This window comes from Suncus etruscus, chromosome 9 (assembly GCF_024139225.1).
Source record: "Suncus etruscus isolate mSunEtr1 chromosome 9, mSunEtr1.pri.cur, whole genome shotgun sequence".
In the NCBI taxonomy this organism is placed as follows: Eukaryota; Metazoa; Chordata; class Mammalia; order Eulipotyphla; family Soricidae; genus Suncus; species Suncus etruscus.
This window is the reverse complement of record NC_064856.1, coordinates 42493828-42565916: the sequence shown is the minus strand read 5'-3', so window position 1 is coordinate 42565916 and position 72089 is coordinate 42493828.

Sequence of the window (72089 nt, the reverse complement as noted above, 5' to 3'; positions counted from 1 at the left end):
CCAAAGCCAGGAGATATTTCTGAGCACATAGCTAGGAGTAACTGCTGCAGATGGGTTAGCGTTGCTAAGCAGAACCTTTGTGGGGTCTGGGAACCTTTCACGGAGAAGTGGGAGCACAAGTGGACGAATATGAAATATGAAATAAATGAGACCACACAAAATAATTTGTATGGGGACCCTCGCCCAAGGGACGAGAGACAAATTTATTTTTCAGCTGATGACATTTTATAAGCACAGACTCTGGTATACAAGGTGTTCTCAAAGAGCAGGAGAGCAATACAATGGGGAAACAAGCCTTAAATTTACACATTAAAAGACCGTTCTTCAGGTGAGAAAGAACTCTGCTGGAGGGCAGTGAAATTAGAACTGGGGATGTTTTTGGTTTAGCAAAAAGCAGGTTTTTCAAGATACGAGGAGGAGAGAGACAGAGATAGTTTGATGTCTATGTAGTAGCCGCAAAATAGATTTTAGGGGGGACGAAAATAATTGTTTACCATCATAGAGCTAGGCTCAGAAAAACAAGCTGTTGGTGCCAGGTTATACTAACTAGCCAGCAGGGAGCTTTTGGCGGGCTTTGGTACTGACATTTCTTTGTCTGTAGGAGAGCTGAGGCTGAATTTCTATATTGGCCAAATAGAGAGGAAAATGTAATGTTACAGCCATGTTGGAATTACCGTCAATGATCCACGCAAAGGGTCAAATGATTGACTTCGCTAAGCAGGCCTTTTGGCAAATAATTCTTTTAGAGGAAAGCACTGCACCAGGGAAGGGAAAAACCATGTCTGGTGCGTGCTTTCCTTAAATGGGAGGTAACAAGTAACCTCTGAGCATCATCTGTGTGGCCCAAAAAGCAAAAAAAAAAAAAAAAAAAAAAAAAGTACTCTTATCTGCTGCTGATTGGCTGGTTGTAATGTTGTCTGCATCAACACCTGTGGAACACAGTAAGAAAATATCTCAGTAAACTTAAAACACAGCAATTCCACTTTGAATATCTAACACTGTAATACTAAAACATTCATTCAAAAATGCATGCCATTATTTATTTTAACACATAACAGTAGCTAAGGAATAGAATTTCCTAAGTGCTCAACAACAATGAAGATTTTGTATATATACATGATGAAATACTATGCACCTGCAAAGAATGATATAATCGGGCAATTTGCTGTGATTTAAGTGAAATAACACAAAAGAAGCAAGATAAATACAAGATAATCTCATTTATCTGTGGTATATAGAAAAACTGGATGTGGAAATGCAATGTAGAAAAGGGGAATGCTGGGGCCAGTGAGGTGGGGCTAGAGGTAAGGTGCTTGCCTTGCAAGTGCTAGCCAAGGAAAGGATCACAGTTGGATCCCCCGGCATCCCAAATGGTCCCCCCAAGCCAGGGGCAATTTCTGAGTGCGTAGCCAGGAGTAACCCCTGAGCTTCAAAAGGGTGTGGCCCGAAACCCCCCCAAAAAGGGGGGAATGCCTGGTTTACCTTAGACCGCACAGTAGAGGGAAGAGAATGACAGAGAGGGAAAAAATTATTATGAAAGGAAGAAGATGAGAATAGGACTAAAGGAAATAAGCGCCAAGGACTTTGGGTACATTGGTAATATAAGGAAGTGGTATTTAAACCACAGATTCAATAATACTGAAACATGAGTGTTAGATTTCTAAATTATAACTACCAAAATTGAAAAATATATTTGTCAAGGTAACAGGTTGGGTGGCTAGAAGAAAACTTGTAAACAGTGGTGGAGATTAGTGATGCTTAGCGTGGGATTGGTGCTAGAGTATGGTGTGTCTAAATCTCAACAATAAAAATTTGTAAATCATGTTTAATAACTAAAACATTGAAAAGAAAAGGAGATTTAAATGTGATGGACAACTTTGCCACTAGCCTTTGATATCCCTTATATAACTTAACCTTTGTAAAATCTTTGAGTCAGATTCCATCTTCTTGGTAAAAGTTCTGTATTAATAACAGTAAACTCAGCAATTCCGGGGCTAGGCAATAAATGGATCATCAGCGGATAGTGACAAATAACATACACTGTTATTTTTAACAGCTGATTCCAAAAACTTTATGGTCCATGACTTAAGCTCTGACTACTTCTTTGTCTCTCCCTCTTAATTTCCTCTATTCTGTACCCTGATGTATTGGCACTGTCTCCTTTTAATACCTTTGGCTAATTGTTCTAACTTCAAACATTTCCTGATCATATTATGTGCTATGAATATTTTAGCCAAACTGAACGGTATTATTTCCAATTCTTTGAAGTATCTTTCTCTTTTAACAATAAGGTGAATTTTAAGGATATAGATGAAACTTCCCAAGCACAGCATATCTGCCCTAGCATAGCACCATTTGATCCAGCTGTTCAAGTATTTTCCCAAGTGGCTCCTTCCCCTATTCTCCCCACTTATTGGGAGATCTTAGAGAGACTAAGCCTACATCTGTCAATCCGCAAATGTAATTTCAGAAAATTGACTAGAATTTGAAGAAGAAATTATCAAAGAAAGTATTTCGGTGGAGAAGGATCCCTCCTAATTAGGTTATGTCTACCAGTAGTCACTCCTGATTATGCTTGGTGGTACTTTAAAAGCCAAGGTATTTCTATACTTAGCCAGTAAAGAAATGCTACTTGTGCTTCTCAAGGTACCTTAAATTGTTTTCAAATGATCAATCCTTTGAGTTACTACTCAGCTTTCAAAGCAAACTTGTTTATTTTGGGGGAATCACATTCTCTCGGCTCAAGGCATATTTCTGGCTCTGTGCTCAGGACTCATCTCTGACTTCGTTCTGAGAAATTATTCCTTAAAAGTTCTCAGGATACCATAAAGAGTCAATCTGTTGTCTGCGCATGTAGGGCAGAAACCTTACACTCTGTGTTATCTTTGGCCCAGAGGCAGTATTTTTAATAAACAATATTAGAATAGGAGTTAGAGGGATTATTTAGCAAGTAGGGCTTGCTTAGAATGCTGAAAATGTGAGTTGAAACCTCAGAAAGCTCAGCTTAGTGTGGGATCCCTTGACATTCTTAAAACCACTTATAATTCACGCCATCCTCCAAAAGAAAATAAAATTTAACAAATGGAAAGAGACAGGGGCTCTGGGGAAAATATAGCCCTGAGTCTGTTCTCTACTCCTCATGCACTGCAAGGGAACAGAGATCAGGACGGTCTAGTAGTGTAACAAGGCATTCATTACTACCTGGCTGGCTGAATATCTAAGGAAGTGGGAATGGCCCTGTATACTGCCTGGCAGTTATTTCTGCCCAAACACTAAGAAAATAATATAGTAGACAGGATGATCTAAGTTTTTTTTTTACTATGTTCATAGCTTATTCCTGGCTCTGCTCTCAGGAATCACCCTCGCAGTCTCAGGGGACCATATAGAGTGCTAGGGTTTGAACAGTTTTCAGCTGTGTGCAAGGAAAATGTAATATCTCACCTATCCCACACAGGATAATCTGAAAAGAATTGATCCAATGGTTCAAATAAAAACTGAAAAAAAATTTAAAAAAGCAAATAGATTGAGGATATTCATAAAATGATGTCATTTTAACAATGAGCAAGAAAGTAATATAGAAATATATCTGCATGTTTTACATTTGAACTCTCTTTAAATATGTGATTATAAAATTAATTAAAGTAAGCAGAAACTACTGTGGCATATATACTTTTTACATTTAGAAACAAATGTAAAAATATTGATATTGTAAGGAATTCTCACAGTCCAATGGTCCAATGACAAAGGATTAAAATTTAGCAAAACAGATATTTTCCATTGAAATAGCAATAAACTTGGGATTGATATATGGGAAATATATATAGCCAATGAAATGTATTTATATATACATTCATATATGTGTGTTTAATCTTTTGTTAAAAAATGAAAACATTGTAGATGAGCTATTTTTAAAGGAATCTTTTCTCCTTTTCTATCACCTGTGTTTCACCGCTTTCTGGCAGAAATTTGTCTTTGTAGCATCTATTATTAAGGAAGACCACACTGTTCCAAAGGCACATGATTTGACAGAGGTACTTACTGGATGCCTTAATTTGGCCCCAAATTTCAGCTGTTGTGTTGTCTTTGTTCCAGACAAAGAAGGCTAAGCACTGTATTAATACCATGTAATTATTTTAAAGTATTATTCATATTTTTATAATTCCCTTTCCACTGTCATGTCAGAATCATAGGCTAGTGTTATTCTAATCACAGCTGCCCACCCTTCTCTCCATCACTCCATGGACACACAAATAGATTTAAAACTTGGCATTTAAAAATAGACAAGTTCTATAAGTTGTCTGATTCTGTCATGTGTCTTTTTCTTTATAAATCTGGCTTAAAATCTTCATTGATGTGGTTTTATAACCAGCAAGGGTACAATTGTTTTTAAGAATTTAGCTCTTAAATGCAAATAAACAAACTACTATACCCAAGATATATAGTTTTCTGACTGAGGAAAGAATAAAATCTCATATTTTTTTCAAGTATCTTAAATTCCATAAAATTTTGAAATACTCATAATTGATCATTAAAGTAATTCTCTAAAAAAGAACAAGAAGAATGTTATTTTCTACATTTTAATATTTGTGAACAAACGTCCAGCCAGGACAGAAATCTAAAGTCAGACATCACTTCTGTGGGCTCAGAGAAACAAATGGGTCTATGTAAATTAATCCAGACAAGAACAAGACAAGAATTTTACATCCTATCTCCTAAAGACCCATTTAATTATATTCACATAAAGTAATTTATTCTAGTATTTTTATTTTTATATCTAGAAAAGTCTGTGATCATGAATGACCACATGAATTTGCATAACAAGTGACCAGCTGTTTAGTTTTTCTTGAATCTCAAGATAGCAGAGTCTTAAGTAAGATAGCATAGCCTTCAGATAAACTCAGTGAAATTTTTATTTCCTAGTTACTCCTTATGAAAAGAACCTTTTCAATGAATCTGCCAATTAAGATTTTTTTATGACTGAATATTTAGTATATTCCACCTGTTATCCCTATTTCTAGTTTCTTCATTAATAACAGTTAAAAATTACCTACCATTTCTAGGCATAATAAAAGTTACATGTAGTAATAACAAAACATTTTATACATTTTAATCTATTCAATAAGAAAAAACTTTCCAAATAAATATATTTTCTATTTATGGCATAATTTCTGGCATCAGGTTGAAGAAAGTATAACCCTTCAAGATCTATAGAGAAGTATTTTGAAATATATAATTTGATCTTTTACTAAATTTCTATAGAAATTAATTTGCAATTCGTACCCTTACCATAGGATTATTGTCAGACTATAAAAAGAATACAAATTGGACAATTTATGAGTTAATATGTTTATTGCAGAGTTTCTCATTTTGAAGAATTAATATAAAATATTGTAAATTTCCCTTTCACTGAATAGGCTATTTTTAATGTCAGATAAATTATGCTGAGCTATATTATCAAATAATGCCATTAAGAACTCTCAAAATAAATTGTTAGAAAAAATGGTCAGAAAAGTATAAGGTGATACATGTGGTATGATTTCTGTTTTATGAAAGTATATATATATATATATATATTTATAGATTTGGGTATAGTGATAACTGATGGGTCTATTTCCCTCATACACATGGATATGAAAGAGAATATATTTGGCATTAGAATTAGATGGTATAGAAAGTGAATTGATTTGAAGGAGTCATGATTTCAACTCTGGAGCTCATTATGTAAATGTTATAGGTACCTGAACTGGCATGATCCAGACAGATTGAAGTGTTATGTGCACTGACATTGTAATGAAGCAGGCTAAAAAAAGGTAGGAATCATCATAGAGTGGCATCCCAGTGATAGAAAGGTGGGGAAAACAAGACAGTGATTTATATTATTAATATAAGCAGTTATATGAAAGTCAAAAAACAGCTAAAATATAACTTTGTGAGAGACCTAACCTAAAAATAAATTAGTGATTTTGATAATCCACAACTAAAATATGATATATTTTTATTTAATTGGGCCTGAATTGAGTGAGACCTTTATTAGGCTCCATTTTGTTCCTAAAGCTTTTTTGGGGGGAGGGACCTCACTAACAATTAGTAGAGGCTTGCTTTTCCCTAAAAGTAGATAACACAGTACTCTAAAATGTCAGTACTTAAGTAAACTCACCTGCCTCTAGACTTTCTCTTAAGTAATATACTCCTATTTATATATTTAATTTTGTTGGAATTATAAATGTATTATTACAGTATATATTCCCATAATAGAAATATATTGTAGTTATAAATAATTGGCTTGAGTAATACCTGTTCATATATAGGTAATAACACTCCAGATGTGAAGACTTCAGATAATTTAGGATGGCTTACAGAATTTTCGCAGTATATTAGTCAGGGATTAAGTATACTAAAAGAGAAACAAAGGAAATTAAAAGAGATGTTATTTAAATATATTACTATTTGCTTGTTTGCAGTACACACAGAGATCATTCCTAGCAGGGATTTGGGGTCCATCGAAGGCACTGGGAATAAAACATAGGTTGACTGCGTGCAAGGCCTAGCCACTACTTTTTTGCTTATTTAGCCTTGTTTTTGTTTTCATTGTAATGAATGTAAAGATAAATGTTTTACCTCCCTGGTTTTTCGCATTATCTTGACAGTTAGATGGCAATATCTCATAGTATCTCATAATATCTGATCTAGTAACTATCATCCACTACTTCATTCTTTCTTCCACTTCATTTATTAAACATTCAATAGGGCTGTGCCAATCTAGAAAATTATTATGGAAAGTTCAAGTAATGAAGTGCCTGCCTTTGAGGAATTTATAATTTAGTTGATAGCACAGACAATTTAAATTACTTAGAATATAAAAAGAAGATAAAATTAACTGTATATCTGTTTATTACCATTAATAAATCTTACAAAGAATTATTGAACATTTTTAATAGAAAGAAAATTAAGGTATCATGCTTTAAGTAATTACAAGATCAGTAATTTGGAGCAACCCATTCATGTTCAAAGGTGAATTAAATGAAAATTGCACCTTCTATAAAAATATCCTAAAAATAACCAATAGTAAGTAAGAAACAAGAGATGCCAGATTCTAAAAGAGGAGCTGAACACTGAGATCTGATGAAGCCCTGGAGCACTTGTTTATAGATACAAATATATTAATAAACAGTGTTAGTTCTGAGGACAAGAGAGAGTAGGTAGTCTTCTGTTCTTTTGCACGTCCTGGTGAGGTCAGAGGTGAAAATGGGAATATTCTGATGGAAATGTAAAGTCTAGTAAGCACTAAGGTTTTGGGGGAGAAGTTTGTTTGCTTAATTGGTTATTGTTTAATTTTTTTACATTTGTAATTCCTGATTTATTTGGCCTTATTTTTTAATTTAAAGTTGAGCATGATTCTCACAGTTATTTATAATTGAATTTTAGATATAATGTTTCAACAACAATCCTACCACCAATGGACCTATTGAACAATATTGAAGAATGAACAAAATTGATGAACATTCGTTCACCAATAGTCCCAAAGTCTATCCCATACTTCTCCCTCAAAGCCTGTCATAGCAGGCATCTTTTTAAGGTTGATTATTAAAGTTTGGTCTCATGTTAGTGTTAATTACTCCATGGTTTAGGTATTTAGGTCTGTCCTTCCTTAACACCACCAATGTGGTGGGACCATGACTTTGAGCCCATGAAGGAGACAACTATTTAAACAAAAAAAAAAAAAGGAAAATTTTTTCACAATCTACTGCTGGGTACAAATTATTTAAATAGTAGAAAACCCTTGAAATTCAGAAATTTAGATACACTGATTTCATGTTGTCCTTATCCTTAGACACTTTGCAGATATACAGTTACATATAGACATATATATTCATATTGATACATATTTGTATTTTTTGAGAAAATTTTAGTAAATTAGGCATAACAAGTTACAAGGTACAAAATCAGCCAGGGGAATATTTCAAAATAGAAATGTTGTAAGCTGATCATGCAAATGTAAATTATGCTCATTAGTTAAAGAGATTTCATACAGATTTCTGAAGGTGTACTGATACTTCAAAGAACGTTGATCCATTTGAACAAAAGAATACAACTGAAGTGTAAGAGAATTGAAAGCTTTAAGCAACGTGGTACATTAAGTGGAATATTTGAAAGCAGACTAAATGCAACAAGAAAAAAGCGCATCATACTATCAGATATCTGTTAACATTGTCTTCAACTTCTGTATGTTTGTACATCTAAATGTTCTCTTGTTATGAAACAATCAGTTATACTGAGTCACTGCCCACCTTAATGACCTCATTATCTTAACTAAGTACCTTGCAACAACCATCTGCCAAATATAAATGCAACTTTTAAAGGTTTACACTTATTTATTTTTAACTATTTATTCTAACTTACCACTTTTAAATATTTTGTAAAAATTTTTACAAAACTTTTTATGATGGAGTTTCAGGTATAAAATGTTCCAGCACCAAACCTGTAACCAAGGTCAATCTCCCTCCACCGGTGTCCTGTTTTCCTCTTAACACCACCACCATTTCATCTATGAAAGGCACTTATGTTTTCAAACACACTGTGTTTTACATTACTGTTATTGAAAAAGCTTCATGCCTGAAACATTCCAGCACAATACCCTCCCACAGAGTTACCCTCTCCCTCTGCTGTTGTCGAAGTGCTTCCCTTTCCATCCAATCCCCTTCTCACCTCTCCTCTGTTCTGCTAAGGCCAGTTCTAATTTTCTATTGCCCTTGAGCAACAGTTTTTCTTCTACTGTGCATTTGTCATATCTTGTATATAATAGAGATTATACTGGGTCTGAGTGATAGCACAGCAGTAGGATGCTTGCCTTACAGGCAGCTGACACAGCATGGACCTCAGTTCGTTCCCCAGTGTCCCATATGATCCCCCAAACCAGAAGCAATTTTTGAGTGCATAGCCAAGACTAACCACTGACCATCAACAGGTGTATCCAAAAATATAATAAAATAAAATAAAATAAAAAGATAGAGATTATTCTGTATTAATCTCTCTCTTCCTGATTTATTTTACTCAGCAGATCCAGCCACATAGCAGCAACTTGTCTAATTTCATTTTTATTTCAACTCAGTAGTATTATTTGTATACATTTAACATAGTTTCTTTATCCGGTTATCTGCTCTTGAAGACTTGGGCTGCTAACAAATTTGGGCTATTGTGATTAGTGCTGCAATGAATAGACATGTAAATGTCTTTTCTGAATAGTGTTTTTAGGTCTTTGATATAGATATCAAGAAGTAGAATTACTAGTTATATAGAAACACAATTGGTAGTATTTATAAAGTATCATTCTTAAACCCTAGAGGTTGGAATTTTAGTACATTAATCTTTGGAAAAATTTAACCATTACAGTGACTTTAACCAATATGCATAAGGGTGTAAAGAAAATCAAAGCCTAAACATCTATATAATTGTTGATCAGATAGTTAAGTACTTTGTAAAAGTAATGTTTAGGTAATTTTTAAAAATACTATAAGAATCATATAGTATAAAGTTTCACTAATTCTGGATTCCTCTTTCAGATTCTTATCCCTTAGATAATATTCTGCACCCTAGTGCTACAATACTTAATCAACATCCTTAATACTTTTATCCCAAGTATATATTGTCAAATTTAAGCATAATATTTATGTCCATTTCTCCCTGTTTAGTCTGTGATTTCTACTAAATATTCCTTTTTATTTTTTGTGTTATAATTATGCACTGGATATAATTGCAAATGTGGACTAAACTAAAAATCCTTAGATATGAAAACCATTGTCAATATCTGATTATATATGTTTTTTCAGTACTCTCATGCTACAAAACAAACTGTGATGACAATTCTTGTCAGTACATAAATCTCGATAAGTTCACAATCTTCCTGACTATAGAATTTACCAAGAATATACTTGCAAATTGACTTTAATCACCATTGACTTAGGAATGATTAAAACCAAAGTTAATAACCTTTTTTTACATTTAAAAGAAGTATTTAAAATGATCAAATGTATTTTTCAACATAACTTATGATCATGAATGCACACATTATTTTTTCCCATCAGAAGAAATTCCAAATTCAAACATCCTGAGTGACAAACTAGAATTAGTTATTCAACAAACATTGGCTTCATTTTGTTCATACTAGAAGTGTGAATACATGTTTTTTCCTTTTGCTTTTTCTAGGAAGGCAAGGTATGATATAATTGTTTATAAAGTCAGGTTAGTCATAATGACTCACTTTTCCTGTTTGTAGATATTTTGAGGCATTGAAGACCCATTTCATGAACAGACTTGGGTCTAGTGTAGTACTATGTAACCTTCATTTTGAAATGTTTTGTTTTGAGCAAGGAGCCCTTAAAATAACTGGTTTTGCACATACAAGCACGTGACCCTATTCTGAGCAACAAGAAATGACAAAAAAGACTACTAGGAAGATGCAATTATTTTCCTTCTTATTTCATAAAGTAAATTTTGCTTGTGTTTTTTTTTTTGTTTTGTGTTTCTTTTCATGCTTCTACTAGTCTGCATCTGAAGTCTGAAAATATGATTAGAGAACTACTCCAAAGTACATGGCAACACTGAGCTTAAATGAACCTAAAACTACCATGTTTATTTAATAAACATGTGCAAAAGCATCTTTGTTGTTGGCCATTATTTATTAGATATTAGATGTCTTGCCTTTTTTCAGATAAAAATTGTGGATGTGAGGTTAACTTAAACTAATATGCATGTGCATGGAAATGTAAAAAAATACTATGCCTTCAATGTTTAAGAAGTTACATAAATTTTATGGCTGTAGTTTGCTTTGTGTACTGCTAAGAAATGTTATAATGTACTACAATCTTGGGACTTGAGGGACAAAGTAATTGTACATGGGTTCTGTTTTATTTTTCTTAATGTTCTTCGACTGAACGTTCAAAATTAAGGTGTCAGCAAGGGGATTTCTTCTGAGAATTCTGTTTATGGGTGATTGTCCTTCCACTGTAACTTCACCTGTCCTCTTTCTTTGCATCTTTGTTCTCATAATTAAAAATAAAAACTTAAACAAATAAAAACATTTAAAAATTGTGGATGTGTGAATAAAATGCAATTTTCTGTTTAAAACGCATACTCAATTCTTCTTTAGTAGAAAATTTTGTTTACGTTTGATTCATAATGCATTTAGTTACTAAATCTATCATTTTCTTTTGCCATTATTATTAAATTCTAACCAATGAGATTTAAAATTAAATAGTTCCATAACATTCCAAGGAAAGTTGCTCTTTTAAAAGTGATTCATATGAGGAGTGAGCAATAGCACAATGGGTGGGGCTAATGCCTTGCATACAGCTGACCCTGGTTGGAATCTCCAACATGCCATATGGTTCCCTGAGTCTGCCAGGAGTAATTTCTGAGTATAGAGCCAGGAGTAATCACTGAGCACCAAAGAAGGTGACCCAAAATAAAAAGAAAATAAAAGTAGTTTATATGATAATAGTACTGTTTTCTTTCCTTCCTTCAACTTTATGTTGCATAAGGTAAAGAAGTAAAAGCTGGAGATCCAGGAATCTAAGTATTCCTACATTCAAGCATCATTTCTTGAGTAAATAAGCAAAACAGACATGACTGTAATATATAAATAAAATTGTTATAAAATGTGACCTATAAAATTGACTTTTCTTCCCCTGAATATGTTTTATTTTATTTTATTTTTTAAGAAGGCAGGTGAGGGCCGGGCGGTGGCGCTAAAGGTAAGGTGCCTGCCTTGCCTGCGCTAACCTTAGACGGACCGTGGTTCGATCCCCCGGTGTCCCATATGGTCCCCCAAGCCAGGAGCAACTTCTGAACACATAGCCAGGAGTAACCCCTGAGCGTTACTGGGTGTGGCCCAAAAACCAAAAAAAAAAAAAAAAAAAGAAGGCAGGTGATTGGGTCATAGACTCAGAGCTTGCTACTGAATCTCTGGTCAGATATTATACCTGGCAGTGCTCAAGGGACCATATACAGTGCCAGGATAAATTTGGTGTGAACACAGTACAAAGAAAGTGTCTTACCCCCTGACTATTTCTACAAATATTCTCTGAATTTATTTTATTCTTTTTATTTGTTTGATTTTTTGGTCACACTTGGCTATGCACAGAGCCATCTCTTAGTTTTGTGTTCAGATGTTCCTGGAAAATTTCAGGGGTCCTTGGGTTGACTGCATGCTATGGAAGTGACCTACCCACTGTATTATTGTTATGTACCTCTTTATTTCATATGAGGAATAGCAAATTTTGTTTCATGTTCATTTTTCTGATATGTAAAATAATATATTTGCATATGTGTATGCTATACTACATTAATATATACCTACTTAAAATATGTTGTATATGCCTGTATATGTATGTAACCCATATTTGTATGCCTATACTTAAAAATACAGAAAGCGATTTTACTAATAAATTTATTCATAAATACACAAGCACAACATCAGACATTTTAGGGATCTATTTTTAAAGGACACATACATTGGAAAACAAGTCTATTTTCTCATTACAATACTATTAAATGTTCAAACACAGCACATATTATTGAATACTTAATTGCTAATTTTGGTTTGAAGACAGAATTTGACTATAAACAAAAATAACCCAAGAAAAAATATGAGATTGATCTAATGGCATCTAGAGCTGAGTTATAAACCCAATCTAGAACTTCATGGATGACTGAAGTTCTTCTTTTCACACATAGAATTATTTTTCTTGGGCAATCTTTAATTTTCTTTTGAGCTAAATTGAGAGTTTATGTATGATCATGCATAAAATGAAGTTCATGTTTGAAAAAAGGAAGACAAATTGACAACCACTGTACTACATAATAATATATCAAAAAGCAGCCTGAAACAGGGCCAAAGCTTAGGTTATCAATCTAAACACTATATTAAAAGCCAAATATAATTGCTAACCATTCTAATGAATCACACACTTACCCATAGTCCTTATTTACATAAAATATGTCATAGAGTGTCAGGAATGTATATAATAAATTAAGCCTTTAATAGAACTTTTAGAGAGTACCATTCAAGCTTACATAAGTAACTGGCTTTTGGCAGGAGGCACACCCAGCAGCGCAGGAACAACTCTTCACTCTGCACTCAGAAATCACTCCAGGTAGGCTCGAGGACCATATGGGATACCAGGACTTGAACCCAGGTTAGTAGCTTGCAAAGCAAACGCCCTACCTGCTACGCTATTGCTCCAGCTTTATCAAATTAACTGGCTTTATTAAATTATCTGGTCCCATGTCTTACTAGTTTGCATATGCCTCATTTATTTTGCTTACATATATAGCCTATAATCTTTCTTTGACTACTACCATTAATCTTGGCTGTTTGACTATCATGCAGTGCTATTAAATTACATTTTTATTTTTTATTATTTTAGGAGAGGGTGTTCACTCCTGGTAGTGCTCATTCATGCCTATGCACTCAGGAATCATTCCTGGTGGGCTCAGTGCACCTTGTAGATGCAAAGCATTTAATGTAGATTATTTTCTGTGTGCAAGAAAACTGCCTTATCACTGTATTATCCCCAGGTCCCCATTAACAATATTAAAACAATTAATTAATGTAATTTGAGGGTTTAACCTTAGCCAGCAGTGCTTAGTTGCTATTCTTGAATCTGTGCTTAGGAGTGACTACTGGCATGCTTAGGAAAGCATATGTGGTGCCAGAGATACAAACCAGGATCAGATTTATGCTTGGCAAGTGACTTACTATCTCTGAAACCCTTTTATATAGTTTTAAATTTTTTTTCTTACAAAAATATAAAACTTTATTCTCTAAAGAAATAAGTTAAAAACATGCACATTATTGTCAACTAGTTTCTTGATACTAACAACATATATATTTTTTCTTGAGCAAAGCATATAATATCAGGTATTGAAACAAAACAAAGTACTATTCATGCATACATGAAAAACTAACTATATTTAAAAAAATATCACTTGTTGTTTTTTTCTCTTTTTCCCCCTTTCCCTTCCCTTTGGGTTGTGGGTGTGGTTTATGGGTAATACATGCTAGTCAGTTACTCACTTTGGTTGTGATTTGTATGAGAAAATAACAGTGGTATATGACTTGAGGCTACCACTGAGTCACATTCCCCAAGTCTTTTACTAGAGATTTTTTTAATTTAGTTTTTAATTCAAGCACCATGAGTTACATAGTTATTCATATTTGAGTTTTATACATAATATAGTCTGGCACCAAACCCACCACTAATAATTAACTTCCCTCTAAAATGTTCCCACGTTACTGCTCATACTTTCCCTTCCCAGTCTGTACAGGCACCTTTCTTAAGTTTAGTTGTTTTGAGTTTGGGTTTCATGATTTCAGTATTGTTGACTCTGTGGTTCCTTACCACCATTGATGTTCCTGAGTCTTGGCCCCTCCAATCTTCCTCATTATTTCCTCATTATTTCTCATCTGTATTTCTCCTCCTCCCCTTTATTTCTTTCCTTCTCCTCCATCTACTCTGAGGCCAATGGTCATCTAAGCAGTCTCCTTTGAAATCATTGCATTCTCTCTAGTTCCATCCATGTTGTAGCAAATTTCTTGAATGCATCATTCCTTATAGTATTCCATTGTATTTGTATATATTTATATATCATATCTTTATGATTAACTCATCTATCATTGGACATCTAGATTTATTTTAAAAAGTAGTTATTGTACTAAGTGCTACATCAAATAATGGTGTGAATATGTCTTTGTGAATTAATGTTTTTTTCATTTTGGGTATAAGTACCAGAAGTGGAATTTCTGTGTCATATGTCAATTCACATCTAAGTTTACAGTGTTTTCCATAAGAATTGAACCGACATTTTCACCAGCAGTGCCGGAGAGTTCATTCTTACCATATCCCTGCCAACACAGTTTTATGCCTTCTAGTACTGACAAAAGTATGCTTACTATTAACTATAGACCTGTGGACTACAACTTTAAAAAAAATCAGATAGTGAAAGCTTTGAAAGTAAGCAATATATTTTATATCTTATTGTTTTCTTTTAAGATATAGTTTAGTGCCTCACATAAAGTAGTTTGCTGGTAAAAAAAAAAAATCAAATAATTGTAAAGATAACTAAAGCAATCCAGAACTCATTGTATGTTATCTCCATTCAATTGTAAAACTCCCCTAGATCCTTGTAAATATGGCATGCTTATACTGTAAAATCTTTCAATAGAATGCTCAGAAATATTACACATATTATTTAATGGGCAGTTTGGATCCTCAAAACACATTCTTAAAAATTGTTGGGAAAATATTTTTATCCTCAATGCTAAAAATAGGAAAAATGTATTACTGGTAAGTGAGTCCCAGTATACCTCAACTCTTCTCCTTCTTTGTATCAGGATGAAAAAATAAGTGCAACTACTTATAAGATTTCTGAAATTTGCTTTCTCATTTTATGTCTACTATCACAAAATTTATAACTCTTAATAAATACTTAACCTTGCATGACAAACAACCACCAGGATACATCTTTTCTATTTATTTATTTTTTCAAATTTTGAGAAAGAGTTTTCTGGGCCATACCTTATATTACTAAGGGGCTATTTCTGGCTTTTTGCTCAGGAATGAGTCCTGGAATTATTCAGAGAATCATATGTGTCCTGGTGATACAACCAGTTTTAGTCACATGAAGGCCAAGTGTTTTAATTCCTGGACTACCATTTAGCCCAGGCTGAATATTTTTAGAGTGAACATGAAGATTTAACCAAACTTTTCTTTTAGTAACAAAATATGTCAATTATAGGCATGTTATTGACCTTGAAATATAAAAGGTCTTATTTTATTCAGTTCAATTAATTTATTCTTGATTTTCATGTTATTGTAAACATTTATTTAAGTTAAAATTTTTTCTGGGTTTTAGGAATACTTTAAAACCCAAGGTTCCATGCAGTGTTGAGGATTGAACCCTGCATTAAAGATTTCTACATAAAGAGACTTATTTCCAAAGTTTTGAACTATCTTCCAGCCCCTACAATTAGTTGATAATTAAACTAAAATAATGAGTAAATTGAATTACAAAAATAATAATCACAGACAAGTAGTCACATAATTAATTAAACCCACAAATCCATGACTAACTCTAAAAATGTACTTTAAGTTGGTGATTAAATTGGAATTATGCAAGCAAAGTCATAAATAGAATAAATAATACTAACATCTAGGTTTTTGAAAATAGATATCTTGATTTCTATCACCATGAAAGTAAAAAATTATCTTTCAAAATAGTTTGAAGATTTACTACCCAAAAATAGAAATAATGCCAACTAACAAGTCAATAAACTAGATTTTAAAAAATCAAGTTTCAAATATCAAAATATTTATTTATTTATTTATTTATTTTTGGATTTTGGGCCACACCTGGTGACACTCAAGGGTTACTCCTGGCTATGTGCTCAGAAATCACTCTTGGCTTGAGGGACCATATGGAACACCAGGGGATCAAACCTTGGTTTGTCCTAGGCTAGTGCAGGCAAAGTAGATGCCTTACAGCTTGTGCCACTGCTCTGGCCCCCAAATATTAAAAAATTATGAATTATTAATTGTATTAAAGGAAAAATTAATGCTATAAATTTGGAACCTTTTTAAATGCCTTATAGTTTCAAATACAGACTATTAATCTTTTCTAATTTAACAGCATTAATGTAAATTTTATAATGAAAAAGAGAAGACTACAGAAATTGCACCTAGTTGGGCTTCTATAAGTGATGAGTGATTAAAGACTATTTAAATAATCTCTTAAGAAATGTAACTGAGGTACTGAGGAGATAGCACAGCGGTGGGGCATTGCCTTGCATGCAGCAGATCCAGGACAGATGGTGGTTCGAACCCCACCATCTCATATGGTCTCCTGTGCCTGCCAGGAGCAATTTCTGAGTGCAAAGCCAGAAGTAATCCCTGAGTGCTGCAGGGTGTGACCCATTAAAAAAAGAGAGAGAAATGTAACTGAATAAAGTCAAGAATTAATAAATAGCTAAAAATGTATAACATTCCATGGATATATTCATATGTAGTATAGTAAAGATGTAGGCATATTTACATTATATTATAAACATTTAACACAAATTATGTACTCCAAATTTTACTTTTATAAAATATTAATACTCAAGGTAAGGACCAGAGAGATAAGGTGCTTTTCTTACATTGGCAGTATCACTTGTGGGCTGTGAGAACTACCAAGAATGACCCTATGTGCAGCCTCAGGAGTAAGCCCGGACCACAACTGAATGGACCCAACCTTGCCCTTACTTCAATAATGAAAACACAGCAATAAAACAAAACAAAACAAGAAAACTGACAAATTTCAATATAAAACTTCCTAAATAAATGGATCCTTTAAAAAAGTTAGAATTACATTTTATGTAATTTTTCTAGTTATAAATTCTTCACAACTAAAATAATTAAATAAATTTATTGATATTACACTCTTTCTATGCTAATGAACTTTCACTTAAATCAGTGTTTAGTCTTTCTCATTAGAATGTAAGATGTTTGGTAGTCAATTTTATTGTTTTTCTTTATATATTCACAATATGTCTAATTCATATTTAAAAATCATTACAAGAAGGAGATTTGGGACATTGGTGGTGGGAATGTTGCACTGGTGAAGGGGTATATTCTTTATATGACTGAAACCTAATCACAATCATATTTCTTTTTTCTTTTTTCTTTTTTTGGTTTTTGGGCCACACCCGGCGATGCTCAGGGGTTACTCCTGGCTGTCTGCTCAGAAATAGCTCCTGGCAGGCACGGGGGACCATATGGGACACCGGGATTCGAACCAACCACCTTTGGTCCTGGATCGGCTGCTTACAAGGCAAACACCCGCTGTGCTATCTCTCCGGGCCTGATCATATTTCTAATTAAAATGTTTAAATAAAAAAAAAAAGAAAAAAAATTACTTGTGATGAGGAGCAGGACCATGCTCCTGAATCTGTGTGGATGCATGTTGAGAAATGAGTTGGGATTGATTCTCTTTGGGAAAGGAGGCATTTTGAAGTGACTTCTCCTTGGGATTCCTGCGTGGGGAGAGGGGGTGGTCACTGCTACTGCTCACTGGACATCCCCAAAGGACGTTTGATTCCACTTCAGCAAAGTTTTATTGACTGATAGGATTCATTCTGTTTCAGTGCATAGTTCAATATAAATGTAAACATTTCACTCAAAAAAAAAAAAAGAAGAAATTAACTAGATACATTTATTCAATATGTTAAAATTTTTTGAAAAATTTGTTGAAAATTGTCAATATCTGTCTTCAATTTTTAAATTTTTCCAAAAGTAAGATTGTTTTATCATATTACTAATAACACGTGATAATGTTCACATAAAATAATAATAATCACACAATGCTATCTCTTATTATGCTATAGATATTGTGCAGGGCCCTCACTCCTTAATTCACACATGAATTCATTTTTATTAATGAATACACTTAACAATGGTGCATTCAATAAATATCTGTTTAGGTAGTATTTGGTAGCGACTGGAGATTTGGGGCAATAGGAGAAATTAGCCTTAATGTTCAGATACAGCTTTTGTTTATTTGTTTGTTTAGTTTTGGTTTTGATTACTTCTGGCTCTGTGCTTAGGAACAACTCCTGGCAGACTCTGGGGACCATATGAGATGATGAGGATTGAGTCTGAGGAAGCTACATACAAGGCAATACCCTACCTGCTGTGCTATAGCTCCAGCCCTAATAGTTTTGTTTAAATTATGTTTTTAGATGAGCTTTACATGGGTATTTTATTATCTTAAAACAATAGTAAAATAAAATAACCTAATTTTCAGCATTTATTATTTTTGGGGAAAGGGCCATCAGCCCCAGGCAATCAATGTTCAGTGTTTATTCCTGGCTTTGCACTCAAAAATTATTTCTGGCAGTACTCAGGTTACTATATAGAATACCAGATGTATATGTATACCTAGGTCGACTGCATACAAGGCAATTCCTTACCCACTCTACTATCTCTCCAACTGTACATTTGTTCCTGTGTTTATTTCTTTGCCAGTCACACCCCTAATTTAGAGGTTACTTCTGGCTTTGTGCTCAGGGAATATGCATTATATTTCAGAGGACTATATGTGCTGCTGGGGATCCAACTGAAGCTTATCACATGCAAAACAAGTACATTTATACTTTGCTTTCTCTGTCTCTCTGTCTCTGTCTCTTTGTCCTTGTCTCTGTCTCTCTGTCTCTGTCTCTCTCTCTTTTCTCTCTCCTCAATATTTGTTTATGCTAAATAAACTAGATTCCCCAGGATACAGAACCTGAGTAGGAAATTCCTTGGACGAATCCTTAGATTCAACACTTTTGGATAATAAAGTACATAGGCTTGAGCAGGGAGAGGTGTTGAACTACAGATACAGCAATGATTTGGAACTAACATGACCCTTTGGAGTTGCACTGCCTTAAGCAAATGTGATCATAATTTTTATATTCTCAGTGGAACCAATCATTAGATATAGACTGCTTCTGGAGAGAAAGTGACCTTGAAGAAAGCTATTCTATTCATCTCTGTATGATTACACAGAGGAACTCAGCTAATAACTGTTACAACCAACTTATTTCCTGCTGCAAGACAATACCACTTTGTCCTGAAGAAAAGACTTGAATGAAACAACTGGGCAACATAACTATTTTACTCCCCTTGTTTTATTTGGATACATTTATTTGTATAATAAACTCTGAAAAAAATTCTGAATTTGGCTTTCTTTTTTCTTAGAGATATACCAGGAGAAAACACTAGTTAGAGTGTGTTATTGCAGCTATTTTTCAATATGCACCTGATACCATTATTTCCCTAGTTAAAGTGACTTACTGATGCCAAGACCTATCATTCTTTAAGGCTTAATCCCCAATTACCAGTATATTCCAATTTTGTGGATACTACACTGAAATAAATTTGTGCAAATGATTTCCATTATGTCAAATGTATTTTCCTAGTTTTCATGGTATATCAATATTTCTAAGTGTCCTTTCAATATATGACCGCTTCTTCTGCAGACAAAGAAACCCACTGAAGAAAACCCTCTGAAATTCAGATTAGGAACCTAAACAAGAAATTGTGTCTCTTTTTGAAACACCTTTCTTCATTTTATTGATCATCCATTTTTTAGATATCTTGAATATATAATTTGATCATAGGCTTCTATGAATTACAGTTTGTCATGATCGTAGGTATGTTTTGTTCTGTAGTTATTTTCATTTTCTCTAACAGTGTCAAAGAACTTCCCATTTCAGTTACAATTCTGACATTCACAAAACAATCTCTTTTAGTATAATTTGTAATTATACCACTTTGCTGCTGTCATTTAAGTTCTCACAATGAGTAAAGTGAGAATGCTGCACTGGTGAAGGGAGTATTCTGTTTATGACTGAAACCCAACCACAAACATGCTTGTAGTCATGGTGCTTAAATAAACATTTATAAAATAAATAAATAAATAAATAAAAATTAATTTAATTAAAAAAAGCCTTTTGTCTCAATCTCAAGAGAATAGGGAGCACAGGTCTAAAAGAAAACACTGCCAACACAGGAAATAATTCACACAAGATTGAGGAGAATAAAACAGACTCAGGAAATTTACACTGCAAGCTTTGCACTAACGAGCAAATGATAACAGCAAGCAGAAAAAATTAGTGCGGGAACCCAAACTGCAAGTAGCTTCTCCTTGAAACTCGCAGTCTTTATTGGGAAGAAAATGACCATCCGCTTGAGTGGAGAACTGGTAAGGGTAAAGGACCAATCCAGAGGTAATGCCACTCTATGAGTGACAACACAAGCAAAGATTTGTTCTGAATAGAATGAAAATCGGTTATTCCAACAAATAGAACTTTATTTTCATAAACTTTTCGCCAGTATCATTATTGCCAAGTAAATCAGTCCTAGCAATACCTATAACATTATACAAAAATTAGTGGAATCTGATTTCCATGGATACACCTCTCATTGGTTCATTGGCTTTATAAGTGTGTGCTTTCTATCTTTCTTAACGAATATAGCATACAGTGGATTGTTTATGTTCTATATGTATTGTCACTTCTTCCCACCTTTTTAATACTTCTCCTCCCAATTATCTAAAACTGTGGTACATTCACTATACACTTACTTCTATGGTTAATTAATTTTTTTAAGTGTTCAAGACCATTCTAGCAATGTACAAACTTAATTTGCCTAAGCCTTTATTTGGGTAAATATAAACCACTAAATTTCACTGTACCTATAGATTATTTCAGAGATGTCTCAATAATACTGGAAGAAAAATGTCATTTTATGATTAGTTTTCCTTTCGGTTCCTTTAAAAGTTTTCTCTCTATTATAAAAAAAATTTTGAATTTTTCAGCCATTAATAGTTGGAGGCTCATATTTCTCTTCTCATATAATACTATTCTCTAGGCTTAATTTTCTATGAGATTCTTACAATTTTTTGCCTCTGTTTTCAAGCTACAATTTTATTCATTAATTAATGATAACTGAGTTTCTATGAAAAATATTATATTGATTCATGTTAATTAATATTTGATTGCACACTAGACTTTTTTTCATACGTCAAAGACTGGGTCTATCATTTGAAGATTATGATATCTGTCAGTAGACATTATGCATCACTAAATAAGTGAATATTGGCAGAGTCTCAGGATTGAGAACAAAACTTCTATATAATATTAAAAAATATATTTTTGTGGGGTCAGAGGAGTTGCGCTATGGTAGGGCATTTGTTTGCCTTGCATGCTGTTGACCCAGAACAGACCTGGGTTTGATCCCCGGCATCCCACATGGTCCCCCAAGCCAGGAGCAATTTCTGAGCACAAAGCCAGGAGTAACCTCTGAGGAACACCTGGTGTGCCCCCCAAAAAACTAAGCAAACAAAAATTTTAGCATACTATATTAATGTTTATAAAAGCTGTAAAGTTTATAAATACATATAATTGCATAACTATAATTAAAATTTCTTGTTTCTGTATCTTTAAGAGTGGTGATTCACCTATAAAACAGTCATAGAACTGTAAATAGATTGCAGTGTAAAAAGGGAAAATTCCTCTCTCTCTCTCTCTCTCTCTCTCTCTCTCTCTCTCTCTCTCTCTCTTTCTCTCTCTCTCTTACTAGTACTCTCCCTGTGAGTATTTAAAGCCTATATTAATCTTTTTCTTTCTTTCTTTCTTTCTTTCTTTCTTTCTTTCTTTCTTTCTTTCTTTCTTTCTTTCTTTCTTTCTTTCTTTCTTTCTTTCTTTCTTTCTTTCTTTCTTTCTTTCTTTCTTTCTTTCTTTCTTTCTTTCTTTCTTTCTTTCTTTCTTTCTTTCTTTCTTTCTTTCTTTCTTTCTTTCTTTCTTTCTTTCTTTCTTTCTCCTTTCTTTTACTGATGTTTTGTTTTGGGGCCACACCCGTTGACTCTCAGGGGTTACTCCTGGCTATGCGCTCAGAAATCGCTCCTGGTTGGGGGACCATATGGGATGCCAGGGAATCAAACTGTGATCTGTCCTAGGCTAGCGCTTGCAAGGCAGTTGCCTTACCTCTAGTGCCACTGCTCTGGCCCATATTTTCTTTCTTTTTCTTTCTTTTCTTTTCTTTCTTTCTTTCTTTCTTTCTTTCTTTCTTTCTTTCTTTCTTTCTTTCTTTCTTTCTTTCTTTCTTTCTTTCTTTCTTTTTTTCTTTCTTTCTTTCTCTCTCTCCCTCCCTCCTCCTCTCCCTCCCTCCTTCCTTTCTCTTTCTTTCTTTCTTCTCTTTTTCTTTCTTTCTTTCTTTTCTTTCTTTTCTTTCTTCTTCTTTTCTTTCTTTCTTCTTTCTTTCTTTCTTTCTTTCTGTTTCTTTCTTTCTTCTTTCTTTCTTTCTTTTTCTTCTTTTTTTCTTTCTTTCTTTCTTTCTTTCTTTCTTTCTTTATGTTTCTTTCTTTCTTCTTTCTTTCTTTATTTTTATTCTTTTCTTCTTTCTTTCTTTCTTCTTTCTTTCTTTCTTTTTCTTCTTTTCTTCTTTCTTTCTTTCTTTTTCTTTTTTTAAATTTTTTTATTTTGAATTATGAGAACAAAAGATGCAAATAAAGAGGACAAGGTAAAGTTACAGTGGAAGGACAATCACCCATAACATAATTCTCAGAAGTTCCTTTGCTGATATCTTAACTTTGAACTTTCAGCCAAAGAACGTTAAGATAAAATAAAACAGAATCCATGTATAATTACTTTGTCCCTCAAGTCCCCAGATTGTAGCACACTATAATATTTCTTAACAGCACACAAGGCAATCTAAAGCCATAAAACTTACATAACTCCTTAAACATTAGAGGCATAGTATTTTTTACATTTCCATGTACATGCATATTAGCTTAAGTTAATCTCATATTTTAAGTGGGTGCATTTTAAGGATTAGAGTCAAAGGAGCACAGTAAAAACGGTGTTAGAGTGGCAATTGTTGTTTGCATAGGCCCACCAAAATATGAGAGGCATGGAAAGGAACAACCTTGGCCTAAACACAAAGAGATCCTACCCCTGAAGTTTCCTGGCATAAGACCAACTCTAGGCTTCAGGCAAGTTATCGTCCGATCCAAGACATTGTTCGTAGTGCCAACACACTTTTCACACAGTCTCTGTTGTTGGTATCATGTTTCTGTATTAAAGATTCTGGAATCTGCATATCCTACATTGAAGTCATGATGTGGAGTGTCTTCTTGTTTCACTTCACCATGAAAGGGCAGCCCTGTCCTGTAAGCAGGTTGTTGGTAAGTCTTCTCAGTGTTAAGGGAAGTCTCTTTTGAGCAGGACGATGTCTGAGCAGTGGTAGGGTCTTCCGTGGTAGAGGATTGCTTCCAGGTGATGTTGTAGACAAACCTCACAATTAAGGGGCAATACAGCAAGCCCTGTCCAGTAAGCAGGTCATTTTTTTTGTTAAGTCTTCTCAGTGTTAAGGGAAGTCTTTTTTGAGTAGATTGATGTCAGAGCAGCTGTAGGGTCTTCCCTGGTAGAGGGATGCCTCCAGGTAATGATATATACAACCTTGGATGTTTTGTAGATGTCTTCTTTAGAACAGGGGTGAATGGAGAATGCCTATTCTTCTGAGGCCTGTGCCAGGTCTTTATGTCAATGTTCAGGTTATAAGGTCTCATTGCACTACAAGATTTGTGCGTTCCCATCTCTATTAGATAAGAACTTATTGGTATGTATAGTATTTTCCCATTTTAGTGTGCCTAAGCAAAGAAGAAATAAAGCCATGTGGTGCTATCAGATATCTGGGGTGTAAGAACATTTCCAACAATACCCATGACTTGGATCAAACATAAGCATTAAATTGAGGGATTCTTTCACACCAAATTTCATATTGAGCAGTTCACAAAGATAAGATAAATACATGGGGGGGATCGTCACTGTATAAAAAAATATTCAGCAAAAGTTATAGCCATCAAAGAAAACACCCATAAAATGTTGAAGAGACGTAAGTGTCCTTTTTATGCCTTTTAAAATAGTTGGGTGGGTGTTAACTCCAGGGCACCACTTTGGTCTGTGACTTAGGACTCTTCAGTACTTAAGTTAGAAAGGGTAAATGAGGAGTGATGATGATAGGAGTTAAGGAAGTTAAAGAGAAATATGATCTTATGAAGGGTATTGCAAAAGGGCAGAGTACAAAAAGGACATTCTGCATACATAAAAACATAATTCAATGATAGTGAGTACTATTAATGTTTCTTGTGCACGCGGGGGTGATAGCCCCCCGTGCGATTTTGAAAATATAAACTGGACAGAGATTACCAGTGACTTCAAGAAATCAAGAAAGCCTAGGGTACCTTCAAGCTCCATCAAGGGGCCCAACTCACCGGCTTGCCCACGCATGTGGCCTGGGGAAGCCCTAGAGATCTGGAGCAAGGCGATAGAGGGGTGCTGGGGTTACCCAAGTCTCACACCCCCACTAGGCCTGGTTAAGAAGGCCTCCGGCATGGTGGGGGCCTGTCAAACCCCCTCCTGCTAGACTCCCGGCTCCCAGGAAGGAGAGATCCTTCAAGAAGCTGGGAGGCCAGAAGTTCAGTGCCCCACCCAGACCCTCCCAAAGAGCTGAATGGATAATGGGGGAAAGCCTAGGGTACCTTCAAGCTCCACTAAGGGGCCCAACTCACGGGCTTGCCCAGGCATGTGGCCCAGGGAAGCCCTGGAGATCTGGAGCAAGGCGGTAGAGGGGTGCTGGGGTTACCCAAGTCCCGCACCCCCACTAGGCCTAGTTTGTTTGTTTGTTTGTTTCTTCTTTCTTTCTTTTTTATCTCTTTCTTTCTTTTTTCTTTCTTTCTTCTTTCTTTCTCCCCCTCCCCTCTCTCCCTCCTTCCTTCCTTTCTTCTTTCTTTCTTTCTTTCTTTTCTTTCTTTCTTTCTTTCTTTCTTTCTTTCTTTCTTTCTTTCTTTCTTTCTTTCTTTCTTTTTCTTTTTCTTTCTTTTCTTTTTTTTTCTTTTTCTTTCTTTCTTTCTTTCTTTCTTTTTCTCTTTCTTTCTTTCTTTCTTTCTTTCTTTCTTTCTTTCTTTCTTTCTTCTTTCTTTCTTTTTGTTTCTTTTTTCTTTCTTTCTTTCTTTCTTTCTTTCTTTCTTTCTTTCTTTCTTTCTTTTTCTTTCTTTCTTCTTTCTTTCTGATTTGTTACAGTTCCCTGCAAAGTACTAGCATAATTCATCATTGCAGTTGTTGGCTCTTATCACAAACTCAAAGTTACATACATGTAAATTTTTGTAAAAATAACATGTTAAAAATGTCAACATGTTAACACAAAATATATACATAGTTATATTATTTACAATCTTAAAATTGTAAACATGAAATATCTAAAGTACAAATAAAAGAAGAAAAATATTTTGTTAAAATTTGTCTTGAAAATTTTATATGAGCCCTAATTTCTGATTAAAATAACACAAAATTTCATACTTCAAAGCACTCAATATACATACTTGACTTCAAAAATGCTGACATATTTAAGCTGTGATTTAAATATTCTCCATAATTATATTCTATGTTGTATTCAGATATTATATGCATCACTTTAACTTTCTCCCTTTTAGAAGTATTATTCTTTATTTTATTTTCAGTCTTGTGATATGATAACATTTTTGACCAATGAAAGGTTGGTGTTGTTTCAAAAAGTTATAGCATGTAATAAAGCTGTTCTACTCCAACAATTAAAAACATTTTATTATGAATAAAGTAATCCTTTTTCTAACTCTAGCCACACAGCATTAATTAAGACACTAATTTGTATATGATAAATTAATGTTAGAACTATTTGGACATTTATTAATAATATGTGCATATAAGCACACAATTATTAGATCATACATTAACTTAGTTCTCAAAAATAGAGTCTCAGTTTTTTTCTTATTTCAAAGTAATGATATTTTTTTTTCTTGTGCAAGGATAAAAACTACAAAATAAAGTCCCAATAAAAGTTAATGTAGGGGCCGGAGTGGTGGCTCAGCGGTAAGGTCAGATGCCTTGCACATGTCTGACCTAGGTTGGACTGTGTTTCGATCCCCCATCGTCCCCAAGCCAGGAACAATATCTAAGCACATAGCCAGAAGTAACCCCTGAGTGTCACAGGGTGTGGCCAAAAACTAAAAAAAGTTACTGTAATTTTATAAGGTAAAAATCATTTGTGAAAGTATAAAAGTAAGTATTACAGAAAAGTTTGACAGCATCTAACCCATAGCACTTAGTGATCAACATTTCTTTTTTGGTTGATGTATAAAAGTGACGCATTTTAAACAATAATTCTAATGACATAAAGCACCAGATGAGTGTCCAAAACATAAGTATTGTACAACTCTGAGAAACTCACAAAAATTTTTTGTTAATTGTTAAGTAACAAGTTTGAAAGGGCTATAAATTTTCTTCTAGACTAGAGACACACTAGAGGGTAACGTTAAGACACTTACTTGTCTTATGTGTGGCTGACCTGGTATGAATCCCTGAAGTCACATAGCATTCTCAGGAGTTAGTCCTAAGCACAGAGACCAGAGTAGCTCATGAGTTTTGCTGAGTTTGCCCCTTTCCCCTGACTCAAAAATAATTCTGGCAACATAGTCACTGAGTAGCAAAAGCCATGTGCATTGCCACAGTGATTAGAAATTAAAGGTTTGTGGTTATCAAATTGATGTATTTTGAGGTCTTGTGAAAATCTAACTGCTGAAATTGAATTATCCTCTCCTGTAATGAGAGTGCTAGTATTTGTGAGCAAGATCATCACAAATTCAGTCTTCTCTGCATGACCTTGTATCATTGGTATTTGTGCATTGTTTATGTGTGCCAATTCTCCACAATTCTCCACTTAACAAACTTGTTCCTATTGCTGTGCTTTAGCACTTAATTCTGATGGTAGTGTCTTGACTCCACTTTCTGTCCACCCGTATAGTCAATATTTGGCAAATATTCATTGGGTTTGTATTAATATATAAAATTTATGATCATATGAGGTGTTGTGTAAAATATATATGTATAGTTATATGACACACTTAAACTTAGAATAGGGTACAGAAAGCCATATCTGTATTTTTATTAATTCTTATTTAATTATCACATTGATGACCTTGAAAAACACTGGAAACGGAGAATATCTGTTTATTGACTTTGTGGTCCATTGAAGTCAGGCCAGAGTGAAGTCATTTCTCCAAACAATGGCTCATTTTGTGAAACATTTAGGGCTATTTCCATATTTGTTTATTTACTCATTTTGATACAATTACTCAATACTTGGCAGGTTCTGTGGCTAATGGGTCAGCTGTAGTAAAGTTCAAGGTCAACTCAGTCCTACTAATGGATACCATTATATCAGATGAAAACAATATCACAAATGAGCTATGTGACTACTCATTTAATTGCAATTGTGATTAATGTCATAAGTGAAAAACTATTTGATAAATGTTGACTGTCAATGAACTTGTATTCAAATTATAGTTTTAAAAGATATCCTGAAAACTCTAACAGAAAAGCGAGTAACACTGAGCAAGGGTGAAATACTTATAGGAAGTGTGGATTATAGACTCGCATGATGTATATACAGTGCATATGTAAGATTTTTAATATGTTTTATATTTGCATTATGTTAAGTTGGTTCTTTTACAAGGGAAAGGAAGCTACTTTTGTGAAAGTGTGGGGCATTAGGTTCCAAACAGGAGGGATGATAGTTTTTAAAGGGCTCCATGTAGTAAACCTCTTAGACTTCTGTTTCTCAAAACTAAGTTTCTATTAAGAGCACCCTGGGACTTCTGGTCATACCAGACAGTCTATCTGGAAAGAACAAGAGGGAGTGGTAGGAAGCTACCCTAGACAAAAAACAATTGTCTTAAAAATTATTAGAAGCTAAAACATCTTCATTCCCTCCCTATATAAACTGGTTTGAGATGCCAGACAAGGTAGCCTCCTATGGGAGGTGGCCCTGACTGATAAGTTTGGGGCTTGTAGCTGATGGACTAAAAGTTTTTCTTTGCTTTATTTCAATTGTGTGGTCTTGTCCTTTTACTCCAGACCCTAATATTTGGAGAGTCATCCAGGATCCAACTATGATGACTCAGTTGCCAATATAGCTACCTAGGTCTTGTGGACATACACCAGGACCTCCTCGAGGTATATAAAGGCCTAAAGGGAACAGAGCTCCAGTGGGGGCCTTCTGGGGAGAAATTGGATGCAGTGTTACTCCTCAAAGATAGAAGCTGTGTTAGGATGTCCCACTCCTCCCACCAGGGAAAGCAGGTTGACCACTGTCACCACTAGGGATGACACATCATGGGTTCTGTCCAACTAGGTGATGCACTAGCATCACCATCAGTGATGATACTTGGGTTCTAGTCCCACCTGGGAACTCATGGGGTCGAGTACCATTGAATGTTCCAGTCACTTTGTCTCTCTCTTCCTTTTTGTCTATTGTGCTCTGTTTTCTCTCTGTGCCTCTGCCTGGTCTTGTCAGAACATGGAGATAAATTCTATGCGGAATGCCACCTCTTGTGTTTGGTAGAATTTGGTTTAAGCTCAGCAAAACTTGTGTTTTGTTGTGTGCTTGGGTTGGAAACATGTGTCTGTTTTTGTTGTATATCTTAAACAGCAAGTCTGGTACCAGAGTTACTGCCTTACTTGCTGCCCTAGAAATAGCCCAAGAGCAATGGGGAAGGGTCAGTATAAACAAGACAGTCACAATCAGCTGACAGGGCTCAATTTTCTCTGGGGATATACTGTCTTTCTTGACCAACCTCAGATGTTTTCCAGCCATTCTTAGGCGTAGATGAAGTGGAAGTGTCATGCCTAAAAACCCAGGGGATTAGAGGGATGCGGGTCTAAAAGAAAACACTGACACAGGAAATAATCCACATATTAATTAGAGATCTTGGTGTTTGCACATATCCTATATTGAAGTCAGGGTGTCATGAAGCATCTCGTGATATCATGTTGCCATTAGGAGGTGAGGCAGGAAAATCCATCCTGAAAGCAAATCATTGCTGTTTTCCAACTCTTCATCAGGATGGTTTATGAGCTCTAAAATCAGATAAAAGTCACCAGATAACTGACCTTTTTTGAAACACAAAGACAGGAGAATTTTATTCATAAAAGGTTTGGTTTCATTGTGTCCTAGTCTTAGCTGCCCATCAACTATGTTTCTCAGGACCTCTGTTCATAGGCTACTGGGAAATCCCAATTAGAACATTCAATTTCCATTTGTTCATAATGAGTGCCAGGCACTTTAACCTAGTGACTCTAATTAAAAAGGCAAAACCTCTGATCTGATAATTGGAATGGGGTTTGATGAGAAGAAGGTGAAACATCTGAGTAGGTGATATGAGAAGGGATTGAGTGAACTATGTGATATACCACCTTCCATTGCTTATGCAAATTTTACCCTTGAGTTTCTATGTGTAGAAACTGAAGCTATGTGTAGTAGAAAAAGAGCCTGTTGATTTCCTGGTCTTAAGCACTTCAAAAGCCTAGCTCTCTGACAAACAAATGCGAGGGGCAAAACACCACTTATAACCTCCACGCTATAAGGTATATCCTGAAATGCCCAGTAACAGGACCAGTGTTTTAAAACAATCACAGAAACTTCTGCACCAGAGTCCAGCATTCATTCAAACTTTCTGCCCTGTATTTCAAGGGTTAACATTCAATTTTTATTTAAGCTTAGCAATAAAAGTAATTTATTTGTTATTAAATATTAATTTTTATTAATAAGTAAGAAAGGAATAAAGGAAAGAAAGAGAGAGAAGAAAGAAAGAAAGAAAGAAAGAAAGAAAGAAAGAAAGAAAGAAAGAAAGAAAGAAAGAAAGAAAGAAAGAAAGAAAGAAAGAAAGAAAGAAAGAAAGAAAGAAAGAAAGAAAGAAAAAAGAAAGAAAGAAGAAAGAAAGAAAGAAAGAAAGAAAGAAAGAAAGAAAGAAAGAAAGAAAGAAAGAAAGAAAGAAAGAAAGAAAGAAAGAAAGAAAGAAAGAAAGAAAGAAAGAAAGAAAAAGAGAAAGAAAGAAAAAGAGAAAGAAAGAAAGAAAGAAAGAAAGAAAGAAAGAAAGAAAGAAAGAAAGAAAGAAAGAAAGAAAGAAAGAAAGAAAGAAAGAAAGAAAGAAAGAAAGAAAGAAAGAAAGAAAGAAAGAAAGAAAAAGAAAGGAAAGAAAGAAGGAAGAAAGAAAAAAGAAAAGAAAAGAAAAGAAAAGAAAAAAAACAGAACTATCTTGGCTCAAATGGTATTAGTAAGCGGCTTTAAGTAATTGCACCCTGATTTACTTACCAGTAGGGAAGCAAATAAATGGAGGAGGAGCTAACAAGCAGTTCCACACTGTCTTAAAGGGCCAACCCCACCAGGAGAGTGTGACTTCCCCAGAAATTACCAAAGATTGTTGGTTGTGTGTATATCCATAGCAGTTTCAGCACTTTCACTCCTTAACAGAAGTGACCCTACAGAACAGGAGCAGCTTGGACCGAAATTTCTAAAAACAAAGTGGAATGTGTATGTCCCTAGAGGAACAGATGCTTCTACACAAGCAAACAGATCAGTGATCATCCAAAATAACTGCAGCAGGTGAAGGCCAGTTTGTAGAAGCAAGAAAGGTATTGGAAGATTTTGCCTTCTGGTATAAATAGTGGTTCATTCAATCACCCTGTAAAATCCCTGATAATCGCCCTGTCTGAGTCACTGTTTATTTTTTTATGATGCTCTTAGTGGATCCTTGCGAAATTAATTTTCTCACATGCTTTATTCAGTCATGCATAGGTTCAGTAAGAATGTTTGTGTTAAAGTCCCATAAGCTGGGAAAAGGATGTGGAACCTCAAGGAGTGTAAAAAATTTGACTCAGATTCATAAGAACAGGAGGAAATTTGTGGCTGTAGGTTTCAAACAGGGGATGCCATTTTCATAGGGTTTCATGTTGTAAACATCTTAGGCTCGTCTTTCTCAAGCCCAAGTTTTCATTAACACCTCTCTGAGACTTCTGGCCATACCAGATACACTATCTGAAAGGGATGCTAGGGAGCATAGAAGGTATCCTAGACAATAGCCAAACATTTTAAAGACCATCAGAAGCTAGAACCTCCTCATCCTTTCTATATAAAGTAGTCTGTGACATGGGGGGGGGTGTCATTTCTTCCTGCAGGAGGTGGTGGCCCTAGCTAGCCAGTTTGAGGCTTGTGGCTGATGAAATAATGTCTTGTTTTTCTTTATTTCAATTGTGCAATCTGTCCTTTGACTGAGCCCTAACAAAAGCATTAGAATATCCTTGCTGTTAATTGTAGTATATATATCAAGTTCTTTTTTAGTTGCTGTCTTCTTTAGAATATTTTTTACATCATTTTGTTTCAACTTGAGAACTTAAATTTATAGGGTGTATGGTAATTGCATTAACTTTTATCTTTTTTGTCAAAACTCAATATATAATAATCTCTGTTATTTTATGGACTTATTAAAGCATTAATACTAGATGCATCTAATGACCTATGTGGGTTTTAGATTTATTATTGTAGTATTGTTTTCTATATGACTCATGTTTATTTTGTAAATCTATTGCTACATTTGCCTTCTTTTACCGAATGAATTTTTTTAGTATATTATATTAACATTTTTCTTTTTTGGGGGGGTCACACCCAGCAGCATTCAGGGGTTACTCCTGGCTCTGTGCTTAGAAATCACTCCTGGCAGGCTCGGGGGACCATATGTGACACCCGGATTCAAACCATCGTTCTTCTGCATGCAAGGCAAATGCCCTACTGCTGTGCTATCTCTCTGGCCCCTATATTAATTTCTTAATAAAATGTAGTTAACATTTTGCTATATTTTTAATTCTTCAAGATTTTATAATATAAAACATTGACATTAGAATCTACTTCAATTTATACTAAATTAAATATAATTATATTTGGGCATATTTCTCCTCTATGGCTTCATTAGCGTTAACTTCTGTTGTTATTGTCATATATAATAAGTATATTATGTTCAAAATTCCAAGTACATTAAAATAATTCTAATTTTATTTTATTTTGGGGGGTTTTGGGCCACATCCAGTGATGCTCAGGGTTACTCCTGGCTATGCACTCAGAAATTGCTTCTGGCTTGGGGGATCATATGGGATGCTGGGGATCGAACTGCAGTCCACCCTATGTTAGCTTATGCAAGGCAAATGCCCTACCACTTGTGCCACCGCTCTGGCCCCAATAATTTTGATTTTAAATAGATATTTACTTTACCTGAACTAACAAAACAAAAGAGATTTCAGAAATAATCATTGCTTTTTATTGGTTATTTTTGCTTTCGGTTTGGTATCTTTCAAGCAGCATTTAGGGGCCCACAGGTGTGAAATAAATCCCCATCCATATGGAAAAATTTTCACCATATTTCCTGGTTGGATGTGTCTGAATCGGGGTAATATGCAAATTAATAAACCAATCAGTCAGGAGAGCATCACGGAGTCAGTCATCATGGGGCATTTTGCCTTGTGATCTTACACTGCATACACCAAGTAGAAACAAAAATGCCTCTTTATTCTACCAGTACAAATTCTACCAGGTTGGGTGGGTTTAGTGAGATCCAGGTGAAATTTTACATATCAAAGGAATAGGTGAAAAGAAAAGTGGAATTTGGAGGATTGCCTTTGTTTTTGATAAAAAGCAGGATGTCATCTAACATGGGCAATTCAATTTCTAGTTTATTGAGGAATGTCCATACTGTTTGCCAAAATATAGCTCGACTAGACTACATTTCTACCAGTGGTGAATAAATGTTCTGTTTTCTGTATTTGCACTAACATTGGTTGTTCTTAATTTTGATCTGCACCAGTCTCTGTGACATAAGATAATATCTCATTATCATTTTGATTTGCTTTTCCCTGATAATTAATGACGTGGAACATTTTTTTCATGTGCCTTGTGGCCATTTCTTCTTTAAGAAAGCTTCTGTTCATCTTTTCTCTCCAATTTTTGTTGGGCTTATATTTTTTATATTTTTTATTAAGTTCTAATAGTGTCTTGTATATTTTGAATATTAACCCTTCGTCAGATAGGTGTTGGGTAAATAATTGTTTCTATTCCATGGGCAGTATTTGTATCTTGGTAATTGATTCCTGTGAGGTAAAGAAGCCTATTATTTTAATATTGTGCCATTTTTTGCTCCTTGTTTCCACTTGTTGGTTAGTATTATTTCGTCTTTGAAGATGTTTCTCCTTTTGTTCCAAAGTCATGGAAAGTCCTGTCTATGTTTATATATATGTATAAATGTGTGTATGCATACATATGTGTATATGTAATAGATTCAGATCTAATACAAAGTCTTTAACAAATTTTATTTTTTTTATTTTGAGGTAGCATTAAAGAGGTATTGCTTCTTTCTTTTTGGGGGCAGGGCAGTAGGTGACCAGTTTTTACAACATCACTTGTTAAAAAGACTCTCCTTCACACTTAATTAATAAAGATGGTAAGCTGGAAGACCTAATCAGTATCAATCAGCAATATAACCTCTGTTATGGACTTTACATAATAAATGTTAAGTATGTTCCAGAAGAGACTCATGTTACTTAGTCAGACTGTGCATGCCTGAAATTTCAATGTCTGATCCTTGTAAGTTACCTATTAAGTCTAGAGCTATTCCAGGTTCCCCCTGCAGTATTTAGGGACTACATAGCAGTGAGGACTAAACTTGGAATCTCACATATGCAAGCTATTCATGCTAATTAAATGGGCTAGCTCCTAAACCCTGTAAAGTTTTACAAAATATAGACACTATTGGTGTTTCTTCTCTTTTATTCCTGTGAATTTGAATTATGTCAAATAGTTTTATATTCCTTAATCTAAAAGAGTTTCTTTTCTCCTAACATCTTGTGGAATTACTATCAAATGCATTCCATTTATATATGTTTAAAGAGAAATCTTAAAATTCATAGGTATTGTTGCATGAGATTACTTTTTTAACTTTATTAAGAATTAAAGATGAGGGCCTGAGTGATAGCATGGAGGTGAGATGTTTGCCTTGCATGCATAAGATGGTGGTTTAAATTCCAGCATCCCATATGGTCCCCCAAGCCTGCCAGGAGCGATTTCTAAGCATAGAGCCATAAGTAACCCCTGAGTGCTGCCGGGTGTGACCCAAAAGCAAGCAAGCAAACAAACAAACAAAGAGTTAAAGATAATACAGAGCATTAAGGCACCTGTGCATTTCTAGTTCATACCCGTCACTTTGCATGCCCAGGAGTGACAGTTCTAAGCCCTAGAACAATTGTGTATGGCCTGCAATCTCTTAGCCCCCAAACAGTAAGATTACAGTAAAAATAGGTATACTGCTTTCAAAAAGTTATCTACTTAAGGCAATTATCTTGCATGCAGTCAAACCAATTCAATCTGTACACTGCATTTGGTCTCTTGAGCACCAAGCCAATTTTAAGCCCAGAGCACTGCTGGTTATGGTCAATGATAATGACCTTACAATATATCTTTGTTTATTTATATACATTAGCTATCTGGTGTCATTCTCTATATTTTATCCTTGTTTTAGTTTCACCACAGTTTCCTAAGGACCTGATGGCAGGTGCAAGCTACTTATACATTTATATACAACAGTCTATATTTTTATTTGATTTTGAGGTCACATCCTGTGGTATACAGGGCTTTATCCTGGGTATATGCTAGGAATCACTCTAGGAAGATTCAGGGTATTATTTGTGCTACTAATTATTGATTATATGTTGTCTACTCCAGGTCTACATTAATAGTATTTTGTTGTTGTTGTTGTTGGGGGGAGCATACCTGGCAGCACTATAGGACTACTCCTGTCTCTGTGCTAAAAAATACTCCTGACAGGCTCAGGCGACCATATGGAATACTGGGGATCAAACTCAGGTCAGACACATGCAAGGCAAATGTCCTACTCACTCTGTTATTGCTCTGGCTTGCATTAATAGTATTTTAAGTCAATTTAGTCAATAAGACTTTTATCAATTAGCCCTATAGCTCTATGTAACTTGGAGATGTATTTTACAACTCTCAGCAAGTATAAACTTTTGCCATATTAACCTGGAACTAATAGTTCTAATGAAACTATATTTTACCAACATTCTTATATAGCCATTCTGGAAATAACACTTACCAAAAATCAGAAGAAAATTATATAAGTGTTGGAAAAATAGTGAGGTGTAGCTGCCGTAGCTTTGATGCCTGGCAATAACTATTATTGATTCCACAAACTATAGCTGAAAATGTCAGTTATTTGAGCACAATTCCAGGAGCAATTCCTGAATGCTGTTGCATATGGACTAACCCATTTAACCCCCCAATAAAAAAGTAAACATGACTGTTTACTGTTTTCTGTTTTTTAAGATGTTTTTCTAAAATCAAATGAGAAAATTGATATAAATGTGCAAGGTCTAGTATGAATGTCACATGAAAGTGAAGAAGGAGTATGAAATTATGGAACACAGATTATGGAAGTAATTTATAAAAGGGTAGCAGCTACATGGGTAGTGAATATAGGGTCATTTTACTTTTATAAAGTAAGTTGTTTCAAAGCCGAGATGTAATGAATGATCTGTAGATAATGGTGGAGAGAAGTAGATACTCTGATGGAAAGTGCAGTTTTAAAACTTCACATGCCTGAAATACTCTCATTAGTGATATGTAAAATCATAGTGCACAGTGCCACAAATTAAAAAAAAAACTTGTTGCAATAAATTTGTAGAGATTTTGAGTACCTTTTATTTATCTTTATTTAAACACCGTGATTACAAATATGATTGTAGTTGTATGATTTCAGTCATGTAAAGAACACCCCCATTCACCAATGCAACATTCCCACCATGAATGTTCCAAATCTCATTCCTCCCCACCCCCACCACACCTATACTCTATACAGGCTTTCTACTTCCCTCATTCATTCACATTGTTAGGGTAGTGCTCAATGTAGTTATTTCTCTAACAGCACTCATCACTCTTTGTGGTGAGCTTCATATAGTGAGCTGCACCTTCTAGCCCTCATGTCTTTTGTCTCTGAGAATTATTGCAAAAATGTCTTTCATTTTTCTTAAAACCCATAGATGAGTGAGACTATTCTGTGTCTATCTCTCTCCCTCTGACTTATTTCACTCAGCATAATAGATTCCATGTACATTGTGGTACATATGCACAATGGAATATTATGCAGCTGTCAGGAGAGACGAAATCATAAAATTTTCCTGTACACGGGCACCTTTTTAATATAAACAAAATTATGCAAAGGGGAAGGAAAAGTGTTTAAAGTAAATAGACAGTTAAAGTAAATAAATTATCAAAGGACAGAAGTTTATGGTTTCTAAGAAAGAGGGAAGAAGTAGAAATCAGATCCAAATTTGGGATTAGGATAACAAAGCCAGCAACTAACTCTGTTGAAATATATGGGAAAGGGCAAAACATAGAAAGACTCCATCCTATGACCTGTGCAAATACTAAGATCTCTATTTACAGAGGCCTGATTTTTATCATCCATGACTGAGTGGAAAATTTCCAGACACCACAAAAGGATCTAGGTGAGAGTAAAAGAACAGATAAGGAGCCTGTAGTTATTCCCATGACAGTATACTTCAGGGCAGAGAAATCCTGTATGTCTTAGGCTAAGGGAATTTCCTTTCTAATCCCCCCAATATTTACTGTGCCTATGTACAAAAAGCACAAATTAAATTTTTGTTATTGTTGTTTGTTTTGTTTTTCCTTTTTTTGCTTTGTTTTGTTTTTATTTTAAGACCATGGTTATTGTTTGGTTGTTGTATTTATTGCTACGATGCTTTTGGGGGGGTTGTATTGTTGTTACGTTTTTCTTCCTTTTTTCCCTTTTTCTCTTTTTCCCTTTTTCCCTTCAAACAGAACCACATAACTTGAACCATCTTGTTCTGCCTCATATATTGAGGTGGAAAAAATGGAGGGTACCAAGACCAAATAATCATATGAACATTGAGTAGAAATGAAAAATGATTAAACTTAAACACCAAATTCAAAGCATTCCCACCATTAATGCTGTCCTCCCTCCACCCCTGTTCCTTGCATGCATCCCATATCGCCCCTCCTTTGCTCCCTGGGCTGCTAGTATAAGTGGTCCCTTCTGTGACTAGCCTGTTGTAGACTGGGTATCGATTCTATTGTAGTTGGCTTTAAATTCATGACCATTAACATTGGTGGCGACTTTTTTGTTTGCTTGCTTATTTGCTTTGTTTTTATAAGCCATACCCCATGTGCTCAGTGCTCACTCTCAGCTGTTTTGAGGAAGCACTCTTGGTGAATCAGACGGAGGTGGTACAGATGCATATCAGGTGATGTAGAGAATCCTGGTGGCTTACCCAAGAGGCAAGTCTCTCTGCATTATGTCTTTAGCATTAGCTATCACTTTTCTATTTTGGTCTAAATTCATCCATTCAAGGTCAAATGCTTAAGTTCCAATAGACATTCAAGTTTTTTCTAGAGATTTATAAAGACATATTTTACTGAAGCAGCTGGAAAAATAAAGTAAAACATACTTGATGAGAGGTAGTCATTTGGTACTGCTTTAGTTTACCTAGAATCATCCTCTCATTAGCCATTTTTATTCCATCATTTCCTCATCTTCTGTCTCTAAACCTTATTCATTGTTCAACATCTCAGGATTTACAAAGAAAATCTCTGAATTAACACCTTGGTTCTCAGGTTTGGACAGAAGTCTGCTTGTTCTTCTGTGGCACTCAATGTTTCATCATTGGTGGTATCTTTTTTTTTTTTTTACTAGGAAACTTTCTATAGTTATCTGTGTATAGGTCCATGACCTACAACAGAACAGAGATTACCGTTCAATTTAGCATTCAATAAAGCATGTGTTAGACTTAAGGTAAGGATTCAGAAAACTAAATTTCATTGTATTCAGACTTCCAAATTTCTGGAATAGAGAAATAAAATCAGTGAGTCAATAGGTCTCAGAATATATTAGTGCTGCTATGTGTTCTGTACTTGAACATTTGAATGACAGTGCAACTTTTTTTTGTTTGAACTTCAGTTTCTCATATGAAGAATAAATACACTTGCTATATTTAAATAATTTTCTATGTTCATGGTGGCTACCTCTTCAGTGAGGCTCTGGAAACATCTAAAACAAGAAATTGATGGAAGTTTAAGTCCCTTCATATCATTCTTGTGATGGGACTAAATTATTAATTTGATTTCACTGATTCTATTGGATACAGCACCACATGGAAGCGGTTCATAACTGTGTGGGTGGTTAAAACCCTGGAAAAGAGCCAGAAAGTGGTTTACTTGTTTCAAGTACACAGAATATTTTGCAATAGTAACACTAAGCAAAGGTTTTGAAACACAAAGATCCATCAAAGAACCATTGGTGACCTCTAGAGGCCTTGATTTTTACAACAGTATGAAAAGGAGGAAAAAATGTTAAATGTATATATTAATTTCAGAAGAGAGTTTATAATTAAGGTTTCCTTTCAGAGAAAGTGAAAATTTTTTAATTTTTCTCTATTTACTGCAACTCTAGGTGTAGAGAGAAATCTTTCTATTTCTCCCTTTTTAGACAAAATCCATGTTAAACATGGCTAGACCCCTAAACTTGCTCATTTAATATAGCAAATATAGAACTGGTATAGGCAGTTTTTTTACAGAAATTTTCTAAACTCATTTAACCTCTCACATACAACTTCACACTTGCAGGATTCTCTGTCTTTTGGCATCATACAGTTTTGTAAATGTCTGTGTTATTCATGACCTCTGAATGTTTTACTATTGAATATTGGGTACCATTTCCTTGTCTCTAATGTCTACCTCAGTTTTGGTCAACATGTTTATAAAATAAATGGCAATAATTTTTCTTTCATAAACCTATTATGAGGCTAATTGAAAGACAATGCATTTATTACTGTGGTTTACTATACAAATACAACTTCATATCACAGCATGGTACACTTTATTAAAGAGAGGCTCATTATCCAAAATAATTGCAGTGGAGAAAATAAAAGGCAGTGGCTTGCAAGTTTACAAAACTGAGAACACTTGTATATTATAAAAGCAATTTTCTTCAGAATATAAATGTATCCCTTACTTTAATCAGTGTTTGGTCAGTTAACAAACAGTGCTAGAATAAAAGTAGAGAGAGGGAATAATTCCATTAATTATAAAAAATGTTTCTTTTTTTAGAGTACTATAAGTAAAGATGGATTTCTCCTTGCTGTCATAAATATTAATGATGGAAATGTTTATTTTATGTTTTGTGTTTATAATTTGTGCAATACAATCAGCTGATATTGTAAGTAGTATGGGTATTTGACCCATTTTTTATTGAGAAACCCTAATTTACAATACTGTTAATGATAATTTCATACATATATGTCTGAGTAATACGATACCTACAAGATAGTGTCTACTTCTCTTCATCAATGTCTGAAGGTTTCTTCCCATCTTCCCTTATCTAAGGTAAGCTCAGTTTGAAGTATAATTAGATTTGCTTAGAAAAGGAATAAGAGTGAAAGAATACGAAAAATTTAGAGGAGTGAGGGAGCCAACATTGATTAATTTTTATTTAGGTAATATTGATTTTCAGCAACATATATACTTCAGTATACAGCTTATCACTCCCATAAATATATTTCCAGGGCAAACTCATTATAAAATATATAGATGTAATCTATTACTATTACATCCTAATATAGACTAACTTTGTTTCATATAGTAACAGAACTTAAAATTTTGAAGTTCTTATGAACAAATCAACAAGAATGCTTTAAATTCCAAACTCATCATGTCTACTGTTGAAAAATTTTTTCCAAAAGCAATTTTGCAGCCTAAAGTTTCTACCACAAAGTCACCTAAACAGAAAAAGGGAATCAATTTTATACTTTATTAATACTCATCCTAAAAAATGTCAATATTTTATGCCTTGTTTTTAGTTTAAGTCTTGTACTTTTCATCTAGACTCTGAATTTAGTCTCCTAATTGTTCAAATGTACAGAATTGTCCTTTTGATTAATCTTCTAAATTATTTTCAGGGAAATTGATGTAGAACCCAGTTTTGACCTTCTCTGTTATATATACTCTTTGATGTTTACTAAAATCTTATAGGACTATTCATATATGATTAAGCTTAACATAAATTTCTTTGCCATTGAGCTTATTTTCCTCTTTTAGTAAATCCCCAAAATAGTAATATATGATTTATTAAAATTTTAGTGAATTTATTGGATGTTTCCTTTTGGTTTTGTATGGTTTTAAGAGTGTGTATGATTTGCTTAAATGATATGTACTACTTTTTTCTAAATAATTTCTAGTTTTTATTTAACATATAGTATTAAACTATTCTTTAAAGTTGTTCTTCACTATTTTTGTCATGTGAGTGACCTAAATGCCCCATCTTTTTTTTTTAACATGTCCCAAAATATTCAACATTTTGCAAAATATTGCCTTGCAGTCAGTTAATTGCTACTCATTCTTTCTCAGAAGTGGTTAATTTTTATGACTTTGCCAGAGATGATTGATGTTGTTCTCAGGATATAACTAAAAGAAGTAAAAATATTAATATTCAAAGTTGCTTATAATTGTCTTAGTTTTCTGAAATCATTTGATGCTAAACTTTTTCCCAAATTCTCTAACATTATTCCAAATAGCATTTTATTAATACATTCTTTAAACTATACAAGGAACAATATTTTCTGGTGATCTTCTCTGCTCCTCTTGCAATACCCCTCCTATATATAATATATTGTTTGTGTTTTCTATTTTGGGCCACATCCTATGTTATTTATGGCTTACTTTTGAATCTGCAGTCAGGGATCACTCCTTTGTTAATTGGGGGACAATATGAGATGCCAGGGATGGAAACAATTCAATCCCCCCGTGTCCCATCTGGTCCCCCATGCCAGGAGAGACTTCTGAGTGCATAACCAGGAGTAGCCCCTGAGCGTCACCGGGTGTGGCCCAAAAACCAAAAATAAATAAATAAATAAATAAAATAAAAAATAGTCATTGCTTAAAAATTTAGCTATAATTCTTGTACATCTTTTAAGATAAAATTCCTATAAATACAATTGCTTATAATGTCAGTGTTAAGACATAAAAGCTTATGTTTTATTTATGCACAAAATGTTTTGTTGTTTACATGTAGAAATTAGGTCAATATGCCCCCTAATAATAAAGTAAAAAGGCCTCTTTATCTGCTCCTATGAAGAGCAGCTAAACAGCCAAGGAAATAAGAATTGTCAATGATAGACTATTGCACCTAGATGGACCATAAAATGCACTTAGAAATTCTTGGTATAATTATTCTTGCTTTAGTGAATGCAGAATGTCCTCAGAATGTCCTTGAGGTGGTCCAGACTCTATTTTGCAAAATAACAATCTTGAATATTTCTTCTGTATTCTCCTATCAACTGCCTGCAAATGTCCATCTCCTATCAGGTATTCTATAAACTTTTGAAGTTCTAGGAACTTTTGCCTTGTTGGAGTTCAGACTTTGGAACACAAACTCTGCTGTGTTTGCTGGCATAATAAAAAATATTGCTCTCCCACTTCTCGGAATCTGTCCCTTGTTTTTTGTGCCAGTTGTGGGTGAGAATTTTTCACATTGCTTTTACTCATTTAAAAAATATATATAAAATACTCCTTTTATGTTTCTGTAAATTGTGGGTTTAAAAATGAGCATATATTTTTTAAGCATGGTGATTACAAAAGTGTTTATTGTTGGGTTTCATTCATAACATCACACCATCCTTCACCAGTGCATGTCTCCTGCCACCATAGTCTCTCATTTCCCCCCACCCCATCTGCCCATCCCTGCTGATCTCTAATGACACATTGCCACTGTGGTTTGCATTATCGTTAATGATGAGGTGATTGCATGTCATTTCAGCTGAGTTCTTATCCAGAATGATCAATTGCAACTATCATAGTCATGTGGATTTTTCTTTACCCTAATTGCACTCACTGTTCTTTGTGGCAAGCTTCCTACCATGGACTTCTGGCCCTTCTCCTTGAATATTATTACCATGCTATCTCTTGTTTTTATTATATCCCAAAAATGAGTGAGATTATTTTATGTCTAGCCCTTCCCTTCTTGACTCTTTTCACTCACATAATAACTTTCATATCCATTTATGTTTAAGCTAATTACACGACTTTATTTTTCCTAACATATATATAACATTCCATTGTGTATATATACCAGTTTCTTTACTAGTCATCTGTTGCAGGAACAAGGGTTGTTTCCAGATTCTTGCTATTGTAAATAGTACTGCAATGAAAATAGGAGTGCAGGGGGGCATTTTTACATTGTGTTTTTGTGTTCCTGGGGCAGATCCCTAGGAGTTGTATTGCTGTAAATGAACATATTTCTTAGTAGGACTTTTCCTTAGAGCTTCAATATTTACTTTAGTAATATTAATAGAAAGATAATTATATTTAGCATGTCCTAAAATTGAAGTTTTGGGACAAATGAAGGGTTCCCTTTCCTTTATTTATTTTTTATTTTTAGTGGGGCAGAGGATTGGGGGCGGTGATATGAGAGGTTTTCCACATAGTTTTTGGAGTTCCTACAACACCTCCTTGATTCTCAACCCATCCACCTGGTGCTCAATGCTTAGGCAGAAGATGCAGTGCCTTCAGTCCTTTCACAGCTGGAGATTACCCAGGTTACCTAGTGGTGACTGGGGGCCTTTTGGCCACATCAGTCATACTCAGGAACCTCCAGGGCAGCACCCAGAAAATCTCAGAGGCCACGTGGTACCATAGACAGAACCAAGGTAAGGTTGATGCAAGGCATGTAACTTCTGACTTCCTTGACTCATTTTTCTATTACCATTTCCTAAGACATATATAGATAAATTTTAAAATGCAAACCAAGAGATGATGTTGTCTGGTATACAAGAAAGACAAATTATCATGTAAAAAGCAGAGATATGAGGAGTCAATGGAGGATGCTTATAAACATAAAAGTAAAAACAAATCCTGAAACATTACTTTCAAAACTAAAAATTTTAAGCACATCTTTTGAGAGCATAGAAGCCTAAAATATTAATATTAATCATTTCTAAAAAATTTAGGTATATTTTGACTAGACTATAATAAGTTTCTGATAAAGCTATCAAGATTACTGCAATTTAATAGTTGCACTATAATCTCACTAAAGTTGGGGATGAAATTCTACTTGAGTCTATATGAAAATAGAAAAATATATGTTTAATTTTATTTAACCACTTGTATTACTATTTTTATATCTTCAAAGCCCATGTATGCTTTCTATTTTCCTTTTTTATAAGCTGGATATAACAAGACTATCTGCTTCATTAGCAGCATGAAAAAAGACCCTGCTGGATTCTAATAGGTGAAGTCAGAAGTTGTTATTTCCTAATTTTACATGGGCAACACTAGAAGAAAGTAAAGGTTATTTTCTTCATATTCAAAAAATGGCAAAATTTGAAGGCAACAATTTCTTAAGACATGAGATAAATTCAATCCTTACTGAACCAAAGCAGTATTTGCTCATCTGTATAAATTCAATTATGAAACTATTTGTTGAAAATTTTCTATATACTCAAATCTGGATTAATAGCTCTCAAATAATATAAAGCCTTTGTGACTAGTGATCTTTTTATGGTTATGAGAATTCAGACAATTCACTTCACTTCTCTGATCTATAAAAGTTCTGTAATAAATGTTATCTTTCAGTGTTCCTAAAGGGATAAATAAAAATGCACAAAAATGTTTAATAAACTATACATATTTGGAAATAATAGTTATTCCAGGAATATTGGAATATTCCAGGAATATCCAGGAAAGTCACAATTTTTTTTTTTTTTACTTTTTGGGTCACACCCAACAACGCTCAGGGGTTACTCCTTGTTCTACGCTCAGAAATCGCTCCTGGCACGCTCGAGGGACCATATGAATTGCCAGGATTCGAACCACCATCTTTCTGCATGCAAGGCAAATGCCATACCTTTATGCTATCTCTCCGACCCCAGTAAAAAATATTTTATCTTCTATACCAATTGACTAAATTTATGACATTCCTTTTCTGTTTATTTAATAGTAGTGTTAATGGTTACTGAGATCAAACAAAATAATATTTTGTGATATAGTATATCACATTGATTCTGAATTGTAATTAACATATACAATATCTGCCATGTTATTCTGAAATATAAATTTTTAAGCTTTAAAAAGTATCCCTTAATATATTTGTGCTTGACTTCCTTAAACCACTGAAATGACTATAAAACTTTCCAAACAACACTTCTAACCAAGACCTTAAAAGATAACACTAGTTTTCACTGTTTCTCTTGAGACTTTATGATCTCTGTTTGTTTGTTTGCTTTTTGTTTTTGTTTATTTTTGCACCCAAGGTTTTATGATCTTTTTATGAAAACATGTTCTCATGTTTCTATTCCCAGAAAATATGAATAAATTAGGTGTACATTCAGTATATGTTTAATTTGTAAGTAACAATAAAACCTTTCTAAAATAGTAACTTTCATTTTGTGGTCCATTAGAAATTTAGGACATTTTATTATTACAAATCCTTGACTAAGGATATTTCTTTTGGGGCCAGAGCAATGGCAGAAGCCTTGAACACTTGATGGACCTTGGTTCAATCCCCAGCTTCCCATGTGGTCCCCCAAGCCAGGAACGATTTCTGAATGCATCGCCAGAAGTAACCCCTGAACATCAGTGGGTGTGGCCCAAAAACCATCCTGAAAGTATTCACGGAATCATATGGATGCCAGATATCTAATCTGGTTCGCCATGTGCAAGGTTAAGTGCCCTATATACTACACATTGCAATTGCCCCATTTCTGGCATTTCTTGATAGATAAGATATTGAGCAGACACTATTATGATTACTATTCTTTAGTGGGTATATTTTTCTGATTGTTAATTCATGGGGTTTTTTTGGTAAAATGTGTCTAAATATTTTTTCTTTGTTCATATTTATTTGTTTATTAGGGGCAATAATCAGCCACACTTACAGACTCATATCACTCCTAGCAAGGACCTACTGGTAATGCAAAACTGATCATTTGATGCTGGAGCCTGGAAATGTTCAGTGGGCTATACATTGCCAGGCATCAAACTCTGGACCTTACAAATGCTAGGCATGTCTCTAGCATCTGTCTTTTGTGGAGGGTCTTTCAAACTGTTCTTGGATGAGAAGCCACTAGTTGTGTTTAGTCAGGTTGTCTGGGTCTGATGGTTTTATTGCTGGGTCCAGGTGTTATAATCATGTTGTGTCTAGCAGAAATAGTTGCCACCAGGTCTTTTCCCAATATTGCCCCAGAAATTATGCAGTGATGGAGATCAAACTCAGAGCCTAACACATGTGAAGCATGTTTTCATGCACGTTGAGTTATTTTCCTAGTTCCTTGCCTTCTATCTTTTAATTTTTTTAATTTTTATTGTGGTCAAAGTGAATTACAACTCTTTCACAGTAGTATTTGAGGCACATAATGACAATGAATGAGGGACATTCCCACCATCAGTGTTGTCCTCCCTTCATCCCAGTTCCCAGCATGCATCACACATCTCCCTCCTTTACCCCCTTTAATGCTAGTGCAGCTGTTCCCCCCTTGTACAGCTTGTTGTAGATTGGGTATCAATTTTGTTGTCTTGACTTTGGATTTGGTATTCATGTTTGATAAGTTTTTATTTCCACCAAATGAACATTCGACTGTCTTGTCTTGGTACCATAGCGGGGGAGAAAGAGAGAAAATAAAAGCAAACAAAAAAAAAAAAGAGTAAAACTAGGAGGAGTTCGTCTAGGTGCTAATCCATAGAAGAAGAAAGGGAAAAAAGAAGAAAAAAGTAGCAAAACAAAACAAAACTAATAAGGGAGTAACAACAAAATTACAAGAAGAATAAACAAAACAAGAATAAACCAAAAACCAAAACCATCGACTACCAAAAAAAAAAAAAAAAAAACAAAACCAGACCAGAAACTTCTTTAAAAAAGGGTTGAGTTTCCTCTTCTTCCTTTTTTTTTTTTTTTTGCATAGACATGGTAAATATTGGGAAAATTACAACGGGAATTCCCTTGTCTAAGACAGGAGTCTGCAACCTTTAAGACAGAAAGAGCCACTTGGACTCATTTCCGAAGGGGAAAAAAAATAACCTGGGAGCCACAAAACCACCAAGACATTTAAAACAAATATAGCACTGCATACATTGTTTCTTATCTTAAAGCTAGATACAGGACCATGCAGTTAGCTGTCTGAACTGAAGAAAAAAAGAACTTTTTCACTTAACAATGTAAAATATATTTGTGCAAATTCATAGCCAATTAAAATATTTAAGTGATACCGCTCCCCGCCCCCTGCTATCCATCCTGATAGAGCCATTGCAAAGCTTCAAAAGAGCTGCAGGTTGCCCACCACTGCTCTAGGATGTCCAGAGAATACTCCTCACTCTGTGCTCAGTGATCATTCTCAGTGGTTCTTGGAAGACCATATATAGTGCCACAAATCAAAGGAGGGTCAACAGCACAAAGACAAGTGCAAGTACTTAACTGAATTATCTGATTCCTACATTCACAATTTAAATCTGTAAACATTTTAATTGTGAGTGGTGTTAATTATGATGTAATAATAATCAGCAAAATGAGAATTATATATAGGTTTAAAATTAGAATGCAGTGGTTTACTAATTTCATTATAAACAATTTTTGCTATAGACATTTCATAATCATCAATATCAACTCCTACTTCTGCTTCCTTTGTTTATTTGCTTTGTTTCTTTATGTTCTAGTTCAGAGCAAAAGCATACAATATGTCTTATTTCATTTAGCATAATAACAACTTCAATGCCCATACGGATTGATATAATAGATACAATTTATTTATTTTTCTTTAATTTTGGCCACATCTAGCAGTGCTCAGAGCTTCCTCCTGGTTTAAAGCTCAGGGAGTACTCCTGGCAGTATTCAGGCACTATATGCTGTGCTGCAGAGAAAATCTGGGTCAGCAGCATACAGGCAAGATTTCTTTTATTTAACATTAGTATTATACACTGTATGTGGTATGTGTACATTACTACAAAACATATTAATTTATTGATGATAATTTATATGATGATATAACCAACATTACTTTAATAAAAAATTTAAAAATTAACTGCTCTTAAAAGTTTTAGTGTTGGGGCCAGAGAGTTATATCAGCAGAGAAGGTGGTGGTCTGACCCAGGTTCAAGTACAATCTCCAGCACTTCATTTGGTCCTCTGAGCACTATCAGAGTGCTCCCTGAACTCAAAAGAAACAATCCCAGAACATAGTAGGTATGGATCTTCACAAGAAACCAAGCCAAAGCAATAAAATTATGATTAAAAAGTATTGAATATTATTGGAACTTCTTAGGTAATAAGAGGTAAAATAGAGTTTTGGTTTAATGAGTTTTCCATTTTAGTTTAGCAGATAAAGAAGTTCTAGAGGTGTGTTATAAACAATGCTAATTTACTTAATGAAATAAAACTATACATTTGAAAATGGTGAAGACTGGCACATTTCTTTTTAAAAAGCTGAACAAAACATTAGTCAGTCTGCCAGCAGCCCTTAAACTGAAATGTCAGGGTCATCTTTAGAAGAAGATGAACCCCGCTTAAGATCATGAAGAGCTCCAGAGTTATGCATCATTTGAGGCCATAAAGATGTGCTTTTTTTTCTGGCAAAAAACTACAGTAACTTGCGTGGAGTATCTGTGTGCATGAAAGCTCATTCCAGTCACTGGTTTTGAAAATTTTATGGGCTGCTATTCAAGTATGAACATCCTGCTATTCAACTAGCCATGGTTACCAAAACTTAGAGCCACACAATGAAAATAGGTGCACCATATCAATATTGATGTTTGTGCACAGCAACCTGACAAGCTAATACAACATAATCTATTGATCTAGATGTAAATAACAATATCATCCATCAACGCATTCAGAACATTCTGAGGACCATATTCCCAGAGGTTCGCAATGGGTCAATCCAGGTCAATCTAGATTCCCTTGAAGGCATGTAAAGGAAAAACAACCAGATCTGTGTTAACTCTATAATGTTGGAAATGTAAATAAAAATAAGTTTTAATAAAAAATTTTAAATTAATAATTTTAAGCTATAATAAAATTGTGGAGCATATGTAAAAGTATTTTTAAACAAATATACATTTGAAACTTTAACCCAAGCATAATTTGAATAGCAACACACACAAAAAAACTAATGTAATTATCTTTCAGGGATTATTAATTTATTAGTATGTTAGAGAAAAGTAGTAGAAGCATGCTTTTGAAAAATATATATATTATCAAGCTTATTTATATTATTTTGATATTCTATTTTAATAATATTATAGATAAAATAAGATGGGGAATAATATTTAGAGTTATAAAGCTTTAAAATCATTAATGGTACTAAAATACCTAAATTAGCAAATAAATTGTACTTATAAAAATATAGGGGTCAGGTAACATCACTGTCCAAACAAGTGGAAACAGAAATAAACAGATGGGACTATATTAAGTTGAGAAGCTTCTGCATCTCAAAGAAAATAGTGACTAGGCTACAAAACCCATTCACAAAATGGGAGAATCTATTCACCAAATACCTATCAGAAAAGGGGCTAATATCAAAAATACACAAGGTACTGACAGAACTTAACAAGAAAAAGCATCTAATCCCATCAAAAAATGTGGAGAAAAAATGAACAGATACTTTCTCAAAAAATACAAATGGCCAAAAGGCACATGAAAAAATGCTCCACATAACTAATCATCGGGGAGATGCAAATAAAAACAGCAATTTGGTACCATCTCACACCACAGGGACTGGCACACATCACCAAAAAACAAACAAACAAACATTAAAAAAGAAAAAAACACGAATAATCAGTACTAGAGGGTATGTGGGTTGAAAGGAACTTTCATTCACTGCTGATGGGAATGCTGCTGTCTATTTCAACCTTTATGGAAAACAATATGGAGATTCCTCAAAAGCTTGGAAATTGAGCTCCCATATGATCCAGCTATACCACTCCTAGGGATATAGCCTCGGAACACAAAAACACAAACAAAAATACCTTTTGCACACATATATTCATTGAGTGCTATTTACAATAGCCAGAATCTGGAAACAACCCAGATGCCTGACAACTGATGAATGGCTAAAGAAATTGTAGTACATATATACAATGGGTTCTATGCAGCTATTAGGAAAAATAAAGTTTTTACATTTTCCTATACATAAATGAACATGGAAACTATTATGTTGAGTGAAATAAGTTAGAGGGAGAGTGACAGACACAGAATAGTTTCACTCATCTATGGGATTTAAGAAAAATAAAAGTATAGTAATAATACCCAAAAACAATAGAGATAAGGGCCAGAAGAAGCAGCCCACTGTATGCAGCTTATCACAGTTATCAGTTAGAGAAATAACTATAGCATCAATTATCATGACAATGGTAGTGAGTGAGAGAAATAGAATGCTTGTCTTGAATATAAGAAGGGGGTGGGGGAGGAGGGAGATAGGGGTCATTGGTGGTGGGGTTTCACTGGTGAAGGGGGAGTGTTCCTTTTTTATTATTGAAACCCAACTGCAAACATGTTTGTACTCACCATACTTATAAAGGCATTATAAAATAGGTAGGGGCTAGTGAGATGGGTCAACCAGGTTCAATGGTTGGACATATGGTCCCCTGAGTCTGCCAATAGTGATCACTGGACATAGAACCAGGAGTAATCCCTGATCATAGCCAGGTGTACCACTGGCATCCCCCCCCAGAAAAAGTATAATTGATGATAAATAAATAGCAGCACTTTTATTTTAATGTTTGTACCTTTACACAAACAGACCTAGAAATATTAATATTTATGTGAACTGCCTTTCTAGAAAACAATATTGCTCAAAAATAAAAATTGAACTCCCATGTGATTCAGCAATACCATTTCTAAAATGATACTTTCAGAACAAAAATGCCCTCTGCACTCCTATGTTCATCACAGCACTATTTACAATAGTCAGAATCTGGAAGCAACCCTGATGCCAAACAACAAATGAGTGGCTAAAGAAATTGTGGTACATCTACATATTGGAATACTATGAAGCTGTTAGGAAATATGAAGTAATGGAGGTTATTTATACATGGATGAACATGGAGGTTACTAAACTGAGTTAAATAATTTTACTTATCTGTGGGAAATAAGAAAAATTAAAGACATTGTGGTAATAATATCCAGAGACAATAGAATTGAGGATCAGAAGGACCAGTCTATGCTAGGAATCTTGCCATAAAAAGCAGTGAGTTCAGGTAGAGTAGAGAAAGGTCTACTTTGACAACAATAGTTGGAACTGATCACTCTGGACAAGAACTGGATGCTGAAGGGGGATAAAGTGACATGCATGGCACCCTTTTATTAACTATAGTGCAAACTACAGTGTCAAAAAGGAGAGAGAAAAAGAGAAAGAGAGGAAGAAGCAAATGTCTATCCCATAGATAAGCGGGGGTCAGGGGAGGGGAGAGAAATGGGAGTCATAGATGTTCAGGAAAGTTGCAATGGTAAAGGGTGGTGTTCATTCTATGACTGAAACCCAGCTATAAACAAATCTGCAACAACGGTGCTTATATAAAGCAATTATATTTACAAATATAAAGCACAGAGAAGGGAGATGCAAAGAGAAATAAAAATTAAGTTAAAAATAAAATGATTGGGGCCAGAGTGGTGGTACAGCAGTAGGGCATTTGCCTTGCATGCGACTGACCCAGGATGGACCTAGGTTCTATCCTCAGTGTCCCGTATGGCCCCCAAGAGAGGAGCAATTTCTGAGCACATAGCTTGGAGTAACCCCTGAGTGTCACAGAGTGTGGCCCAAAAACAAAAACAAAAAAGAAAAAGATTTCTATCTGAACTATAAATCACAATCTATTAACAAAAAAACTAGTCAATGTTTTTTTTTTCCTGTACCACTAGTCTATATAAGAAGGGGTTTGCTATTTAACATCCATCAGTATATTTACACCAGAGAACAATAAGGCTACTAATTATATGATGACCAAAATAATTTGCTTTGTTCTTTAACTATCAATTTTGTTATTTTTCTTTTTTGCATTTTGGGCCACATTCAGTAGTGAATAGGGGCTACTCTTGCTCGTGTGTTTACGGGATCACTAATCGGCAATGCTCAGGGATCATCTGCTGTACCAGGGAATGAACTGGACGTTGACTATGCTAAGGGCTAGCCCCTATAACCTATGATAATCTCTCTGATGCTTAACAAAATTAAACATGTAAGTTGAATAGTGACCATTAATATTGTGATACTGAAGGCAAAGCAATAAAAATTTTTTCTCACAATTTAATTTACATTTTATTATTACATAGCAAAAATATTTTAGATGAATTATATTTGAATTAAACATTTTGTAAGCTTAAAGTGTACAACATTTTATATGATGCATTTATATTGCCAAATACTTACCAATTTGTGATGGATAATTTTCTTGAATAACATTTCTAAAGGCTTTGTTTTAATATTACAGAATATATGTTACTTGCCAGAATGGGTCAGTGGTAGGTGAATGTAACTTTTCAAATGAAAATTTATCAAATATGATATAATGTCTACAATGTCACAAGAATGTTCTAATCTAATAACCCATTCTTCTTTTTTTTTTTTAGAAAAAAAAGATATTGGCCAAGTAAGCATTGAAACTTCCAAAATGAAGTTTTTGTTATCCTTTCTTTGTATGAAAGGATAAGTGTAATAATTTAAAAATCAAACCATAATTCCAGTTATTCTGAATCCTGACAAATAAAATATAGGAATTAATGTTGATTTATTTTGAGTTTTACAACATATATAGAATGGGTTTCATGTATTTTAAGAAATGTTATCATCCTTTCCTCCATCCCCACAGACCTGTCCCTTTGCCTATACCTGTGACAAATTGAACTTGAATCTTTCGTAGGATTAATTTTCCAAACCAAGAATTTATAATATCTTCAACAAATCTAAAAATAAATTTGTGGAGAACACCTTGGGTCTTTCATCTGCTGTCCTTACAGCCTGAAATTTTGATCCTCTTCACCATTATTCCCTGAGGGATCATCTTCTTCAGAGAGTGAACAAGCCCACCCACAGACTGTTAAAGCTGGTTCCTCTGCTGTGCTGTTTGCCCTGAGACACTGCAGACATCTTGGGTCTTTTTCTGTGCTAATCTGTGGCTGAGATTCTGATCCTCTTCACTTTGCTTCACAGCTGTGCGCATCTTTTAGCCAATGAATAACCACCAAACACGTAGAAAAATCCACAATACAAATCTGACAATGGTGAAGCAACACAGGCCAACACCCAGTCATAGAGGATTGAAGTTGGCAATTTCTAATGACCTAAGAACAGCCAACCACCTAGTTAGTCTCTCAGATATGGAGCTTAGAAAAGAAATATAGAGGTTGTTCATAGAACTCAAAGAAAGCATAGATCAAGTTGAATGGAACACAAATAAGAATACCAAGAGGCTATGAAGCGAGAAGAAATCAGAAAACTCAAAACTGAAATAACAAGGTCTGAAAAAATCTCAGTAGACAAATTGAAAAACCTCAATTGAAAAATCTCTCCAATAGGCTAAAAGCAGCTGAGAACAGAATCAGTGAGCTGGAAGATGAGAGGCATAACAATTCCATACAACAAAATAGATCAGAAAGAAAGCTTTAAAGCAAAGTGATCAGACAATGGAAAAATTACTCAAAGAATGTGAACAGATAAAAAATATAAAGCTCAACAGAGAAACAACATAAGAATCACTGGAGTCCCAGGAAGAAAACCCTCAGGACGAATCAACAGTCAAGGACATTATTACAGAGAAACTACCAGAGCTAAAGAATACATGCAGCCAAATCCTGCATGTCCAAAGAGTACCATCTAAAACAAACCAAAGAAAAGCACCCCAAGACACATCCTAGTCACAATGATAAATCCCAAAGATATGGATAGAATACTGAAAGCAGCAAGATAAAAAGGGAAATTACATTCAAGGGAGCATCCTTAAGATTTAAAGCAGACCCACCATCAGAAACCCTCAAGGACAGAATGCAGTGGTGGGACATAGTGACAAAACTCAATGAAAGGAAAGCTTCGCCTAGAATACTACACCCATCAAGATTCACTTTAAGGTTTAAAGGAGTATACACAGCTTCACAGATAAAAAACAGCTCAGAAACTTTGAAGACTCAAAAACAACCTTAAAAGAAAAACTGAAAGGTCTTCTTTAAGATAAAACAGACCAACAGACACACCCAAATTTCTACACAAAGACTGACACTAAATCCAATGACAATTAATCTCAATGTCAATGACCAAAAGTGTACCAGTTAGGAGACACAGAGTGGCTAAATGGATCACTCAAAAACTGAATCCAACCTTCTGCTGCCTACCAAGATACATACCCTGATAGTCAGAACAAATATATATCTCAACATAAAAGGCTGGAGGAAGATCATCCAAGCAAACAACATCATTTAAAAAAGCTGGAGTGGCCCATAACTAATATCAGATTGAACTAACTTTAGACTCAGGAAAAGTTGTAAGGGACAAAAGATGGCCATTTTGTACTATTCAAGGGATATTGATCAACAGAAGAAATTATACTTCTCAGTATATACTCACCCATATGATGGGACCAAAAAAAATTTAATACATTTGTTGACAAATCTGAAAAAAAATTTATCAATAGCAAACACAATAATTGTGGTAGACGTCAACACTGCCCTGTAAACCCCTTAATAGATCAACCAGACTGAAACCAACAAGAATATACTAGACCTGAAAAGAGAAATGGAAGAAAGTGGACTAGCTAGATATATGTATGGACACTCCATCCCCAGAAACCTGGATACACATTCTTCTCTAATGCACATGGGTCATTCTCCAAGATAGACCACATGCTGGACCCATAAAACATAGCTCCCATAAAATCAAGAGGATAGAAATCATGCAGACTACCTTTGCTGATCACACAGCATTGAAATTAGATGTGAACTACAAAGGGACACAGAAGAAAAACTTTAACACCTGGAAATTAAACACACTTACTACTGAACAACAGTGGGTCAAAGAGGAAATCAGAAATATTCCTGGAAAACAAATGACAATAAAGACCAAAAATTATCAGAATTTATGGGACACAGAAATAGCAGTACTGACTGAGAGGAAAATTTATTGCTTTTCAAGCACACATCAGGAAGGAAGAAGGGGCAACATGAATAGCTTAATGGACACAGCTTATAAAATTAGAGAAATTTATCACACAAATGGAACCAAAAAATAGGTAGACAGAAGGAAATAACAAAGCTTAGAGCTGAAATCAATAAAGTGGAAATCCAAAAACAATCCAAAAGATCAACAAAAGCAAAAGTTGGTTCTTTGAAAAAATAAACAAGATTGATAAACCACCAGCAAAACTCACAAAGAAAGGGACAGAGAGAAACTTGATAAACTGGATTAGAAATGAAAAGGGGAGATCACTACAGATATTGCAGAGATTCAAGTGGTAATCAGAGACTACTTTGAGAAACTCTATGCCATGAAACACAAGAACCTGGAAGAAATGGACAAATTCTTAGACTCATAACTTTCCACTGTTGAAGAAGGGTGAGGTAGTATATCTAAACAGCCCCATCAATATTTGGGGGAGGGTCATACCGGCAGTGCTCAGGGATTATTCCTGCCTCTATGCTCAGAAATAGCTCCTGGCAGGCTCAGAAGACCATATGGGATGCCGAGATTTGAATTACCATCCTTCTGCATGCAAGGAAAAAGGGCTACCTCCATGCTATCTCTCCATCCACTACAGCACTATTGAGGAAATTAAAATGGTGGTCAAAATTCTTCCCAAAAACAAAAGCCCAGGCCCAGAAGGGTTCACTAATAAGTTCTTTCAAACCTTTCAAGAGGAACTGCTACCAATAGTTTTCAGGCTCATTCATAAAATTGAAGAAACCAGAACAATTCCAAATAGTTTCTATGAAGCTAACATCACCTTGATACCAAAACCAGACAGATGCTGCCAAAAAAGAAAATTACAGACCAATACCCCTGATGAACACAGATGCAAATATCCTCAACAAAATTCTGGCAAATAGAATTCAATGCCTCATTTAGAAGGCCATTCACGATGACCAAGGAATGCAGGAGTTGTTTAACATCCAAAAATCAATCAACATAATAAACAATTCAACAAAAATAAAATTTATATGATCATATCAATAGATGAAGAGAAAGCATTTAATAAGATCCAACACCCATTTTTAATTTAAAAAATCCCTCATCAAAATGGGAATGAAGGGAGCTTTTCTCAATATAGTCAAAGCCATCTACCAACAAGACAATGAAAAATATTATTATCAGTGGAGATGTAAACTAAAAGCCTTTCCTCCCAAATCCTGTTTACAATACAAGTACTACCCTCTCTCACCACTCCTGTCAACATAGTACTGGAAGTACTTGCCATTGCAATTAGGCAAGTAAAAGATATCAAAGGCATCAGATAAGTAAGAAAAAGTCAAGCTCTCATCTGTCTTGCAGATGACATGATACTATATTTAGAAAATCCTAAAGACCTCTGCCAAAAAGTTTCTAGAAACAGTAAATTCATATAGCAAAGCTTTGCAGGCTACAAAATTAACACCCAAAATACACTGGCCTTCTTATACATCAATGAATAACTAGAGAAGAAATAGACATTAAAACACCCAAGTCCATTCACAATTAGTGGCACACAAACTGAAATATCTTGGAGTCAACTTAACAAAAGAAGTGAAGGACCCTATACAAAGAAAAAAATTACAAAAGCATCTGATTTAAAGAAATAAGAGAGGACAAAAGGAAATGAAGACAACATACCCTGCTCATGTATTGGCGAGGATCAATATAATTAAATGGAAATACATCCCCAAAGGCATTGTACAGATTTAATGCAATCTTTCTAAATATACCCATGACATTATTTAAAGAAGTGGATCAACACTCCTGAAACTTCATTTGGAACAATAAACATACCACAAATATCTAAAGCAATCCTTAGGGAAAAGGAATATGGGAGGCATAACTTTCCCCAAATTTTAACTGTAATACAAAGCAATAGTCTATCTAAAATAGCATGGTAGTAGAATAAAGATTAAATCCTCAGATCAGTGGAATAGAGTATTCAGAGAATGTTCCCCAGGCATACAAATCAACTAATCTTTGATAAGGGACAATAAATCCAAAATTGAGCAAGGAAACCCTCTTCAACAAGTGGTGTAGGCACAACTGGTTAGCCACTTGCTAAAAGCAAACCAGATCCCCATCTAACACCATGCACAAAAGATAAAATCCCAAATGGAATTAAAGACCTTGATATCAGGCCCTGAAACCATAAGGTATATAGAACAACATGTAGATGTCTCTATAGACATGAGACTAAAGGCATCTTCAAGGAGGAAAACAGCACTCTTCCAAACAAAGTGGAATGCAGAGATAAACAGATGGGACTTCATATAAAGATGAGAATCTTCTGCACCTCAAAGGAAAATAGTGCCCGTAGGATTACAAAAGCACACCCACAGAATGGGAGAAACTATTACCCAATATCCATCAGGACAAGAAACTAATATTGAAAATATACAAGGACTTACAGAACTTAATAAGAAAAAAAAATCTTAATCCCATCCAAAAAAAAATGGGAATAAGAAATGAATAGGCATTTCCTCAAAAGAGAAATTACAAATGACCAAAAGACACATAAAACATGTTCCACAGCACTAATCATCAGGGGAGATTGCAAACCAAAAAACAATGAGGTACTGTCTCACAACCACAGAGGACTGGCACACATTACAAAAAAAAAAAAAAACAAGAACAAATAGTGCTCGGCAAGGATGAGGAGAGACAGGAACTCTTATTCACTGCTGGATGGAGATGTCGTCTTGTCCAGCCCTATTATGGAAAAACAATGTGGAAATTCCCCCAAAAAACTGGAAATTGAGCTTCATATGATCCAGCTATACCACTCTAGGGACTGTACCCTAGGAACAAAAAATACAACTCAAAAAAACCCTTCCTCACACCTCTATTCATTGCAGCATTGCAGCCCTGAATCTCAAACCAAACCAAGATAACCTTCAACATATGAATGGATAAAGAAATTGTGGTACATTATAACAATGAAATAATATGCAGCTGTCAGGAGAGATGAAGTCATTAAATTTTTCTATATGCGGATATACATGGAATCTATTATGTTGAATGAAATAAGTCAGAGGGAGAGAGATAGACACAGAATAGTCTCACTAGTCAATGTGTTTTAAGAAAACTTAAAGACATTACTGTAATAAGCCCCAGAGATCAATAGAGTTAAGTATGGAAAGGCTGGAAAGAACAGGCTCACAATTTGAGCTCACCACAAAGAGTGGTGAATGCATGTTAGGGAAATAACTACCCCTAAACAAATAGCATGAACAATATCAAAGAATGAGAGACATAGAATGCCTGTTGTCTCAAATACAGGAAAGGGATGGGGGCAGGATAATTGGTAGTTGAGAATGTTGCACTGGTGAAGAGGGGCATTCTGAAACCCAACTACAATTATGCTTGTCATCATGGTGCTTAAATATTTCAAAAAAATAATAATAAATTAATATAAAAAAAGGAAAATATAGATTTGTGCTTGTGAGAGCTGGAATACACCATAGAAGATTCCTCTAGGAATCAAAGTTGACATTGTTTTGTATTCACACTTGACAGCTTATTTCTGGCTACTGTCCTCAGGGATTACACCTTGGTGGGTCTAGGGGATCATATGGGAGTGCCAGAGATCAAACCACCAGCCAGCTGCAATGAAAATAATAATGGGAACCAGAGAGATAGTACATCTCAAAGTAAGATGTTTGCTGTGCAAGTAATTGACCCAGATTTGATCCCTGGCATTGCCATATGATCTCCTGAGCCCTTCCAGCAATGATCTCTGAGCAGGCTTTAGCCCAAAAAAACAATAAAATAATAATTAATAATAATAAAAGTATATATTGATTTACAAAAACATTACTTATTTGTATTAATTTATAGTTTTTTTCAAATGTCACCCTGATCATCATATTTCTAGAAAAATGTGAAAATTCACAATAAAAATGCTGTTATGAAATAAAGATATTTTCAAGTGAAATGACTTTCAATTAAATACATATAAAATCTTGAATAGTTTTAAGTGATGTGAATAAAATTTTTTAAAAAATTATTTATTCTTTCTTTGCAATGCCAGGTTGTAATCATGCAAGACATGCATTTTACCATCAAGCCACCAACTCTGGCCCCAAAAGCTTCTAAAAATTCTAAAAATGTCATTATGTTCTGCTGTTGAAAATTAAGATTACCATATTTATTCAAGTGTAACATGCACAATTTTCTACCAAAAAAAAAGAAATCAAAAGTTTGGGTGCACGTTATAAATGAGGGCTGGGGAGTGGTGGCAGTGGCGGCCGGTCCAATGAGGGCTCAGGCGAATTGTGAGTTTGCAATGCACCTTTCCGGGCTGTAGCCTCGCACTGTATGCGAAGGTGAAGAAAAATAAAACCTGAAGAAACCTGGCCTATCTCTCGTGACATTCTGGGTTAAAACATCATGGGAAGACATGCCAAAAGAAATGATCATCAAGAGTTTTTTGAAGACAGGCATCAGCAATCAAATGGACAACACAGAAGATGACCTGCTGTGGAATTCAGACTCAGAAGAACGTGAAGAAACTGAAGAAACAGATGTTCCTGCCAACTGGGACACTGATGAAAAATTATCTCGAGAAGAATGGGAACAACTCTTTAGAGTATCTGATGATGAATCTGACTTGAAGCATTTTAAATAAATATTGTTACCGGTAATTTTTTTCGGTATTGTGTTTATACCAGTTTACGTTGTCAGTAAATGATTTTTATCATGGCCGCACATGTTCAACAATATTTTATCTCAATTACAATGCTTGGTGTGAAACAAAATTTTATACCGATTTTTAATAGAAAATTAGGGGTGCACTTTATATATAGGTGCACGTAATACTCGAATAAATATGGTATTCCTAGAAAATCAATAGTATTTCATTCTTCAATGCCTTACCACCACCAACAAAACAAGTGGGAGCAGCATCCGCATCCCATATCTGCCATCTTGTACACTCATCAACCAACTACACAGACTCATACTACTCAAAGAAGATGCAAGTCACGCTGCTAGCATTCATAGGCACACAGGTTTCACAGCTAAAACCTTTGAGACAGCTTTTCGAAGGGGTCAGGCCAAGTCCTGACCCTGCCAGAGCCCCTGCAAGCTGCATTCTAGCATCACAACTATTGCCATGCCAACAGTTCTCACCTATCAGTGCTCTACACAACTAATCTCTTCAAAGACACCAAACTGACCCAAAAAAATAAATAAATATAAATCCAGGTGTGTCAGTTTGGCACTGAATATTCATAAGGTCTTAGCCCAGAGAACAGGCAGACTCCTCCCAACCTCCCCAACTCCAATATAACTTCTGGAAGCCACAGCAGTACACCCACCATCCACAGCCACCATTCATATAAACTCATAGGCTCACGCTCCATAGATCTGGGATTCATGGAGTGTTGTGGTAAACATTTTGTAGCTGCACAACACCTCCAAATTCCTCAATACTGGACACCTACCTCAGTGGAGATCACAAATTAACTGTGAAAGTAGCAGAAAGCCACTGAAGTACAACACACAAAAACAACAACACACAATGCCTCAAACTAGCAGTAAAGATCTTCGTAAACACCTCATTGTTAGATGACTTTAATTCCACTGTGAGATAAAAACAACTTCCCATTATTTTTCTTCACTGAAATATTTTCCAACAATTTTATTACCATTTAATTGTAACAAACAATATAAAATAAATTATTTTGTGTCAGATAAGGGAGCAGGCTTGGGGGTGGGTGTGAAACTGGGGACAAAAATGGAATGTTACAGGGGTGGTGGGATTGGCCTTAGAACATTGAATGACACACAGAACTGTATTATAAACAACTTACTAAACAATGGTGTTTAGATAAAATAATAAAAAAGTGAACTAGAGATAATACAGCTGGTAGGTCACTTGCTTTGCACACTGTCTACCTGGGTTCAATCCTAGCATTTTCTTTGGTACTCTAACCTACCCTAGAGTGATCCCTGAATGTAGAGCCCAGAGGCAAGGGTAAGCCCCGAGCACCTCCAGGTGTGACCCCAAACCAAAACATTTTAAAAATAAAGAAATAAGAAAAAGAACTGATATAATTTATAATTTGCTGAATATGAAAGTGCTTTTCTAAGTAATTTCATATTATAAATCAGATAAAGACCCAGAAAACCTTGCAACACTCAGACAGGTAGGAAAGAGTGCTGTCATGAAACAGGTTATCGCTATCACCACAATGACGAGTGCAGGAAAGTGCAGACACCCGCTCTTCCAAGCCAAACTGAGAAAATTCACAAAGCAAAGTAAAACAAAAGCAAAAACAATGTCTCCAGAATTTCTCAACTTCATTTTAATTTTTAAGACACTGTAGTAATTTTACAATAGAGGGCAAGTTGAGGCTGGGAAAGTATGACCAATGGAGTGCACGTGATTCCTCCAGAAAATTCCTATCACTGAAGGACATTTATGACTGTTTTTTCTCCCAAACCATTTTTTTGATTTGTGTCTAGTAATGTTATTACGTTTTTTGTTGTGTTTTGTTTGGGGGCAATGCCTTAGATTGCTGAGAAATCACTCCTGGCAGGTTCAAGGGACTATATGAGATGCCAGGGATCAGATTCAGATCTGACCACATGGAAGACACTCTAACCCATTGTGTGTATCACTCCAACCTCATTTTGAGCTGGTTTTTAATTTTAATTTAATTTAGTTTTTAGCTCCCCTGTTTCTTATAGTGCCTAAAGGTCGGTCTCTCTCTCTCTCTACTCTCTCTCTTTCTCTCTCTCACACACACACACACACACACACACACACATACACACACAAACTAGCAATTTGTGTTTACACACTTTGACCAACTGATTATGGTGTCACACACTTTCATTGTGGGTGCTTGTACATGTGGTCATTGAGAATTAGTCATCTTAACATTTTTTCTATTTTACCCAGGAAATATGAATGGAGAAAAGAGGAAAAGAGAGGGTAGGGAAAGGAGGAAAAGGGAAAAAATAAAGAGAATTTCAGTAACACCCATTATCATTGGTGGTATTAGTGACATCAGATTTCCTTGTGCCTGCTCACCTAGACATATTTTTTGCTCACTAGACACCATTACACTGAAGTGATGGTTTTCACACATGCCTGGGTAGAGGATCATTGAGATTCAGGTATTCTAAAGAGAGTCACTGTAGCTACATTCAGAACAAGTGGGTTGCACTAGGAATTCAACCTGATGCCCTTGTGTTTGCAAGTCAGATACTTTAAGCTACTGACCCACCTTGTCAATTCCTGATATTGATTTATTATTTTATGATTTCTCACTAACTTTTCTATGAATAATTAAAGTTAAAACAAGATAATTATTTTGATACAATTCTATCAATACATTCTATGAATCTTAAATTCACCAATATTACTGAAGTAGCATACTATCCAACACACAGAGTAATGCGAAAGGATAGAAAAAAAAGACTGTTTATGTGTGTTTCAACAAATTTTAAATGGCTACAGCTTCCAAGATAAGACATAAGAAATGTGATGGGGGCAAAAACGATAGCATAGCAGTAGGGAGTTTGCCTTGCACGCAGCAGACCCAGGAAGGAACTTGGTTCGATCTCCTCACTTTCCATATGGTCCCCCCAGCCAGGAGCAATTTCCGTTTGTTTTTTGTTGTTGTTTTGTTTGTTTGTTTTGTTTTTTGGGTTACATCTGGCAGTGCTCAGGGGTTACTCCTGGCTCTATGCTCAGGAAATCGCTCCTGGCAGGCTCAGGGGACGCATACTGGGGTTACCGGGATTCGAACCACTGGACCTTCTGCATGTCAGGCAAATGCCTCTTACCTCCATGCTATCTCTCTGGCCCCCACCAGGAGTGGCATAGACAGGAGTAACCCCTGAGCATCACCAGTGTGGAACATAAATCCAAAAATAACAACAACAACAACAAAAAGAGAAGTGTGATCAGGTATGTTAAGAAAAGAGTAGTGTGCAGTATTGGTGGGATGGTAAGTTTGTACAATCCCTATGGAAGATAAATAGAATCTTTTTAAATAGTTAAAAGAAAAAGAGAAGAGTTACCATAAGTCCAGCAAGGCCACATCTGCATACTGTATCCAAAGAAAATGAATATATAAAAAAGTTATCTGTACCACTGTACACTGTAGCACTATTCAAACAAACAAATCATGGAATAAACGCAGTTGTCCCTTGACATAAGAACAAATAAAGTGTAATTTTACACACACACACACATACACACACATGCACGTGTATGATTGTGCAAAAGCACGATGCACTCACACAGACACTAAAACTTTTCTAGTCATATTAAAACCAAGATGACACCGATGACAACATGGATATACCTTAGGATATTATGATAATGGAACAAATCAGAGAAAGATACGATTTCACTAAACTGTGAAATCTTTGCAAACCAAATAAATTCATAGCTACTAGGAGATTGGTGGATGATAAGAGGGTGAAGGTTTAATAGAGAGTAGAGTAAATATGTGAGAGTAATCAAAAGGTATAAACTTGTAGTAATGAGATAAATAAATCCTAGGATTTATTGCATATTGCCAACTGAAAATACTGCGTTTTATATCTAAAAGTTGCTAATACACATTAAATCTCATCACTACAAAAAATAAGTTTTATGAAAAGTGATATTTTGTTAGATTTTTGTTATATACATATTTATAGACATTATGTTGTACCTATTAGATAAATAGGCCAATTGTAGCTCAATACAATGAAAATTTTTATGACATAATAAAGAGAACACTTAAAATATGCATTTAAAATAAATAAGTATTTGAAAGAGAAACAGAACACAATTTTCCTCAACAGAACTAACTAAATAAATTGTATATTTAAATAAATTAGAATGCATTTAAAATTAAGGCCTTCCATTATATATTGTGTTCGCTGAAGAGAATTTTTGAGAATTAAAATTCTTAGTGATGCTCCCAACGATTCCATCTTCCATTGGAGATATAGTCACAGAGGAGATTTTGGAGAAGTTATAATTTCCACCATTTTGGTAGCTGGAAGTACAAAATGGAGTTTTTTTTCTTGCACCATTCTGTTCAAAGTTCACTTCATATTTCGAATTAGAGCTCAGAGCCCTTGTTGAATTATCTTGACTTAAAATACTTTGAGAATTATTAATAGACTTTGAGGAAATCGATTTCTCAGGTAAAGGTGAATTGCTTTTTTCTTCAACAATGTATACGTCCTCAGGGCAAGACAATCAAACTGTCTTCGTTCTTGTCTTTCCTTTACCTTGTGACTTCTCTGGGTCTCTGATTTCATAAACGTGCTTCCACTGGTTTTCCCAGCTGACGGTAAATTGCTAGTTTCTTCTATAATGAATAAGTCCTCACTGCACGGAATCCACTTATTCTTGGCTCTCTTTGGGTTTTATCTTTGTTCCCCGTTTCTCCTACAATGCACACGTCCTCACTGCAAGAGAAGATACCTGTCTCTTCGTTCTTCTTCCCTGAGAGTTTCACTCAGTTTTGTCTTTCACTCTGCCTTTCTGGGTTCTTAGGTGATGGTGAACTGCTCTTGTTTTTTCTACAATGTACAAGTCCCTCACATGCAAGAGGAGCTCCACTGATTGTGGGCTCTCTTTGGATGATCTCTCCCTCCCCCGTTTCTCCTACAATGTACACGTCCTTGCTGCACTAAGAGCTCCACTGATTGTGTGGCTCTCTCTTGGGTTATCTTTGTTCCCCAAGGTCACCCCCTGGAGAGCTTCCTCGGTGTGTCTTTCCCGTATCCTTCAAATTGTCCAGGTCTCTGATTTTTATGAACATGCCTCCGCAGGTTTTCTGGTGTTTGGCCCACCAGGGGTCCTGCGTGGAGGGTGCCCTGTCTGTGTTGCGTTTAACATAGCTGTAGTCGGGCTCTCTCTGTGCTACAGGGCCTGTCGCATAGCCACCAGTGCAGCCGGTACAGGTCCACCTCCTTGAAGAAGTCATGTTAGAGGGTGACGTTGGCCCCGGACAGCCACTGCATCTGCTGGCAGAAGTGCAGGCCGTGCTCATCCTGGTCCTTGTTGTGGGTCACACACAGGTGGTGTGGATCATCTCATGGAGCAGTGTCTCCCCAGGTCGTGCGGGCCGCCACTTGAGGAGGGGCTCGCTGAGGTGGATGGAGCACCGCCAAGGCAAAGGTCTCCATGCGGCAGAGCCCTGCCTCTGAATCATGTGCAGGCTCCACCCGACCTCCACAGCCCCAAGCTGGCCCACGAAGAAGCGCTCGTTGAACTGCCAGAACGGCCCTCAGGTCCCGCGTGGAGTCCAGCAGCTCCCAGGCAGGGTCCACCACTGACAGAGTCGAGGGGTCCATGTCTTCCATGGGCTGCAGGGCCTCTCCCTCACCCACACCTAGGATGGCTGGGCTCCCAGAGGCCACCATGTGCAACTAGTCAGTCCGTCAGTCCCTAGACTGGCCTGGGCTGGTGGGAAGGAAGCGAGCAAGAGCTTTCCAGTCGCTGACATGCCTGGTTCCCACCTGGGATTCCGTAAGCAGAAGTGCGTTGAAGTTGCTCAGCTCACAATGGGAGCTGGCACTTCACGCTTAGCGCAGGATCTTGTGTCCCACACCCCCCACCTGCCATTTGCCTACCCCCACTACCCACCCTACTCCCTCCTAGCATTTCACTCCCGAAAAATGCCAGGAACTAGGCTGGGTCTCTTAAGAGCAGGACCTTTGGGACATCTTGGGACATCCAACTCCCAAGTGGTGTTGCCCTGAAGTGCCAGTGGCTCTTGGCCTATTAGAAGAGGCCTTGGAATAGGAGACCGAGGAATGTATCTCGGACTGAGAACCGGAGAGCTTGGAAGGCTATCACTGCAGATATGACACATCGGGGATTTGCTGAGATGAGGACTTCACAGAGCCAGGCCAGCAGCGCTTGCTGGTCTCCAAGCGGTGCTAGGAGGCCTCCAGCACTGTATCTGTTAAGACTTAGGAGAGCATGTACTGCTGGGGAGCAAATTGGCGTCACGTGCATGCAACTGTACAACTGTCCAGCTTAGCCCAGTAGTAGCTTTCTGGCCATGTGTGTGTTCTGACATTGAAAGGGATCTGAAATTCATGGTCAGTGCTCAGGAAATGGCAGTTTTTAAGTAGGAATCAACTCTGATTTAGATTGAACTTGTTTAGTCATCAAAGGAAATCCATCCAACAACTACTAGGTGTTAATACTACACAATAAATTAGTTGGGACTACTCTACTAGACCGTGGCTGTAAAATATAAAACCAAAACAAATAACCGCATATATTCTGGAGCCTAGAGGAATTTCTCAGAGAAGTTCTTTTCATTTTTATTCAGGTCAAAGTGAATCACAATTCTTTCACAGTACTATTGGAGGCAATGATTAGAGGCAGGATAGGATCTACATTTTGGAGCACTATCACTTGGTAACTGCGTGTTCTTGATTAAAAGGGTGCGTCTACAACAGTCATATCTTCTAGCTTACACCGTTTACTTGGAATTTCTTCTGCAGGCCCACTCCTGTTCTGGGATGCAGTCACAGATATCAATTCCACCGACTCTTAAGGCTATTTCAGAAAATTCTCAGACCACCTGGGCCTTTTTTGAGAATTAAAGGTGTCCCTAGTGATGCTCCCAACAATTCCATCTTCTGTTGGAGATCTATTCACAGAGGAGATTTTAGGAAAGTATTTCCTCCATTTTGGTAGCTGAAAGTATAAAGAGGGGAGACTAAAGAAGTCTTTTTACTTGCACCATTCTATTCAAAGTTCACCTCATATTTCGAATTAGAGCTTAGAGCACTTGTTGAATTGTCTTAACTTAAAGTAAGCAATTGATTTCTCGGGTGAAGGTGAACTGCTTGTTTCTTCAATAATGTATATATCCTTGGAGCAAGAAATCAACTGTCCTCGTTTCGTCTTTCTTGCGACTGGATTACCCAGGTGAAGGTGAATTGCTTGTTTCTCCCACAATGTACACTTCCTCACAGCAAGGAGTTACCAGACTCTTGGTTCTCTTCGGATTTTCTTCAGTGTCTGCAGTCGCCACCTGAAAGATTCATCATTTTATCTTTCCTCGACCGTTAACGTTCTCTGGTGAACTGCTGATTTCTCCTACAATGTAGACATTGTAGCTGCAAGGAGTCCACTGATTGTTGGCTCTCTTTGGATGATCTTTCCCCGTTTCTCCTACAATGTATACGTCATCGCTGCATGGAGTCCACTGATTCTTGGCTGTCTTTGGAATATCTTTGTTCCCCAAGGTTGCCTTTGGAGAGCTTCCTCGATGTGTCTTTCCTGTGTCCTTTGAGTTGCCCTGGTCTCTGACCTTGACGAACGTAGGTTTTCGGGTGCTCGGCCCACCAGGGGTACTGCATGGAGGGCGCCCTCTCGGTGTCTCGTTTGACGGCAGTCGCAGTGCCACCAGTGAGGCCGAATAGGTCCATCTCGTCGAAGAAGTCGTGGTAGACGGTGATGTTGGCCTCCAACAGCCGGTTGACTCGCAGCATCTGTGGTGGCACATGAGGAGGGGCTCTCTGAGGCGGATGGAGCAGCAACATTCCCTGCCGCTGGCCAAGGTCTCGAAGCGGCACAGCCTGGCAATCTTTTTCATGCCCAGGCTCCAATGGACCTCCAGGGCCCCGGGCTGGCGCTCCAAGAAGCACTTGTTGAGCTGCAGGAACAGGCCCGCATGTATGGCGTGGTGTGCAGCAGCTCCCAGGCCGCGTCCACTACTGACAGGGGCAGTTCTCCAGGGCCTCCTTCTAGAATACACCTACCTATATTCCATGATTCATCGTCTGCTTGCAGATTCCTAAGAGCTTTTTGTTCATTTTCTTTTGAGAAGTTTTCAGTCTTAGCACAGCTGACAAACTAGGACACAACATTTCCTATGAAACCATAAATCCCCCAGGTCTTAAAAGAGAGTTTAGCTGGTGTATATTTTGAGAAGGGTTCACATAATTCCTGCAAATTCCGGATGACCATTGCTGCTATCCTGCCAATCAGGAAAAAAACTCAGCTGTTGTCTGCAGAAAAGGAGAAGCCCCTAGTTTTGAAGTCAAACCTTCTGCAGAACCAAAACAGCATTCATGGTACTTGCTTCATTTATGAAGCATTCCCACGTTACCTATGGTAAATCTTCAGGAAGAGGACCTTCATAGATTATTTATTGAAGAATCCAATCTGTAGAAGGAATGTAAGAGTCTGTGGACATAGCCCAAGAGATAGAACATGTTTCACATTGTATGAAGCCTTAGGCTCAATTTTAGATAGCAATCTTCTCCCAAACCAAGCAAGAGATAAAACAAATAAAAGCAAACAAAACAAAACAATATATCTTCTCAAGTAAATGTGACCCAAGGTGAAACAAAAACCTTTAACTTCACATATATAGTATAAATATATACATATATATATATATATATATATATATCTCCATACATACATACATACATGTGCTATATCTATATATACCACATGACATTATTATAGCTAGTTTTTTATTTCAAGGACAGGGTTTTTTTCCCCAAAACTAAGCATTTTATAAAAATGTTATTGACATGGCAGGAGCAATAAAACAGTGGGTAGCACATTTGCCTTGCAAGCAGTTGACCAGGTTCGATCCCTGGCATCCTATGTGGGCCTTCAAGTACTGCAGAGCCAGAAGTAACCCCTGAGTATTGCCAGTGTGGCCCCAAAACAAATCAACAAGCAAAAATATACAAAAACTTTGCATTTAGATACAAGAATGGGACCAGAGCAGTGGTGCAGTGTTAGGCATTTGCCTTGTACGTGGCTGACCTAGGACGGACCGAGGTTCGATCCCCAGGCATCCCATATGGTTCCCCAAGCCAGGAGCAATTTCTGAGTGCGTAGCCAGGAGTAACCCCTGAGCATCACCAGGGGTGTGGCCCAGAAGCAAACAAACAAACAAAAAGACTGCAATTCCTGCCTACTATCTCTGTTCCTTTATTTTCATTTAGGAATGAACTATCATAAGCTAATATCTCATCAGAACTTATTACTACTGATTGCAGCTTTGATCCAAATGTATTAGTTATAATATACATTTGCTTTATAAAAATATCTTATGAAAATATTTTTATTTGGTAGTTAATTTTTAGAACAATAAGGCAATATTTACATTTTTGGTCCATCTTGTTATATAGTCATCCATTGCAAGGAAGCCTATTGTTTGATAGGCAAAGAACTCATATAAGTTCAAAATGTGTGTTCTTGTACTGAATCTACAACAATTTGCCAAATTTGCCAAATTAAAAAGTTCTGTCATTTGTAATTTAGAGAAGATATTAATATTGTTTTTTACAGAAAAAGTGTCAGGAACCTAGGGATGTGGTTCAATGGCAGAGCTCCTGGTTTTCAGCTATTAATTTAGTCCCCAACATCATTTTATATTCTCAAATGGGATGGGTTATCAATTATGTCCTATGATCTCTGATACACGCAATCAAGAGTGTGTCAAAACCTCAACCAGCTATAGTAGTGATACAATTAAGTGTGTATGAACACTGCAACAAAATACAGCACTTCCCCAGAAGAGCAACTGGAAGTACTCAAGAATGGTGACAGGGATCAAACCTGGATTGGCTATTATCTTTTTGGTCCCAAATCTCTGCTTATTTTTAAAAATAGCTTTAATTTGTATGGCCAGAAAAGCAGGTAGAGAGCTAAGGTAGCCTACTAAGGTTCCACTTACTGAGCACAGAGCCAGAGCCAGTAGTAAGCCCTGAACATTGCTGAATGTGCCTTACCCATCATAAAATTAATTTGAATGCAATAAATTGTCCAGATTATATGAACACATAAACAGATGCATGTATGAAACCTTTAATGAAATACAAGATATTTTGTGTTTTCAATTTCCTCTTAGCATTTTTTCATTCACCAAAGACAATCATTGCAAATCATATCAACCCCACTAGAAATGATTTAGTTTTGCCTTCTATTGGTCTTTTATTGTTGTTGTTGTTTTTGTTTTTTTGGATCACACCTTTGGTCAGGGCTTACTCCTGGCTCTGCATTCAGAAATCGCATTTGGTCCCTTGAGCCCTGCTAGGATTTCGAACCACTTTCCATCCTGGTTGGCTGTGTGCAAGGCAAATGCCCTACCTCACTGTGCTCTCTCTTCTGGCCCATTCTTCTCTCTTTTTTTAAACTTCATTTAGTGCTTCCTTGATTGATTGATTGATTGATTGATTGATTGATTGATTGATTTCTGGGCCACACCCAGTGGCACTCAGGGGTTACTCCTGGCTCTGCACTCAGAAATTGCCCCTGCAGGCTGGGGAGACCATTTTGGGATGCCAGGAATCAAACTGAGACCCTCCAGGGAAGGAAATGCCTTACTGCTGTGCTATCTCTCTGGCCCCCCTGAACCTATTCTCTTGATCTTATGTAAAATCACATAATCACCACTGTTCAGCCTGACTTTTTTTTTTCCTTATAATTTCTATGATAATTATCTTAATGTTGATTAAGGATAAATGCTGATTGACACTGAAATAGAGGAGCTATGCTTTACAGTTTGAAAAACATAACTATCAGGAGCCAGAGAGACTAGCATGGAGGATAGGGCGCTGACTGGGTGTGACCCCCCCAAAAAAATGAACAAAAAAAAGAGAAATATAAGTATCAGGATTCAATTTTTTAATGTCTTGTTTATTTGATTTTTTGAATGCCAATTACCAATACTCTTAATGATAGGGTTTTATGGGTAGGTAATTCTTTTTTGTATGGTTTTTAGGGTCATACCCCGGCAGTGCTCTGGGGTCACATATAGGGACCGTATGGGATGCCATGATCCTAACCATCGACATTCTGCATACAAGGCAAACACCTTACCTCCATGCTATCTCTCTGGCCCCAGGTAGCTAATTCCTACACCAAACGTTCCACCTGAGATCCCACTTCCCTCCACATTTGTCCCAGACCTCTCTTTTAATATTTAAACTAAACTTTAAATGCCTTAAATTAAGCGACATCTGCTGGGAAGAAGGTGTATTTTCCCCTTATCTACTAGGCATCTATCATGATGCAGTCAATGTAGAAATTTATTTGTTTTATTTTAATTATTTTATTTTATATTTTAGTTTTTTTGAGGGTCACATTTGCCAATGCTCAGGGGTCACTTTGACTCAAAATTTAGGAATTATTGTTGGTGGGCTCGGGGGACCATATAGAGTGCCAGGGGTCAAACCTGGGTCTGACACTTGCAAAGCAATCACCCTACCACAGTATTATCGCTCTGATCCCAATGCAGAAATTTATTTTTTTTTAATGCATAATTTTTTTTTATTTAAACACCTTGATTACATACATGATTGTGTTTGGGTTTCCAGTCATAAAAGGAACACCACCCATCACCAGTGCAATATTCCCATACCCCCAAGTCCCAAATCTCCCTCTCCCCCACCCAAACCCCCGCCTTGTACCCTAAACAGGCTATACATTTCCCTCATACATTCTCAGTATTGGGACAGTTCAAAATGTAGTTATTTCTCTAACTAAAACTCATCACTCTTTGTGGTGAGCTTCCTGAGGTGAGCTGGAACTTCCAGCTCTTTTCTCTTTTGTGTCTGAAAATTATTATTACAAGGGTGTCTATCAATTTTTCTTAAAACCCATAGATGAGTGAGACCATTCTGCGTTTTTCTCTCTCTCTCTGACTTATTTCATCAGCATAATAGATTCCAATGTACATCCATGTATAGGAAAATTTCATGACTTCATCTCTCCTGACAGCTGCATAATATTCCATTGTGTATATGTACCACAGTTTTCTTAGCCATTCGTCTGTTGAAGGGCATCTTGGTTGTTTCCAGAGTCTTGCTATGGTAAATAGAGCTGCAATGAATATAGGTGTAAGGAAGGGGTTTTTGTATTGTATTTTTGTGTTCCTAGGGTATATTCCTAGGAGTGGTATAGCTGGATCGTATGGGAGCTCGATTTCCAGTTTTTGGAGGAATCTCCATATCGCTTTCCATAAAGGTTGAACTAGACAGCATTCCCACCAGCAGTGGATAAGAGTTCCTTTCTCTCCACATCCCCGCCAACACTGTTTATTCTCATTCTTTGTGATGTGTGCCATTCTCTGGGGTGTGAGGTGGTATCTCACGTTGTTTTGATTTGCATCTCTCTGATGATGAGTGATGTGGAACATTTTTCATGTGTCTTTTGGCCATGCGTATTTCTTCTTTGTCAAAGTGTCTGTTCATTTCTTCTCCCCATTTTTTGATGGGGATAGATGTTTTTTTCTTGTAAAGTTCTGTCAGTGCATTGTATATTTTGGAGATTAGCCCCATATCTGATGGGTATTGGGTGAATAGTTTCTCCCACTCAGTGGGTGGCTCTAGTATCCTGGGCACTATTTCC